Source organism: Somniosus microcephalus, chromosome 2, assembly GCF_052327205.1.
Source record: "Somniosus microcephalus isolate GS21.2 chromosome 2, FLI_Smic_1.0, whole genome shotgun sequence".
NCBI lineage: Eukaryota > Metazoa > Chordata > Chondrichthyes > Squaliformes > Somniosidae > Somniosus > Somniosus microcephalus.
Window position 1 is genome coordinate 351696813 of NC_140988.1, and position 72089 is coordinate 351768901.

A 72089-nucleotide genomic window follows, 5' to 3' on the forward strand; every position below is an offset into this window, starting at 1 on the left:
GTGCCGCCGCCTTTAGCTGCATTTCCGCCGTTCCTTTCACTGCGGCTTCGTGCGATGAAGCTATGAGGACAGCCCTGTCCAGTGTGAGGTCGTTTTCCTCCAGGAGTCGCTTCTGCGTTCCTTCTTTGGCCAAGCCGCATACGAACTTGTCCCGCAGCGCCTCTGTCAAATTCCCTCCAAGCTGGCAGTATTTCGCTAGCTTACGCAGTTCGACTAAGTATTCCGCATTGCTTTCATCTTGCCTCTGGGTTCTGGCGTAAAATTTAAATCGTTCAGCCAGTATCAACGGTGTGGGGTTCAAGTGATCCTTCAGCACTGCTACGATCTCTTCGAAGGTCTGGTCCACTGGTTTAACTGGTGCTATTAGATGTTTCAAGAGCCCGTATGTTTTTGCTCCCATCGAATTTAACAAAGTTATTGCCTTGTCGTTTATGGCTACGCAATATATTCCTATGCGTTCCCCATACGTGGCCCTGTCTTCTACTTCAGCATTAAAATCATTAATATTTCCTCGCTTAGGCATCTTCTTCTCTTTCCGAGAACAGCACAAGTATTTCTTTACTTATTATTAATTTTCTTCTCTTCTTGAGAACACCACAAGTATTGCTTTACTTATTTCTTGTTTCTGAAAATTCTAATTAATTTTCTAAGATGGCGGTTTCCCGCTTCTGCCTTCTTCCCCTGCGGTTTTCCCGCGAAAAATGGCGGCTTTCCCGCGCTTCTCGCTCTCCCCGCCCACTTCAATGGCGGTTTTCCCGCGCTTGACGGTCTTCGCCCGTCCCCCGACGCTGTCTTTCAGCCCGAGTGCGGCCCTTATCAGCGGATGCGATCGATGGCCCGGCTGCGCCTCGCACTTGAAAGCGGCCCCCGGCCTCTGGCTCACCCGCTCGCGCGGATCTTGCTCGCTCCCTCCCGGGCTCTGGCTTACCCGCTCGCGCGTTTCACCGCGGCTCTTATCAGGGATTGCGATCGCCCTTATCTCCCGATCGGTGGCACTGTCTTTGCAGCCAACGCTGCGGCTTACCCACGAGGTTATGGAGGCTTCAGGGTCCTAATGCCTGTCGCTTCCAGCCTGTCGGTTCCAGACTGGTGAGGATTGAAACCTCTCTTCAACATCCTGTCTTCGGACGAAGCCGCCGTGGAACAACTGCCGCAGGGTTCGAATCCTGACTCGTCGCCAATGTTAAGTCTGTGGGTTGTATTATAAATAATCACAGACTCCACTGTTAACAAAATAAAACACGTCTTTACTATTCAGAGGCTCGGGCGATTCTGCCCTAGTTAACGTATCACAACCCTTATATACTGGTGTGGTCACTATCGGTATTACAGTATACATGAGCCAATAGATAGTGCCACCCTAAAGTAGTGCTCTTAAAGGCGAACGGTTACATTCTATAGTTCCCTTAAAGGTAAACGGTTACATACACAACAGTGCACAGCAGACCATGACCATTCTGGAGACCCTATATGGTGTATACTGCAGGGCTCCACCTGATCGTTCAAGGCATCGGAAGCGCATCTTCAACAACCCAATGGTTTGCTCGATGATGGACCTGTTCGAAGTGTAGCTGGCGTTGTAGCGTTCTTCAGCCTCATTAGCTGGCCTCCTGATCGGCGTCATTAGCCACTTCTTCAGGGGTTAGCCTTTTTTCACCAAGGAGCCATCTGTTAAGTTGGTTTGGCGGATTGAAAAGTGGAGGAACACTAGAGTGCCGCAGGATGAAAGAGTCATGGCAATTGCCACAGAACTTGGCGCAAACATGCAAAAACTCCTTGTGGTTCCACAGCAGCTGTACGTTAAGGGAGTGGAAGCCCTTTCGGTTGACAAAGATAGCTGGGTTTTGATGGGGTGCCCTAAGGGCCACATGTGTGCAGTCTGTGACACCCTGCACCATTGGCATGCCTGCCATATTTGCAAAGCCAACCGAACGTGTGGTTATACTTAGAAGAGGTGTGGCAGTGAACCAAACACTAGTACGATAGCAAAATACTGCAGATGCTTGAAATCCGAAATAACAACAGAAAATGCTGGAAAAACTCAGCAGGCCAGGCAACATCTGTGGAAAGAAATTAGAGTCAACATTTTGGGTCAAAACCCTTTACCCTTCCCTCACCTTCACAAGGTCCATCTCTGACTCTTCCCTTCCCTTCCTCGACTTCTTCGTCTCCATCTCTGGGGATAGGCTATTGACCAATATTCACGACAAGCCCACTGACTCCCACAGCTACCCGCCTCCTGTAGGGATTCTGTTCCATTCTCCCAGTTTCTCCATCTCCGCCGCATCTGCTCCGACGATGCCACCTTCCACACCAGTGCTTCCGACATGAGAAGAGAAAAAGATTAGTGAAGTCAAGCGTAGGTCCCTTACAGTCAGAATCAGGGGAAATTATAATGGGAAACAAGGAAATGGCAGACCAACTAAATACATACTTTGGTTCTGTCTTCACAAAGGAGGACACAAATAACCTCCCAGAGATGCCGGGGAACATAGGGCCTGATGAAAGGGAGGAACTGAAATAAATCAGTATTTGTAAGGATATGGTGTTAGGAAAATTGATGGGACTGAAGGCCGATAAATCCCCAGGGCCTGATAATCTACATCCCAGGGTACTTAAGGAAGTGGCCCTAGAGATAGTAGATGCATTGCTGGTCATCTTCCAGAACTCGATAGACTCTGGAACGGTACCCATGGATTGGAGGGTAGCTAATGTTACCCCACTATTCAAAAAAGGTGGTAGAGAAAAAGCGGGGAATGATAGACCGGTAAGCCTGACATCGGTAGTGGGGAAAATGCTAGAGTCTATTATAAAAGATGTAATAGCAGAGCACTTGGGAAGCAGTGACAGGATCGGACAAAGTCAACATGGATTTACAAAAGGTAAATCATGCTTGACTAATCTACTGGAATTTTTTGAGGGTGTAACTGGTAAAATAGATAAGGGAGAACCAGTGGATGTGGTGTATTTGGACTTTCAGAAGGCTTTCGATAAGGTCCCACATAAGAGATTAACGTGCAAAATTAAGGCACATGGGATTGGGGGCAAGGTATTGATTTGGATAGAGAACTGGTTGGCGGACAGAAAGCAAAGAGTTGGAATAAACGGGTCGTTTTCCGAGTGGCAGGCAGTGACTAGTGGGGTACCGCAAGGATCGGTCCTAGGACCCCAGCTGTTCACAATATATATTAATGATCTGGACGAGGGCATTGGATGTAATATCTCCAAATTTGCAGATGACATAAAGCTGGGTGGGAGGGTAAGCTGTGAGGAGGATGTTGTGAAACTCCAGTGCGATTTGGACAGGTTGGGTGATTGGGCAGGAACATGGCAAATGCACTATAATGTGGGTAAATGTGAGGTTATCCACTTTGGTGGCAAAAACAGGAAGCCAGATTATTATTTGAATGGCAATAGATTTGGAGAAGGGGAAGTGGAAAGAGACCTGGGTGTTATTGTGCACCAGTCGCTGAAGGTAAGCATGCAGGTACAGCAGGCGGTTAAGAAGGCAAATGGTATGTTGGCCTTCGTAGCAAGAGGGTTCGAGTACAGGAACAAGGATGTCTTGCTACAGTTGTACAGGGCCTTGGTGAGACCGCACCTTGAGAATTGTGTGCAGTTTTGGTCACTTTACCTGAGGAAGGACGTTCTTGCCATGGAGGGAGTGCAGCGAAGATTCACCAGGCTGATACCTGGGATGGCAGGAATGACGTATGAGGAGAGATTGTGTCGATTGGGCTTATACTCACTGGAGTTTAGAAGATTGAGGGGATCTCATCGAAACCTATAAAATTCTGTCAGGTCTGGACAGACTAGATGCAGGAAGGATGGTTCTGATGGCCGGGGAGTCCAGAACCAGGGGTCATAGTCTAAGGATAAGGGGTAAGCCATTTAGGACTGAAATGAGGAGGAATTCCTTCACCCAGAGAGTGGTGAACCTGTGGAATTCTCTGCCACAGAGGGCGGTGGAGGCCAGTTCATTAAATATATTCAAGAGTTGGATATATTTCTTGAGGCTAAAGGGATCAAGGGATATGGGGAGAAGGCAGTGACAGGGTACTGAATTTGGATGATCAGCCATGATCTCATTGAATGGCGGAGTAGGCTCGAAGGGCCGAATGGCCTACTCCTGCTCCTAGCTTCTATGTTTCTATGTTTCTATGTCTTCCTTTTTCCTAAACCGAGGATTCCCCTCTACCGTGGTTGACACGGCCCTCGACTGTGTCAGTTCTATCTCCCGCACTTCTGCCCTCACCCCTGCCCCTCCCCCCCGGAACCACAATAGGGTTCCCCTTGTCCTCACCTTTCACCCCATCAGCCTCCACATTCAACGGATCATCCTCTGCCATTTCCGCCACCTCCAAAGTGATCCCACCACCAAACGCAACTTCCCCTCCCCTCCCCTTTCAGCATTCCGTAGGGACTGCTCCCTCCGAGACACCCTAGTCCACTTCTCTATCACGCCCCGCACCCCTTCCCCTTCGCCTGGCACCTTCCCGTGCAAGCGCAGGAGATGTAACACCTGCCCTTATACCTCCCCCCTTCCCACTGTCCAGGGCCCCAAACACCCCTTCCAGGTGAAACAGCGATTTACTTGTACTTCTTGCAATCTAGTATACTGTATTCACTGCTCACGATGCGGTCTCCTCTATGTTGGGGAGACAAAACGCAGATTGGGTGACCGCTTTGCGGAACACCTCCATTCGGTCTGTAAGGGTGACCCCGAGCTTCCGGTCGCCTGTCATTTTAATTCACCGCCCCATTCCCACTCGGACCTCACTGTCCTCGGCCTTTTGCATTGTTCCACGGAAGCTCAACGTAAACTTGAGGAACAGCACCTCATCTTCCGATGAGGCACTTTACAGCCTTCTGGACTCAATATCGAGTTCAACAATTTCAGATCATAACCTCGGCCCCTATTATATTTTCACTTATTTTTTTATCCACACCTTTGTTTTGGTTTCCCCCCGCCCCGCTTTCCTTTTTTTCCCCTCTCTCCCACATGGCAGCTGTCTCCCATTCTGCCAGCGCATTTCACACCTAATCTAGAGCCGTCTTTTGTCTCCACTAGTCCTATCACCATCTCGTCTCGTTTTGAATACCTCTTAATGTCTCTTCTTCTCTTTTGTTCTCTCCCATCCCGGCCTCTTAATCTATTTCATTCCCTGTGCCTCTTTAATCTTGATAAAGGGTTTTGACCCGAAACGTTGACTCTAATTTCTCTCCATGGATGTTGCCTGGCCTGCTGAGTTTTTCCAGCATTTTCTGGTGTGGTTATACTTGCTTGATCCCTTGAGAACTGGATATAATTGTGGGCCTTAGCTAAAAGGGCATCGGTAACTTGCGTGATGCACCTGTGGGCGGCCGACTGGGAGATGTCGCTGATGTCTGCTGATGATCCCTGGAAGGAGCCTGAGGCAAAGAAGTTGAGTGTGGTGGTGACTTTGACAGCCACTGGTAAGGGGTATCCACCCATTCCTCTGGGCACTAGGTCTTGCTGCAGCAGTCCGCAGATCTCTCGGACAACCTCTCGTGAAAGTCTCAGCCTCCTTTGGCACTGCTGTTCACTCATGTTGAGGTAGCTCATCCTCTGTCTGTAAACCCTCTGTCAGGGGGTATCTCCTGCGGCGAGGTGCCTCGATGCGCTGGTGCCTTCTGCCCTGTGCAGCATCAGGTGGCTGAGCAGGAGGTTGGGGCTCCTGCTGCTGAGCTGCCTGGTTCTGCTGCTGCCATGGATGCTTCTCATCCAAATCCAAGGTCCATGGTAAAAGAAAATGAATGATTCCCATGCTGCTTGCAGATGCCTCCGTTGGGGAAGCGCTCATTGCAAGCGGGGAGACGGTCTTCCAAGGAGGTCCCACAGTTGACAGATTCAAGCTGCAGCACCTCCGACTTCGGAAGGCCTGCTAAAAGTGCTTAAAGGCCTTTTAAAGCAAAGTTCTGCCACCTGCAACTAATCCCTGATGAAATCATCGATTTAATGTTGGACCTGCAGCTGTGAGGAGGCCACCCACTTGTCAACCCATCAGGTTTTGCTGGAGTGGTTTATGAGGGTCGTGGAACATGCCGAAATGGTTGAAAAATAATGAGGGCCTCTCAAAATAGGCTTAGCGAGGCCCTTAATGAGCATTTAAGCCTCTTAACAAGCGCTCTGGCCAGCTGGAGGCAGGACCGTTACCCGCCCTGCAAAAGTGGCACCGGCAAAATCCCGCAGAGGCGGGTTGGAGGCGAGTTCCGATCCCGCCCTCATTTTTTCCGATTTTCCCACCTTTCCCGCCTCCTCGGGCCTCAGAAAATTGCCCCCCTTTATTTTTCAAGATTTTCTCCTAGTTTACCTTTTTTAGTTTCACCCTCATTTCATCATAATTTGCTCTTTTCCAATCTATTGCTTTAGTTTTTGTCCTACTTATGTCACTCTCGATCCTAATCTCAAAGATTACTGTTACATCATTATATTATTACATCGTTAAATGGAACTACTTGTTACATCGTTATATGGAACTACTTTGGTTAGTGTATTTATATTGCTATGCGGCACACTGTGAAAGGCAGTGGCAGTGCAAGGTCGGACATCTTGTATCACTCCGCACCATGTGGCAGCAACATCATAAAAGCAAGAATACAACTAAATGAGTTAAAAGTGTCTGTATTACATAGTAATAAGAACACAAGGAGACACAACATGGTGGCAGCGGTATAAGTGAGTACAACTTGTGCCATACAAACTACGAATAAGATGAAAAGTGAATATATGAGCTGATCGTGAGTGCCGGTGTCTGTGGTGATTGAGTGTGAATCGTATGGGCAACTAAGATGGCGGCTGCCACTGCACTGACTGCGCAAATGCAACCCCTCATGAACTGAGAAGCCGACGATATAGTGGAGGCATTCCGCAAGTTCAAACAGAAATGTGACCTTACATTCAAAAGCTTCCTGAAGGATACTGCCAATGAAGAAAAGGTTAGTTATATTCTGTTGTGGACAGGAGAAAAGGTCTAGGTTTGTATAATAGCTGGAGTTTGACTGAAGAGGAAAAGGAAAACCCTGCGACAATCTTTGAGAAATTCAGCAACCATCTAGAGCCTAAATCCAATCACCATATACAAATTCCAGAGTCTAAGACAGGAACCCGGTGAAACAGTTGACAATTTCCTGACAAGGCTGAGAAATGAAGCCAGCAAGTGTGCATTTAAGGAAATGGAGGAAAGGCTTGTGGACCAGCTGATATGGGGGTCAGCACATGCAGAGGTATAAAAAGCCCTGATAGGGAAAGAAAAGCTCGGAATAACAGAGGCTATAGATACTGCGAGAGCTCATGAAGCCATGAAGCAGCAAATGAGAACGCTGATTTCTCAAACGGCTGACATGCGGATGGCTTCTGAGACGGACAACAGAGTGGATACAGTGAGAGGAAAGTACAACACACAAAGACATGCACATGACAATGGGAGAAACATGTGCAGAAACTGTGGAAGACCGCACGATTACACAGACAGGAGGAAATGTCCAGCATGTGGAACAAGCTGCAATGCATGTGGCAAACTAAACCACTGGGAAAAGAGGTGTAGAACAAAGAAAGAAGGAACATACATCAAAAACAAAGGCGGACAGCAGAACCAGAGAAAGAAACACAATATCCATGCCATGGATGAACAGGATGATGATGATTATGGTCATGACAACACACTAACCATCGAAACCATAAAGGTACAGCTTCATGAGATGTCCAGAGTGGAAAATACTCCAAAGAGAGAATTGCACACCATCATCCAAATCGAAAAGAGGGTCAAAGATCAGCCCACAACCATCAACTTAAAGTTGAAGCTGGACACAGGGGCCCAGAGCAACATTCTCCCATTGAGACTGTACCAGCAGATCTTTCCCGAAAACTTGAGAGAAGATGGCTACCCGAAAAAGGGTTGTTTAAAGGCAAGTAATGTCACGCTGACAGCATACGGGGGGAGTGAGATTAAACAACTCGGAACAACCTTCGTCAAAGGGACACATAAAAGAAATAACATCAACTGCATGTTCTATGTCACCAACACTGAGGGGCCAGCGATCCTGGGATTAAACAGCTGCGAAAAGTTGAGATTGATCTCAGTGAATCACGAACTGACGGAAACGTCACTGAGGATAGACAGCAACACTCCGCTGGAGAATCGCCCACAAATCAAGAGTAAAAAAGACTTGATAGACATGTATCCGGAATGTTTCGATGATACAGTGGGATGTTTCGGAGATTTCCAATACCACATTACCATCGATCCAGAGGTAACCCCACTATTCAAAAAAGGTGGTAGAGAAAAAGCGGGGAATTATAGCCCGGTAAGCCTGACATCGGTAGCGGGGAAAATGCTAGAGTCTATTATAAAAGATGTAATAGCAGAGCACTTGGAAAGCAGTGACAGGATCGGACAAAGTCAACACCGATTTACAAAAGATAAATCATGCTTGACTAATCTACTGGAATTTTTTGAGGATGTAACTGGTAAAATAGATAAGGGAGAACCAGTGGATGTGGTGTATTTGGACTTTCAGAAGGCTTTCGATAAGGTCCCACATAAGAGATTAGCGTGCAAAATTAAGGCACATGGGATTGGGGGCAAGGTATTGACTTGGATAGAGAACTGGTTGGCGGACAGAAAGCAAAGAGTTGGAATAAATGGGTCGTTTTCCGAGTGGCAGGCAGTGACTAGTGGGGTACCGCAAGGATCGGTCCTAGGACCCCAGCTGTTCACAATATATATTAATGATCTGGATGAGGGAATTGGATGTAATATCTCCAAATTTGCAAACGACACAAAGCTGGGTGGGAGGGTAAGCTGTGAGGAGGATGTCGTGAAACTCCAGTATGATTTGGACAGGTTGGGTGATTGGGCAGAAACATGGCAAATGCACTATAATGTGGATAAATGTGAGGTTATCCACTTTGGTGGCAAAAACAGGAAGGCAGATTATTATTTGAATGGCAATAGATTGGGAGAAGGGGAAGTGCAAAGTGACCTGGGTGTTCTTGTGCACCAGTCGCTGAAGGTAAGCATGCAGGTGCAGCAGGCGGTTAAGAAGGCAAATGGTATGTTGGCCTTTGTAGCAAGAGGGTTCGAGTACAGGAACAAGGATGTCTGGCTACAGTTGTACAGGGCCTTGGTGAGACTGCACCTTGAGTATTGTGTGCAGTTTTGGTCGCCTTACCTGAGGAAGGACGTTCTTGCCATGGAAGGAGTGCAGCGAAGATTCACCAGGCTGATACCTGGGATGGCAGGAATGACGTATGAGGAGAGATTGTGTCGATTGGGCTTATACTCACTGGAGTTTAGAAGATTGAGAGGGGATCTCATCAAAACCTATAAAATTCTGTCAGTCCTGGACAGACTAGATGCAGGAAGGATGTTTCTGATGGCCGGGGAGTCCAGAACCAGGGGTCATAGTCTAAGGATAAGGGGTAAGCCATTTAGGACTGAAATGAGGAGGAATTTCTTCACCCAGAGAGTGGTGAACCTGTGGAATTCTCTGCCACAGAGGGCGGTGGAGGCCTGTTCATTAAATATATTCAAGAAAGAGTTGGATATATTTCTTAAGGCTAAAGGGATCAAGAGATATGGGGAGAAGGCAGGGACAGGGTACTGAATTTGGATGATCAGCCATGATCTCATTGAATGGCGGAGCAGGCTCAAAGGGCCGAATGGCCTACTCCTGCTACTATCTTCTATGTTTCCATTCTCCATGAAAAGTACCCATCGAGCTGAAGACAAAGCTTGAAAGAGAGCTAAAGGAGATGAAAGAAAAGGGAATGATCGTAAAGGTCACTGAACCCACAGACTGGATAAACTCAATTGTGATACGAGAAAAGCTAAATGGGCATCTCAGAATATGTTTGGACCCCAAAGATCTAAACCAGGCGATAAAGAGGGACCACTATCCCACCCCAACGCTAGAGGAGATTACGCCATCACTGGCAGGAGCCAAGGTTTTCTCAAGACTAGATGCCAGAAATGGATATTGGAACGTGAAGTTGGATGAAGAATCAACAACACTGACAACATTCAACACACCATTTGGGCGTTACAAATTCCTGCGGCTACCATTCGGGTTAAAGGTCAGTCAAGGTATCTTTCAACAGAAAGTAGACGAGACATACAGAGGCTGTGGAGGAGCTATAGGAATAGCTGATGATATTCAGATCTATGGAGCAGATGAAAGAGACCATGATATGCACCTACATGAGGGCATGGAGCATACCAGGAAGGCTGGCATCAAGTTAAATGCCGATAAGTGCATCGTTAACGTCAAGGAATGCCAATTCTTCGGTATGATTTACACACCAGAGGGAGTCAAGCCAAATCCAGAGAAGATTGCAGCGATTGCTGAAATGAAACCACCCAAAGATAAGAAAGAGCTAAGGAGTTACCTTGGCTTGGTCCAATACATGAGTTCTTTCATCCCAAACATGTCAGAACATACAACAAATCTCAGAGAGCTAATGAAAGAAGACGCCGAATACCAGTGGTCTGAATCACATGAAAGGAATTTCAAACAACTTAAAGAATTGTTGTGCAAAGAAACAAGTCTGTCATATTATGACAGAAGAAAACCAGTCACTCTGCAAGTAGACGCTTCTACCAGAGGACTAGGTGCAGCTCTTGTGCAGGGAGGAAAGCCAATAGCTTTCGCATCAAAGGCCTTGACGTCAGCCGAGACGAGATACGCCAACATAGAAAGAGAACTATTAGCAGTAGTGTATGGATGCGAGAAATTCCATACATACCTGTATGGAAGGCAGTTTACAATAGAAAGTGACCATCGTCCACTAGAACAGATCTACAAGAAGAATCTGTGCAAAGCACCTACAAGACTGCAAAGACTACTTCTAAGGCTCCAAAGCTACAACTTCACGCTTAAATATAAGCCAGGAAAGGAAATGGTGCTAGCAGATGTGTTGTCTCGATTGTCACCATATGAGAAACACGAGGTGGAGGGTCTAACAGTAAAAATCCACCACCTAGTGAGTGTTACCCCTACAAAGCTCAGTCAAATCAGAGATGAGACTAGCAAAGATGAGGAATTGCAACTACTCACACAACAAGTGATACAGGGGTGGCCGGAGAGAATCCAGCAGGTACAGGCGACAATTCGTCAATACTGGACGATTAGAGATGACATCGCAATAGAAGACGGTATTCTCCTTGCTGGATCGAGGATCATTGTGCCAAAGACGATGCAGACAGAACTTCTCCATCTAATACATGAAGGCCACATGGGAATGGAGAAATGCAAGCTGAGAGCCAGATCAGCTGTATACTGGATAGGCATGTACAAAAATATTGAACAGATGGTTTCTGCATGTGGTATATGCCAGAAATACAGAAATGCACAACAGAAAGAGGAGATGATACCTAGTGAAATACCGTCAAGACCATGGCACACTGTTGGGGCAGATCTCTTCATGTGCAATCAAAAATGGTATCTCATAGTGACAGATTACTATTCCAAGTTTCCTTTTGTGAGAAGGATGAAAGATCTGAGAGCCACAACTACCACCAGAATTGCAAAGAGCTTGTTTGCTGAACAAGGAATCCCAGAAAAGGTAATCTGTGACAATGGAACCCAGTTCACATCGAGTGAATTCAGAGCTCTGGCAGAAAAGTATGGGTTCAAAATAGTAACCTCATCCCCACATTTCCCAAGGGGACATGGGTTCATCGAAAGACAGATCCAGACTGTCAAGAGAACTCTCCTCAAAAGCAGTGAGATGGAGGAAGACCAAGACCTTGCCCTCCTATCACTCAGATCAACACCACTGAAAGCAGACATGAAATCACTTGCGGAATTGCTGAATGGGAGGAAGTTTAAGGCTACCCTACCAGCAAAAATACATCCTCCCCAGGACCAGGAGGACTTCAGACAGAAGCTGGCAGAAGCACAAGTCGTAGGGAGCAAACATTACGACAAACATGCAAAGATGCCACTGTAGCAGTACCACCGAGTGTCCCTTACTTACCGTACATAATTCCCTTTAACGTAACGATGTAGCCGGTGCGGGGCTTTCCTCCTTTGGGAGCGCGGGCGAATGCGATGACGCGGGTTAACGCGATGACGTCACGTCGCACATCACGTGACCGTCCCAAGTGCGGGCAAACGCGATGACGTCATCACGCAAGTCACGTGACTACCCAAGCGCGGGAAGAACGCGATGACGTCATCAAGCAATCCACGGGACTGCCTACTCAGTCCTCATGGCGTCTCCGTCTGGTGAAGACCTATTTTATGGCTCTCCTGTAGCGAGCTCAGCAACCTGTTTGAATTCCTCTGTTCCTGCATTAAAAACCTTTTTGATTGTTCTCCTGGAGTCGAACGCGATTATTAAGTAGGCATTCGTCCAATACCTACATCGGTGAACCCGAATACCAACACTACCAGAATTGCTGAATGGGCAATCAGTGCATGTGCAAGACCCGGTGTTGAAAACCTGGAATCCTGCCAAGGTCATTGGAAAAGCTGATACTCCAAGATCCTAATTCGTAGAGACTGAACCTGGTAACCAATACAGACGGAACAGACTCCACATCAGGCCTTCACCTGAACTGGTTAAGCAGCAGACAACATCAGCAACATTGACAACACCAGCTACCACAAGCAGTATAATGCCAGAAACAAGCGCCTCAAATCAAACAACCATGAGCATGCACACTCCAACTCCAAGTGCGACAGCAACAACAACAACAAGAGCGGAACACACCAAAACACCACAGAGAGGAGTGAACATAAGAACATAAGAACATAAGAAATAGGAGCAGGAGTAGGCCAATCGGCCCCTCGAGCCTGCTCCGCCATTCAATAAGATCATGGCTGATCTGATCATAACCGCCAATCCACTATCACAGAACCATCTCCTGAATCTAACAGAATTAGACACACGAAATAGGAGCAGGATCAGGCTACACGGCCCCTGGGCCCGCTCCGCTACCCACAGGGCCATGACCGATCCGAACCTAGACTCATGTCCAAATTCCTGCCCGCTCCCCATAACCCTTAATTCCCTTTACTTCTAGGAAACTGTCTATTTCTGTTTTAAATTTATGTAATGATGTAGCTTCTACAGCTTTTTGGGGCAGCATATTCCATGGACCTACCACCCTCTGAGTGAAGTAGTTCCTCCTCATCTCAGTTTTGAAAGAGCAGCCCCTTATTCGAAGACTATGCCCCCTAGTTCTAGTTTCACCCATCATCGGGAACATCCTCCCCGCATCCACCCAATCCAACCCCTTCACAATCTTATATGTTTCAATAAGATCGCCTCTCATTCTTCTGAACTCCAATGAGTAGAGTCCCAATCTACTCAACCTCTCCTCATATGTCCATCCCCTCATCCCCGGGATTAACCGAGTGAACCTTCTTTGTACTGACTCGAGAGCAAGTATGTCCTTTCTTAAGTATGGACACCAAAACTGTACGCAGTATTCCAGGTGCAGTCTCACCAATACCTTGTATAACTGAAGCAATACCTCCCTATTTATATTCTATCCCCCTAGCAATGAAAGCCAACATTCCATTGGCCTTCTTAATCACTTGCTGCACCTGCATACTAACCTTTTGAGTTTCGTGCACCAGGACCCCCAGATCCCTTTGTACTTCAGTACTTTCCAGTTTCTTGCCATTAAGATAATAACTTGCTCTACGATTTTTCTTGCCAAAATGCATAACCTCACACTTTCCAGTACTGTATTCCATCTGCCAAATCTCTGCCCACTTACTTAGCCTGTCTATGTCCCCTTGCAGGTTTTTTATGTCCTCCTCACTCACTACTTTCCCTCCCATCTTAGTATCATCTGCAAACTTTGATATGTTACACTCGGTCCCCTCCTCCAAATCGTTAATATAGATTGTAAAGAGTTGGGGACCCAGCACTGACCCCTGCGGAACACCACTAGTTACTGATTGCCAGTCTGAGAATGAACCATTTATCCCAACTCTCTGCCTTCTGTTAGATAGCCAATCCTCTATCCATGCCAGAATATTACCCCCAATCCCGTGATTTTTTATCTTAAGCAATAATCTTCTGTGTGGCACCTTGTCAAATGCCTTTTGGAAGTCTAAATACACTACGTCCACTGGTTCCCCTTTATCCACCCTATATGTTACTTCCTCAAAGAACTCCAGCAAATTTGTCAAACATGACTTCCCCTTCATAAATCCATGCTGACTTTGTCCTATTAAATTATGATTATCCAAATGTCCTGTTACTGTCTCCTTAATAATGGACTCCAAAATTTTACCTACCACAGATGTTAGGCTAACCGGTCTATAGTTTCCAGCTTTCTGTCTACTGCCCTTTTTAAATAAGGGTGTTACATTAGCAGTTTTCCAGTCTGCCGGGACCATTGCCGAGTCCAGGGAGTTTTGGAAAATTATTACCAATGCATCCACAATCCCTACCGCCACTTCCCTCAAGACCCTAGGATGTAAGCCATCAGGTCCAGGTGATTTATCCGCCTTGAGTCCCATTATTTTACCGAGTACCACGTCCTTAGTGATTTTGATCGTGTTTAGCTCCTCCCCCCCTTTAGCCCCCTGTTTGTCCAGTGTTGGGATATTTTTAGTGTCTTCTACTGTAAAGACTGATACAAAATATTCATTCAGTGTTTTTGCCATCTCCATATTTCCCACCATTAATTTCCCGGTCTCATCCTCTAAGGGACCAACATTTACTTTAGCCACCCTTTTTCTTTTTATATAACTATAAAAGCTCTTACTATCTGTTTTTATATTTTTTGCTAATTTACTTTCATAATCTATCTTCCCTTTCTTAATCAATCTTTTTGTTATCTTTTGCTGTCTTTTAAAGTTTTGCCAATCCTCTATCCTCCCACTAGATTTGGCTACCTTATATGCCCTTGTTTTTAGTCGAATACTATCCTTAATTTCTTTACTTAGCCACGGATGGCTGTCTTTTCTTTTACACCCTTTTCTTCTCAGTGGAATATATATTTTTTGGAAGTTGTAAAATAACTCCTTAAATGTACACCACTGATCATGTATCGTCTTACCCTTTAATCTATTTTCCCAATCCACTCTACTCAATTCCGCTCTCATACCTTCATAGTCTCCTTTATTCAAGCTTAGCACGCTTGTTTGAGATCCAACCTTCTCACCCTCTAATTGAATATGGAATTCAACCATGTTATGGTCACTCATTCCAAGGGGATCCTTTACTAGGACATTTTTAATTAATCCTGTCTCGTTACACAGGACCAGATCTAAGGTTGCTTGCCCCCTGGTCGGTTCAGTTACATACTGCTCAAGAACCCCATCCCTAATACATGCAATGAACTCATCCTCAAGGCAGCCCTGCCGAATTTGATTTGTCCAATTAATATGATAGTTAAAATCCCCCATAATTATAGATGTTCCCTTATTACGAGCCTCAACTATTTCCTAATTGATACTCCGTCCAACAGAGTTGCCACTGTTCGGAGGCCTATAGACTACGCCCACTAGTGTTTTTTTCCCCTTATTATTCCTTACCTCCACCCAAACTGTTTCATTATCCTGATCTTTTGACCCAATATCATTTCTCTGTATTACAGTGATTCCTTCCTTTATTAACATAGCCACCCCACCTCCCCTTCCTTCCTGCCTGTCCTTCCTGATCGTTAAATAACCTGGTATGTTTAATTCCCAGGCATTGTCAACCTGCAGCCATGTTTCTGTAATGGCCACAAGATCATACCCATCTGTAGTTATTTGTGTCATTAACTCGTCTATTTTGTTACGAATGCTACGTGCATTCAGATAGAGAACTTTCAAAGATGTTTTGTGACACTTAGTTCCTGCTTTTGCCCTTTTTATTACTTTACCTTTTACTCCATACCTTCTGCCCCTTCTTGACATGCTCTGGTTTTCAATTTCCCCACTGCTACCTAAGTCTATGACCTTCTCTGTTGTCATTTTTATTATTTGCTCTCTAGGAACCTCCCCCCCACTAGTTAGTTTAAAGCCCTCTCTACAGCCCTAGTTATATGATCCGCCAGGACTCTAGTCCCAGCACTGGCCAAGTGAAGCCCGTCCCAACGGAACAGCTCCCTCCTGCCCCAGTACTGGTGCCAGTGTCCCAGGAAGCAAAACCCATTTCTCCCACACCAGTCTTTGAGCCACGCATTTAACTCTCTAATTTTATTTGTCCTAGCCAAATTCGCTCGTGGCTCAGGTAATAATCCAGAGATTATTACCCTTGTGGTTCTGCTTTTTAATTTGGCCCCTAGCTGCTCAAACTCCCTCAGCAGAACCTCCTTCCTTGTCCTATCTATGTCATTGGTACCAACATGGACCACGACAACTGGATCCTCCCCCTCCCACTCCAAGTTTCTCTCCAGTCCAGAGGAGATGTCCTTAACCCTGGCACCGGGCAGGCAACACAGCCTTCGGGACTCTCGCTCTCGGCTGCAAAGAACTCTATCTATCCCCCTAACGATACTATCCCATACCACTACAACATTTCTTTTAACTCCCCCCACTTGAATGGCCCCCTGCTCCACGGTGCTGTGGCCAGGTTGCTCATCCTCCCCGCAGTCCCTGTTCCCAACCTCACAGGGAGTAAGAGCCTCGAACCTGTTGGACAAGTGCAAGGGCTGCGGCTCCTCCAACACTACCTCCTGGATCCCCGTACCTGCCTCACTTCTAGTCACACCATCCTGACCCTGGCCACAGACTACATCTGAATTAATTAATCTAATTGGTGTGAATACCTCGTGATACACAGAGTCCAGGTAGCTCTCCCCCTCCCTGATGTGTCTGAGTGTTTGAAGCTCGGACTCCAGCTCTTCAACACGGAGCCGGAATTCCTCGAGCAGCCAACACTTACTGCAAATGTGATCACCGTAAGCATCAATGGGGTCCACCAGCTCCCACATATTGCAGCAGCAACACATCACCTGATCTCCCATTCTATGTAATTAATTAAATTTATTAATATTATTCTTAAATACCCTCTGCCCCGATTCTAGATGGTGAATATCACACCTTAGAAACTATAAACCAAAGAGATTTAAGCTTCAAAAGGGAGAAATACTCACCAACCAATCACTTACCCACTTTCTGGTGACGTCACACTTGGATTACTTTTTACCTCTCTCCTTCCCTCTGAGTTCCCAGACTGGAGATTGGTACCCCTTACCTGGTCTCTGGGACTTTTATAGCCCCGCTCTGCCGCTCAGGATTCCCGCCGACGCTGTGAGGCCCTACCTGGGTCTCTGGGACTTTTATAGCCCCGCTCTGCCGCTCAGGATTCCCGCCGACGCTGTGAGGCCTTACCTGGTCTCTGGGACTTTTAAAGCCCCGCTCTGCCGCTCAGGATTCCCGCCGATGCTGTGAGGCCTTACCTGGTCTCTGGGACTTTTATAGCCCCGCTCTGCCGCTCAGGATTCCCGCTGACGCTGTGAGGCCTTACCTGGTCTCTGGGACTTTTATAGCCCCGCTCTGCCGCTCAGGATTCCCGCCGATGCTGTGAGGCCTTACCTGGGTCTCTGGGACTTTTATAACCCCGCTCTGCCGCTCAGGATTCCCGCCGACGCTGTGAGGCCTTACCTGGTCTCTGGGACTTTTATAGCCCCGCTCTGCCGCTCTGGATTCCCGCCGACGCTGTGAGGCCTTACCTGGTCTCTGGGACTTTTATAGCCCCGCTCTGCCGCTCAGGATTCCCGCCGACGCTGTCACCACCAAATCCACAAGATGGAGGGACAACATCCAACCACCTGAGCGATATCGCGAATAAGAGAAGAAAACTCATGATTCTTTGTATTTGATAATAATAGTTTAGATATATTTTTTAAATTAAATTAAATTTCATGTTTTAGTTTTTTGACAAAGAGGGATGTTACATCGTTATATTATTACATCGTTAAATGGAACTACTTGTTACATCGTTATATGGAACTATTTGGTTAGTGTATTTATATTGCTATGCGGCACACTGTGAAAGGCAGTGGCAGTGCAAGGTCGGACATCTTGTATCACTCCGCACCATGTGGCAGCAACATCATAAAAGCAAGAATACAGCTAAATGAGTTAAAAGTGTCTGTATTACATAGTAATAAGAACACAAGGAGACACAACAATTACTATGTTGTGATCACTACTCCCAAGATGCCATCCTGTTCTTGCTTATCCTCTTTGTTCTGGTTCATTACCCATTACAAGATCCAGCAGTGATTAGTTTCTTGTTGGGAGTACTGAGTGAGACAGGAGTTCTGTGTACACATGTAAAAACTCGATTCCCTTGTCTCCTTTCTCTACTTCTTCCGGCCAGCTTATTTGGGGGTAGATGCAAACTCCCATGCGTATTATTCTATGCTTGCTACTCACCTCGTAGATTTCCCTACATTATTTCTTCCTCCAATTCCCTTTCACTATTTGGTGGTCTATAGTATACCCATATTAGGGCGATGGACCCCCTTCTTATCTTTTAACTCAATCCACATGGAGTCTGTATCTATCTTACTGCTGGTGACACCCGTTTCTCTACTGCCATTATCTTACCTTTAACTAGTACAGCTATTCCACCTCCCCTCCTTCCTAAATGTGTGATATCCGGCAATATTTAGTTGCCAATCCTGTCAATGACGTTTCAGTCATTCCCTACTACAGCTGGATCCTCTCTACAATTATTACCTCCAGTTCATCAGTGTTGTTTTGAAAACTGCTCGCATTGCTGTACCAGCAGTTTAAACTCTTTTTATTTATTATTCATCTACCTTTGTTTTTAGTAGTTATCTTGCCTTTACTCTACCGATGAGCCTTCAGAGTAAAATGAACTGCACACTTACCCCCCCCCCCGCAAGACTAACTGAAGCGAAAAGCCACCCACTCACCAGAGAGCTGCTAGATATAGTTTAATTATTCAGTATCTGCTTTTTGTATTTCGTTTCGAATTCTACTGAAATGCAGCGAGATGTTTTTTTTCAATCTCATACATCGATCAGTACAATACCGCGAAGGCTGAGAATCTCCAAAACACGCGGTGTAAGATCTGGGTAAATGATCTTCACCCTCGAACAGTTGGCAGTGCTCATCCCAGAGTTAATTCGAAAGATCGGTGGACTTTTTAAAATTTCTGTTACGAATCCCTGGGCAAACTGAGGGGGAGCGAAGTGGGTAGAACGAGCACAGAGCCGAGTGCGGAGCAGCCGACAGACTCGGCAAATCCGAACAAATCCCTGTTCCGAGCTTTCAAAGCGAAACTTATTGACCAGCAACAACCCGTGGAGCATAAAATAAATGAAGAGCTACAGTTAAAAATACTGTTTCCAATACGACGGTGATACTTGCTGAGTTGCTGGTGAACTTTTCTAACACTTAAAACTCTGCCTTCAATGCGAGTTTATAGAAGGAGCGGGGGTGGGGGAGAACAGTCATTGTACTGACGATGGAGCTCAGTCTGTATAAAGTAAGTGACGGTGGAAATGCACCGTCCTCCACAACTCTACTGAGGAAAGGAGAATTTTCAGAGGGACCTGGGGAATGCTCCTCTGGGGCGGGGGGGGTGGAGAACATTAAATTTTACAATTAGTGAGCTGTAGAAACTGTTGGCCTCACCTCAGTTGGAGCACTATGCACAACGGTGGACCACTTTCCATACCTCGGGAGCCTACTGTCAACAAGGGCAGACGTCAATAACGAAGTCCAACACCGCCTTCAGTGTGCCAGTGCAGCCTTCGGTCGCCTGAGGAAGAGAGGCCTAGAAATTCACTGCCTCGCCAGGGCACTGGAAGTAGCGCCCTGGAAGAAGTCGCGGCCGCCCGCCGCAAATTCAGTTTGCGCACCCCAAAGGGAAGCGCGGCACTACTCGAGGCGCCCCGCATCCCTCTTGGGGCGCTGCAACTGAAGATCGCAGCGCAACGTGCTGCAGCGCCACACGCTGCGGGACGGCGCGCTGCGGTACTGCAGGCCTTCCTCCCCTTCTTAAAGGGGAGGGGCCTGCTGAAGCGTGCTCGAAGAGCGCGAGTGCCGGAAAAGAGCCCGACACCGAGGAGAAGTGCCGGGCTCTTGGGACAAAGCTGGCACTCCGCGGGGGGGGGGGGGGCGCTCAGGAGGCCGGGGACGGCGGCATGAAGAAGTGCTGACAGGCGGCAGGCAAAAAAAATGGCCGCCCCGCACCTCAGCGCCTCTACCGCCGCAGGTAGGCCCCCCTGAGCGGGTCGCAAATTGTGACCGGCATTAAAGCAGGGGGCGCTACTAAATTTCGCGATCGGGGCGGTAGCAGGGCGCTGCGCACACCGATGACGTCATCGGTAGTGGCGCAGCACTAACGGCTAGCGCCGCTATTAGCGTCCCGCTAAATTTAGCGGGAGGCATGGCCAGTGGCGTAAAACCCACTAAGTGCCCTCTTAGGGCGCTAACGGGTGGCGCAGACAACTGAATTTCTAGGCCAGAGTGTTTGAAGACGAGGACCTCAAACCCGGCACCAAGCTCATGGTCTACAGAGCAGTAGTGATACCCGACCTCCTGTATGCTTCAGAGTCATGGACCATGTACAGCAGGCATTTCAAACATAGAAACATGGAAGATAGGAGCAGGAGTAGGCCATTCAGACCCTCAAGCCTGCTCCGCCATTCAATGAGATCATGGTTGATCATCCAAATTCAGTACCCTGTCCCTGCCTTTTCCCCATATCCCTTGATCCCTTTAGCCTTAAGAAATATATCTAACTCCTTCTTGAATATATTTAATGAATTGGTCTCCAGTGCTTTCTGTGGTAGAGAGTTCCACAGGTTCACCACTCTCTGGGTGAAGAAATTCCTCCTCATTTCTGCCTAAATTGCTTGCCCCTTATCCTTAGACTGTGACCCCTGGTTCTGGACTCCCCGGCCACCGGGAACATCCTTCCTGCATCTAGTCTGTCTAGTCCTGTTAGAATTTTATAAGTTTCAATGAGATCCCCTCTCATTCTTCTAAACTCCAGCGAGTATAAGCCCAATCAACCCAATCTCTCCTCATACGTCATTCCTGCCATCCCAGGTATCAGTCTGGTGAATCTTCGCTGCACTCCCTCCATGGCATGAACATCCTTCCTCAGATAAGGTGACCAAAACTGCACACAATACCCAAGGTGTGGTCTCACCAAGGCCCTGTACAACTGCAGCAAGACATCCTTGTTCCTGTACTCGAACCCTCTCGCTACGAAGGCCAACATACCATTTGCCTTCTTAACTGCCTGCTGCACCTGCATGCGTCCTTCAGCGACTGGAGCACAAGGACACCCAGGTCTCGCTGCACTTCACCTTCTCCCAATCTATTGCCGTTCAGATAATAATCTGCCTTTTTTTTGCCACCAAAGTGGATAACCTCGCATTTATCCACATTATACTGCATCTGCCATGCTTCTGCCCAATCACCCAACCTGTCCAAATCATACTGGAGTTTCTTAGCATCCTCCTCACAGCACACATGCCCACCCAGCTTTGTGTCATCTGCAAACTTGGAGATATTACATCTAGTTCCCTCGTCTAGATCATTAATATATATTGTGAATAGCTGGAGTCCTAGGATCGATCCCTGCGGCACCCCATTAGTCACTGCCTGCCACTCGGAAAAAGACCCGTTTATTCCAACTCTTTGCTTCCTGTCTGCCAACTAGTTCTCTATCCAAGTCAGTACCTTGCCCCCAATCCCATGTGCCTTAACTTTGCATGCTAATCTCTTATGTGGGACCTTATCGAAAGCCCTCTGAAAGTCCAAATACACCACACCCACTGGTTCTCCGTTGTCTATTCTACCAGTTACATCCTCAAAAAATTCCAGTCGATTAGTCAAGCACGATTTACCTGTTGTAAATCCATGTTGACTTTGTCCGATCCTGTCAATGTTTTCCAAATGCTCTGCTATTACATCTTTTATAATGGACTCTAGCATTTTCCCCACTACCGATGTCAGGCTTACCGGTCTATAATTCCCCGTTTTCTCTCTGCCACCTTTTTTGAATAGTGGGGTAACATTAGCTACCCTCCAATCCATGGGAACTGTTCCAGAGTCTATCAAATTTTGGAAGATGACCAGCAATGCATCTACTATTTCTAGGGCCACTTCCTTAAGTGCCCTAGGATGTAAATTATCAGGCCCTGGGGATTTATTGGCCTTCAATCCCGTCAATTTCCCTAACACCATTTCCCTACAAATACTGATTCCTTTCAGTTCCTCCCTCTCATTAGACCCTATGTTCCCCGACATCTCTGGGAGTTTATTTGTATCCTCCTTTGTGAAGATAGAACCAAAGTATGTATTTAATTGGTCAGCCATTTCTTTGTTCCCCTTTATAAATTCCCCTGATTCTGACTGCAAGGGACCTACGCTTGACTTCACTAATCTTTTTCTTGTCACATATCTGTAAAAGCTTTTACAGTCAGTTTGTATGTTCCCTGCAAGCTTACTCTCATACTCTATTTTCCCCCTCTTAATTAATCCCTTTGTCTTCCATTGCTGAATCCTAAACTGCTGCCAATCCTCAGGTTTACTGCTTTGTCTGGCCAATTTATATGTCCTCTCCTTGGATCTTATGCTATCCCTAATTTCCCTTGTTAGCCATGGTTGAGTCACCTTTTTTGTTTTATTTTTATGCCAACAGGGATGAACAAATGCTATAGTTCATCCATGCGATCTTTGAATGTTTGTCATTGCCTATCCACCGTCAACCCTTTGAGTAACATTCTCCAATCAATCCTACCCAACTCGCGCCTCACACCATCGTAGTTTCCTTTATTTAAATTCAGAACCCTAGTCTCTGAGTCAACTACTTCACTCTCCATCTTAATGAAGAATTCTATCATATTATGATCGCTCCGACCCAAGGGGCCTCGCACAACAAGATTGCTAATTAATCCTTTCTCATTACATAATACCCAGTCTAAGATGACCTGATCTCTAGTTGGTTCCTCGACATATTGGTCCAGGAAACCGTATACACTCCAGGTACCACCAACGCTGCCTCCGCAAGATCTTGCAAATCCCTTGGCAGGATAGGCACACCAATGTCCGTGTTCTCACTCAGGCCAACATCCCCAGCATCGTAGCTTTGACCATGGTCGATCAGCTCCGATGGTCGGGTCACATCATCCACATGCCCGATATGAGACTTCCAAAACAAGCGCTCTACTCGGAGCTCCGACACAGCAAGAGAGCCCCAGGTGGGCAGAAAAAATGCTTCAAGGACCCCCTCAAAGCCTCCTTGAAAAAGTGCAACATCCCCACTGACAGCTGGGAATCCCTGGCCCAAGACCGCACAAACTGCAGGGGAGGCATCTGGGAAGGTGCCGAACACCTCGAGTCTCTTCGCCAGGAGCAAGCGGAAGCCAAGCGCAAGCAGCGCAAGGAGCACACATCAACCCAAGCACCCCACCCACCCGCCCTTTCAACCACCTTCTGCCACACCTGTGACAGAGACTGTAGGTCATGCATTGGACTCATCAGTCACCTGAGAACTCATTTTTAGTGTGGAAGCAAGTCATCCTCGGTCCGGAGGGACTGCCGAAGAGAGAGAGAGAGTCACCAAATTGCAGTCAGCATATCCTGGCATGCAGAAGGTACAGCAAAGGGCAACAAAATTAATGCCATCCATTAGCCATATGGGATACAGAAGGAAGCTATTGAAACTGGGAATGCTTACAGTGAAGGAGAGAAGACTCAGGAGAAAGAAAGAAAGAACTTGCAATTATATAGCGCCTTTCACAGCCTCAGGACGTCCCAAATCGCTTTACAAACAATGTAGTGCTTTTGAATTGTAGCCACTATTGTAAAGTGGGAAAACATGGCAGCCAATTTGCACACAGCAAGCTCCCACAAACAGTAATATGATAATGACCAGATAATTTTTTTTTAATGATGTTGGTTGAGGGATAAATATTGGCCAGGACACTGGGGAGAAATCCCCTGTTCTTCTTTAAAATAGTGCCATGGTATTTTTTACGTCCACCTGAGAGGGCAGAAGGGTTCTTGGTTTAACATCTCACCCAAAAAAACTGCACCTCCGACTGTGCAGCACTCCCTCGGTACTGAACTCGATTATCAGCCTAGGTTATCTCCAGAATGGGTCTTCAACCCACAACCTTCTGACTCAGAGGTAAGATAAGCCAAAGCTGACACCTTGACTTAGTGAGGTATTGAAGATTCTAAAGGGCTGAGATAAATTAATCCTAATAATACCTTTAACATGTTACAAACTCTGCAATGAGAGAGGTGTTGCAGATAATGTCAGAAGAGGAATGATGAACAGTTTGGATGTAACGCAGAGTTTGGTAGATAGTACACGTGCGATTGCCCAGGGATGCTAGGGTAGACTATTGTCTTCACCATTGGGCAGTGATCTGCCAGGCGATTGCACACCTGTTAGAGAACTTGCCTGACTTTAATTCCATTGATTTCAGTAGGGAAGCAAATCGGGCGGGTTCTATAAATGGCAGGCAATTCACTCACCAGATCAGCACACAGGCTGAAGCCAAAAACCCACCCTGCAGCAGAAGTGGACAGGATCAGCAAATTAAAAAGGGAACTAGGTAGGTATTTGGCAGAGGAAGTGATCGAGGGGTGGGAATAGCGTAAGGTTTTTCTGAACTTTACAATGAGCCAAAGTTCCCATGTAGTTGTTGTCTGAACTGCTGAGGTTGATTATGCAGCTTGGCCTTTTTATAGTGAACTTCCATTGTTCACTACTTATAGAATCATAGAATAGTACAGCACAGAAGGAGGCCATTCGGCCCATTTAGTCTGCACCGGCTCTTTTGAAGAGCAATCCAGTTAGTCCTACTCCCCTGCTCTTTCCCCATATCCCTGCACATTTTCCTCAAGTATTTATCCAATTCCCTTTTGAAGGCTACTATTGACTCAGTATCCACCACCCTATCAGGCAGTGCATTCCAAATCCTCACCACTCATTGCAGAAAAAAGTTTTTCCTCATGTCGCCTCTGGTTCTTTTGACAATCACCTTAAATCTGAGCTCTCTTGCTATCGATCCTTCAGCCATTGAAACAGTTTGGTTGAAATTTTCCCGCTGACGTGCGTGCGGGTTTGGAGGTGGGTTGGCAGTAAAAGTCGCTGAAAATGGGAGCTCATCGGGAACCCGCCATCATCCCGCCTCCTCGTGCCTTTAAATCGGGCACATTTGCCAGCGCGGAACAGTCCAAGCGGCAGAGGTGGCCAACCTAATTAAGCTCATTAAAACCTTGTTGTCAGACCCTTAACAGCATCTTTAACCAGACCTTTTGAATTTCACTGCATGACCATGGGAATCATGTAGCTCGGGAACCACATCTGTCCAACTGAGGCAGAAGCTCAGTGGCCATTGATCGAGGTCATTAATGCAAAGCATGCAAATCCCAATAAATACTCCCACATGACACCTCATTACTCCGTGTTGAAGAGCTGGAGTCCGAGCTTCAAACACTGAGACACATCAGGGAGGGGGAGAGTTACCTGGACTCTGTTTATCACGAGGTATTCACACCAATTAGATTAATTAATTCAGATGTAGTCCGTGGCCAGGGTCAGGATGGTGTGACTAGAAGTGAGGCAGGTACGGGGATCCAGGAGGTAGTGTTGGAGGAGCCGCAGCCCTTGCAATTGTCCAACAGGTTCGAGGCTCTTACTCCCTGTGAGGATGGGAACAGGGACTGCGGGGAGGATGAGCAACCTGGCCACAGCACTGTGGAGTGGGGGGCCATTCAAGTGGGGGGAGTTAAAAGAAATGTTGTAGTGGTAGGGGATAGTATCGTTAGGGGGATAGATAGAGTTCTTTGCAGCCGAGAGCGAGAGTCCCGAAGGCTGTGTTGCCTGCCCGGTGCCAGGGTTAAGGACATCTCCTCTGGACTGGAGAGAAACTTGGAGTGGGAGGGGGAGGATCCAGTTGTCGTGGTCCATGTTGGTACCAACGACATAGATAGGACAAGGTTCTGCTGAGGGAGTTTGAGCAGCTAGGGGCCAAATTAAAAAGCAGAACCACAAGGGTAATAATCTCTGGATTATTACCTGAGCCACGAGCGAATTTGGCTAGGACAAATAAAATTAGAGAGTTAAATGCGTGGCTCAAAGACTGGTGTGGGAGAAATGGGTTTTGCTTCCTGGGACACTGGCACCAGTACTGGGGCAGGAGGGAGCTGTTCCGTTGGGACGGGCTTCACTTGGCCAGTGCTGGGACTAGAGTCCTGGCGGATCATATAACTAGGGCTGTAGAGAGGGCTTTAAACTAACTAGTGGGGGGGAGGTTCCTAGAGAGCAAATAATAAAAATGACAACAGAGAAGGTCATAGACTTAGGTAGCAGTGGGGAAATTAAAAACCAGAGCGTGTCAGGAAGGGGCAGAAGGTATGGAGTAAAAGGTAAAGTAATAAAAAGGGCAAAAGCAGGAACTAAGTGTCACAAAACATCTTTGAAAGTTCTCTATCTGCATGCACGTAGCATTCGTAACAAAATAGACGAGTTAATGGCACAAATAACTACATATGGGTATGATCTTGTGGCCATTACCGAAACATGGCTGCAGGGTGACAATGCCTGGGAATTAAACATACCAGGTTATTTAATGATCAGGAAGGACAGGCAGGAAGGAAGGGGAGGTGGGGTGGCTATGTTAATAAAGGAAGGAATCACTGTAATACAGAGAAATTATATTGGGTCAAAAGATCAGGATAAAGAAACAGTTTGGGTGGAGGTAAGGAATAATAAGGGGAAAAAAACACTAGTGGGCGTGGTCTATAGGCCTCCGAACAGTGGCAACTCTGTTGGACGGAGTATCAATCAGGAAATAGTTGAGGCTTGTAATAAGGGAACATCTATAATTATTGGGGATTTTAACTATCATATTAATTGGACAAATCAAATTGGGCAGGGCTGCCTTGAGGATGAGTTCATTGAGTGTATTAGGGATGGGTTTCTTGAGCAGTATGTAACTGAACCGACCAGGGGGCAAGCAACCTTAGATCTGGTCCTGTGTAACGAGACAGGATTAATTAAAAATGTCCTAGTAAAGGATCCCCTTGGAATGAGTGACCATAACATGGTTGAATTCCATATTCAATTAGAGGGTGAGAAGGTTAGATCTCAAACAAGCGTGCTAAGCTTGAATAAAGGAGACTATGAAGGTATGAGTGCAGAATTGAGCAGAGTGGATTGGGAAAATAGATTAAAGGGTAAGACGATACATGATCAGTGGTGTACATTTAAGGAGCTATTTTACAACTTCCAAAAAATATATATTCCACTGAGAAGAAAAGGGTGTAAAAGAAAAGACAGCCATCCGTGGCTAAGTAAAGAAATTAAGGATAGTATTCGACTAAAAAGAAGGGCATATAAGGTAGCCAAATCTAGTGGGAGGATAGAGGATTGGGAAAACTTTAAAAGACAGCAAAAAATAACAAAAAGATTGATTAAGAAAGGGAAGATAGATTATGAAAGTAAATTAGCAAAAAATATAAAAACAGATAGTAAGAGTTTTTATAGTTATATAGAAAGAAAGGGTGGCTAAAGTAAATGTTGGTCCCTTAGAGGATGAGACCGGGAAATTAATGGTGGGAAATATGGAGATGGCAAAAACACTGAATGAATATTTTATATCAGTCTTTACAGTAGAAGACACTAAGAATATCCCAACACTGGACAAACAGGGGGCTAAAAGGGGGGAGGAGCTAAACACGATCAAAATCACAAAGGAAGTGGTACTCGGTAAAATAATGGGACTCAAGGCGGATAAATCACCTGGACCTGATGGCTTACATCCTAGGGTCTTGAGGGAAGTGGCGGTAGGGATTGTGGATGCATTGGTAATAATTTTCCAAAACTCCCTGGACTCGGCAATGGTCCCGGCAGACTGGAAAACTGCTAATGTAACACTCTTATTTAAAAAGGGCAGTAGACAGAAGGCTGGAAACTATAGACCGGTTAGCCTAACATCTGTGGTAGGTAAAATTTTGGAGTCCATTATTAAGGAGACAGTAACAGGACATTTGGATAATCATAATTTAATAGGCCAAAGTCAGCATGGTTTTATGAAGGGGAAGTCATGTTTGACAAATTTGCTGGAGTTCTTTGAGGAAGTAGCATATAGGGTGGATAAAGGGGAACCAGTGGACGTAGTGTATTTAGACTTCCAAAAGGCAATTGACAAGGTGCCACACAAAAGATTATTGCTTAAGATAAAAAATCACGGGATTGGGGGTAATATTCTGGCATGGATATAGGATTGGCTATCTAACAGAAGGCAGAGAGTTGGGATAAATGGTTCATTCTCAGACTGGCAATCAGTAACTAGTGGTGTTCCGCAGGGGTCAGTGCTGGGTCCCCAACTCTTTACAATCTATATTAACGATTTGGAGGAGGGGACCGAGTGTAACATATCAAAGTTTGCAGATGATACTAAGATGGGAGGGAAAGTAGTGAGTGAGGAGGACATAAAAAACCTGCAAGGGGACATCGACAGGCTAAGTAAATGGGCAGAGATTTGGCAGATGGAATACAATACTGGAAAGTGTGAGGTTATGCACTTTGGCAGGAAAAATCGTAGAGCAAGTTATTATCTTAATGGCAAGAAACTGGAAAGTACTGAAGTACAAAGGGATCTGGGGGTCCTGGTGCACGAAACTCAAAAGGTTAGTATGCAGGTGCAGCAAGTGATTAAGAAGGCCAATGGAATGTTGGCTTTCATTGCTAGGGTGATAGAATATAAAAATAGGGAGGTATTGCTTCAGTTGTACAAGGTATTGGTGAGACCGCACCTGGAATACTGCGTACAGTTTTGGTGTCCATACTTAAGAAAGGACATACTTGCTCTCGAGTCAGTACAAAGAAGGTTCACTCGGTTAATCCCGGGGATGAGGGGGTGGACATATGAGGAGAGGTTGAGTAGATTGGGACTCTACTCATTGGAGTTCAGAAGAATGAGAGGCGATCTTATTGAAACATATAAGATTGTGAAGGGGTTGGATCGGGCGGATGCGGGGATGGTGTTCCCGATGATGGGTGAAACTAGAACTAGAGGGCATAGTCTTAGAATAAGGGGCTGCTCTTTCAAAACTGAGATGAGGAGGAACTATTTCACTCAGAGGGTGGTAGGTCCATGGAATATGCTGCCCCAAAAAGCTGTAGAAGCTACATCATTACATAAATTTAAAACAGAAATAGACAGCTTCCTAGAAGTAAAGGGAATTAAGGGTTACTGGGAGCGGGCAGGAATTTGGACATGAGTCTAGGTTCGGATCGGTCATGGCCCTGTGGGTAGCGGAGCGGGCCCAGGGGCCGTGTAGCCTGATCCTGCTCCTATTTCGTGTGTCTAATTCTGTTAGATTCAGGAGATGGTACTGTGATAGTGGATTGGCGGTTAGGATCAGATCAGCCATGATCTTATTGAATGGCGGAGCAGGCTCGAGGGGCCGATTGGCCTACTCCTGCTCCTATTTCTTATGTTCTTACGTTCTTATATTCTATGGGAAAGGCTCTTGCTCACTCAATTTTGAGGTATCTAGAGTTTGCAAGTCTTTTCTGCAACCTCGGAAGCCACTCTCACCTCATTGCTACTAACTATCACAATATTGACAGATTGCTCCTCTGATCTCTACTTGCCCTGCCATTGATTACATCACCACGGGTGCCACTTACACTGTCTCACCTTGGTCTTCAGAATCGGACTAGGATGAGCCCCACCACCAGCACCACCAGCAGCAGGACCAACAATCTTCTCCTCAATGACCTGATGCTCCACAGTACAGAGGGCATCAGCGCAGGGCTATACCACGCCGGAGGTGATACCCCCAACACTGGATATACAGGCAGAGGATGAGCTTCCTCAACATGATGGAGCAGCAGTGCCAAAGGAGGCTCGGGCCATCACGCCAGGTCGTTGCAGACATTTGCAGCTTACCGGAGCAAAACCTGCAGCCCAGAGGACCTGGTGAACATGCCTGACCAGTGGCTGTCAACGTCACCAGTGCCCTCAACTTCTTCGCCTCAGGCTCTTTCCAGGGTTCTGCAGCAGATATTTGTGACATCTCGCAGTCAGCCACCCACAGATGCATCACATAGGCCACTGATGCTATGTTTGACAAGTCAGCCAATTATGTCAACTTTGCCACTGATGAAGCCAAAGTTACTGAGCGGGCGCTCGGCTTTGCCGCTCTGGTGATCCACTGAAGACGTGGCTCATGACACCCTTTGAGCAGGCCAAGCACTGAGGCCCAGGAGCATTATAAGGAGAGCCACATGTGCACCAGACGTATCATAGAGGAAACAATAGGCATTCTGAAGATGCGCTTCAGGTGCCTTGACAGATATGGAGCAGCCCTTCAGTATGCAGCAGCCAGGGTCTCCAGAATCATTGTGGTCTTCTGCGCCCTGCACAACATAGCACAGTAACGAGGATTGGAGCTGCAGGAGGAGCAAGGCACACAGCACACAGCCTCTTCAGAGGAGGAGGAGGAGCATCAGCTGGAAGACGAGGAGGAGGAGCAGGAGGAACCTGAGTTGCAGATGGCAGCAGCATCACTGTCTGGGTGTCTAGGGATGGACTCATCATGGCCAGATTTACTTAACTCCCTGCATTACACCCATATGGCTGCCACATGCATACAAAAATGGGCATGACCGGAATGTGGGGAAAATAAATAGTTTTATATGTGTCTTCACATTAACGGAACCGTAACAATCACACTTCTTTAAACACCCAAGTGCTTACCCTTGTGCATCTACTTGTGTGTCGTCTTTCTCTTACGCGTGCTTCTACAAGGTGCTACCACTGTGGCTTCAGCAGAGGTAGAGGCAGCCTGCTCACTTCCCTGCTGTGACTGCTTAGACACTCTTGGCGGACGCCCTCTGGGTTTTGGCGCCTCTGATGGCCCCGCCAAAGTCTGCTGCTCCTGCGACTGTGCAGGAGCAGACTCGGCCATCGCAGTCCGAGGAGGCATCTGGGGCTCTGACTGAGGGGGAGGCAACAGGGGACAAGTGTGAGCACTTTGAGAGGAACCCCCACTTCCATGTCCCCTCTCACCATCCTCTCTCTCATGGGTCACCCGCACTTCCTTGCTAGCAAGGAGCTGGAGAGCACCTTGCTGCATAGCAGTGGGGCCACGAGGACCCAAGTCTACATTTATATCCCTCCTAGCGAGGTGGTCTATGAACCTCTGCCATCTGTTGTCCATAGAGACCATTTGCTCCTCTGAGTGGCACATCAGCTGCCCCATGCAGGTGGCCATCCTTTCCATGGAAGAGCCTACAGTCGCCATCGCCTCCGACATGGTGGTGCTCATGTTGGAGATGGACTCCTCCATTCTCTGCACATTTGCAGACATCATGGCTGCAAAACCTGTCATAACCTCCTGCATTTCTTCCTGCACTTCCAAGATCACCCTCTTTCTCGATGGCCCCCGAAGCTCAGCGTCTGCATGCAGCTCAACAGAGCTGGGAATGTCCTAAGAACATAAGAACATAAGAAGTAAGAGCCAGAGTAGGCCATACGGCCCCTCGAGCCTGCTCCGCCATTCAATAAGATCATGGCTGATCATCGACCTCAACTCCACTTTCCCGCCCGATCTCCATATCCCTTGATTCCCCTAGAGTCCAAAAATCAATCTATCTCAGCCTTGAATATACTCAACAACTCAGCATTCACAGCCCTCCGGCGAAGAGTCACTGCTGTCCCTGCCTCCACCATCTCCTCTTGCTCACTTGTGACCTGTGAGACACCAGGTGACAACACTACTCTATCTCGCGTAGGACCCACCGAGGTGTGTGTATCTGCGCTGGCACTGGCTGCGCTTAGGTCTGGTAACGGTGCACCCTCAGAGGCTGGAGGCTCCTCTGAGGAGTCGTCTTCCTCCTCCGGCTGGACAGTGGGGAGGGGGCGGCTCTTGATGGACCTGTGGGAGAGTAAAGAGGTGGTTTAGAAATGACATATTAAGAATGGGTAACGATGCCATTATGATGAACATTCACTGACAGCTGACAGCAGTCCCTATATGAGTGACTGCTGTATGCCATGTGGCTGTATGAAATGTAATTCTATCACCAGGCTGCTGAGATGTCCCCCTCTCTCCGTCTCCCAGTTCCAGCTGCTCTGCAACTCTTGACACCTCCAGGGCAACTTCCTCTGCTGGAGTCAAAGTGGTGAAGGATGGAGGGCCACCTCCGGTTCTCTCCCTCTGCCTATGGCTGCCCGCTCGGTTCTCCTGCAAGGAGAGAAAGAAAAGAATTTTGAGTGAGAATGATGGCATGAGTTTAAGGAATGTGTGGGTTACATCTGTAGAGGGTGACTATGAGGGAGTGTGGTGCCAATGCGAAAGTGCCAATGCCAAATGGCCTCCTTGTGTGGTCTTACTTGCTATGAGTGCATTAGGATAAGGGTGAGTGTGAGGGGTGGCTAGTCAGATGGGGATGTGAGTATGTAGATAGAGAGAGAGAGAGGGATGGGTGGACGTGCAAGGTATGTTGGTGGGAGTAATGATGAGCAGGAGCAGGCTTGGTAAGGCAGAGTGATGGGGATGTGGTGACAGGCACAGCAGGATGAAGTTGAGTGTGGCTTTGTACTCACCTTTCCTGATCTCATGAGATCATTGAAACGCTTTTGGCATTGCACCCAGGTCCGCCTCACCACATCCCCGCTGTTCACCTCCTCAGCTACTTGGAGCCAGGCTCTTTTGGTCTCCTGGGGAGGTCTCTTCCGCCCATCAGCAGGGAAGAAGACCTCCTTGTGTGGTCTGACTCCCTCCACAAGAATATGTAGGGAGTCATCTGAAAATGTGGGTGCAGCCATGTGAAGCCATGTTTTCAAATCGTGCAATATTCTCCCGGCACAGTCCTGGATGAACCTTCAAATGCGATGTGGCCAAGGCTGCTTTAAATATCCCCGCTGGAAATGAGTCATCGATGACGTCATCAGACCCGCACCATTTAATGGGGCCGGGCAACGCGCAGGTCTGCCTTAATAGGCGCCATTAACTGAAAGTCACTCTGAGGAGCGGGATGATCAGAACAACACGATTCCTACCTGCCACGTGGCCCTCTCGCTCCGACTCGACTCGGTAAGGAAAATTCCAGCCTTTCTCTTTACTTACTCTCTCTAAACCCTTTATGATTTTAAACACCTTTATCAAATCTCCTCTTTACTGTATTAGTACTTACTGAAGGAGAGTGGCCGAACGATAAAAGAAGGCAAGACCAATAAATTACTGCAATGATTGTGCTGCCTTCTCTACTTCTTCACTCCTGACTGCACATTACAGATAACAGGGTTGTGGTCCAGCAGCTGAACTGAAATAAACACTTTTACAGAGTAAATGGGATCATTTCCAAGTTGATTTAACCGTTAGAAACAGCATCTGTATTTCTACAATTACTGCAAGCTGCTGTGTTAAAATGTTACAATGATCATATTTTAATTTACAACTTGACCTGTTTAATTCTTGTCCAAAAATAAAATGTTATTATAAATATAATTTCAATGGACTGGAGAATTCAAGAAATATTGAAAAATAAAGCAATTTATATTTTAAAAAATGGTTACAAGACATTCAGGGAAAAATTGGGTCCTGTCCCCTTTGGGACGCTAACTCCGGCGGGATGCTATTTTTACTACTGGGCGCTACTGGAAGCATCCCCCTCCCTCTTGGGGCACTCCAGGCCAATATTGCGGTGCTACGTGCAGACGCGCCATGTGCAGCGGCACGTAGCGCCGCGGTACTGCAGGCCTCCCTCCCCTTATTAAAGGGTAGGGGCCTTGTACAGCGCGAACCGGGGCCCAGCTGGGCCCCCAGGGAGTGGGGTGTCGGCAAAAGAGCCTGGCACTCGAGGTGGGCATTGATCGCGGCGGACGGAGGAGGGCAAAGAGGGCAGGTGCTGGCAGGTGGCCAGCAAAAAAATGGCCGCCCGGCACCTCCCCTTTAAATGTCGCCACCCTGGCCGCACATACGCCCCCCTGACCCTGTCAGACATAGCGTCCGGCAGTACGTCAGTGGGCGTGACCGGAGCGCTGCGCACGGTGATTATGTCATCGCCGGAGGCACAGGGCCGCAGGGCGCTACCGGCTACCGCCGCCACTAACCTCTCGCTAAATTTCACGGGAGGCGTTAGCGGCGCCGTGCCCGGGCGCTAGTTGCTTTGCGCCCCCCGTTAACCGGAGGCGCAAAGCAACCAAATTTTAAAGGGACTCTGCAGAGACAGAGATTAATCACCTTTGAATGGAGTCACTTGTTTTCATTAGCCTCTGGGATCCTTTCCACTCTTCATTATAACTAAGCAATAGGAGATTAGCGTTAGATTTTCAGTATAAGAAGGTAGTTATTGTAGCATATTACTTGAAGTTCACTTATGAGAGTAAGACAAAGGGACATGTGTTCAAGCCAGTAAAAGGTAAAGTTCGAAATTGATATCAGGAAGATCTTTTTCACACATAGAGTGAGTAACTCTTGAAACAGACAGCAGGATAGAGTAGCAGAGGCAAAAGCCCTGAAGTCATGTAGGAAACCATTCGATGCCGTAATGGTGGGGACTGCGGGGTCGTTCTGGATGTGTGAATTAAGGTGAGTCAAATGGCCTTCCTCGTCTGTAAGTAGCTTGTGATCCTGTGGTCATAGCAGGCGGGTCATGCCAGTTGGTTTTGCTGCGTCCAAGATCATTTTTCATGAGTCCCACTACACTGAGAAAGATTGAATTAAACCCCCATACAAGCTGGTGTGACTGGATTTATCTAACTCATCATTTTTGAGTGTAAGTATTCAAAATGAGCACATTTTTCTTTTCCATATTTGAGTATACTTTGCTTGTGCCCTGTGCAAATGTACAAGTTGATTGAAACGTATCTTGTTGCCTCATTAACACTGACTAGCATAACAATTGAAGGCTAATTCAGAGAAAGGGAATCTGTGAGGGGCAGTTGTGGATTCATGCCTCACTAATGCAATGCTTCCCATCAGTGTACTCGCAATATAGATTTAAAAATGTATTCACTTGGAGAAGATTTTATCTATGTACAAGAACTCTGGTGACTGCAATTCAGCATTGATTTTTTAATGTGCGCAAAACAGGAGAAGAATCATGTTTTCTTATTCCTTCAAAGCACCACACTGAGAAGGAAAGGAGGATGCAAACAAGTGTGCTTTTATCATTTTTGCTTCTGTCTAGCACATAAATACTGTGGCAACAACAGCATGTCAGAGGCTGGGTATTCTGTGGCGAGTGTCTCACCTCCTGACTCCCCAAAGCCTTTCCACCATCTACAAGGCACAAGTAAAGAGTGTGATTGAATACTCTCCACTTGCCTGGATGAGTGCAGCTCCAACAACACTCAAGAAGCTCAACACCATCGAGGACAAAGCAGCCCGCTTGATTGGCACCCCATCCACCACCTTAAACATTCACTCCCTCCACCACCGGCATACCGTGGCTGCAGTGTGTACCATCGACAAGATGCACTGCAGCAACTTGCCAAGGCTTCTTCGGCAGCACCTCCCAAACCCGCGACCTCTTCCACCTAGAAGGACAAGGGCAACAGGCGCATGGGAGCACCATCACCTCCAAGTTCCCCTCCAAGTCCCACACCATTCTGTCTTAGAAGTATATCGTCGATCCTTCATCGTCGCTGGGTCAAAATCCTGGAACTCCCTCCCTAACAGCACTGTGGGAGTACCTTCACCACACAGACTGCAGCGGTTCAAGAAGGCGGCTCGCCATCACCCTCTCCAGGGCAGTTAGGGATGGGCAATAAATGGTGGCCTTGCCAGTGACGCCCACATCCCATAAACGAATAAAAAAAAAATCTATATATTTTGGTTTGTGTACGTGGCGGAAAAAGTCATGATTTGTGCATAGATAAAAATTGGTTTCGGTGGCATCTGGCTTTGAAACAGGAGCCAATGTCAACCTAAATTATTGCCTAGAGGCAACCTCATTAACAAAGAGAAACTTTCAGTCGGCAATGTAATTTCTACAAATTGCCTAAAATATGAAGCATTTTTATGTTTGTTAACATGCCTTGCCACCATGACCTGAAGTGACCTTTGTTTTAATCATGGAGGTGTCTTCAGCCTTCGTCCAATCTCCTCCAGGCACCACAGATAGTCAACCTGAGTATGAATGCATTCGTGCTGCACTCAATGGTGGATAATTGTTGCCGGAAGAATGTTCTGTCTTCTCCATAATTTTTTGAACTACATAAATAATATAGAGCTCAGGCCTGGAGGACACAAGTGCAAAAGTCTCAAGTGAGACTGGGGATTAGAAGAAGTATCTCCTCTCCACCTGGAACAGACTCCAAGCAAAGATGGTTAAGGTTGTGGCAGTTCAATCTTTAAACCAAGAGCTGGTTAAATATTTGGTTAGGTAGGATTGAAGGCTGTAGAGACAAATGCAAAAAAATGCTTAAGTTAAAATTAATGAGGCTGCAGGCTCAAATCCAATTCTAGAATTGGTCACATAATCTAAGATAATATTTCACTGCATTGTCAGAGGTGCTATCATTTAGATGAGGTGTTAAATTCAGTGCCTGTTCAGGTGGATGTTAAAGATCCCATAATGCCATTGAATGAAGAGCAGGGAGATCTCCTGGTATCTTAACCATCACCACCAAATAGGACTCACTGGTTATTCATCTCATTACTGTGTGTGGGATCTTGCTGTGCTCAACTTTGGCTGCCAGGTTTTCGGACATCACAACAGTGACTGCACTTGAAAAGTAATTCAGATTTAGGGCTTTGAGACATATCTGAGGGATGCGACAAGGTGCAGAATAAATCTTTCTTTCAAAGGCAATGGCCCTGAATTTGCAGGCGGCGGTGTACCAGAAGAATACGCCTCCTAACTGAGAAAAAAATCCAAACATACCTGGTATCACCGGAGCTTCGGAGTCTTCGAGTCCTGGGCCTGCAGGCTTACGTAAAGGCCCACGGATCCCAGGGGTGCACGCAGTTCGCAAGCGTCCCTGGGATCACGTAGGCTCAGTCAACCAATCAAAAAGGGGGATTTCTTTGATGCTTATGGGGATTCCATTTACATACGGAATCCCCATGAGCATATTAGAAACCCCCAAATAAATAAGAATTCACACCGCTTGAATAAAAATAAATGTTCCCATGTTCAAAATTAATTAAAAGACCCTCTAATTAAGCATAAAGAGTTGGTGCAGGAGGGAGGGCTTTAGTTTCCTGGATCACTGGGTCTGTTTCTGGGGAAGGTGGGACCTGTACAAGTCGGACGGGTTGCACCTGAACCGGAACGGGACCAACATTCTTGCGGGGAGGTTTGCTAGTAATGTTGGTGGGGTGGGGGCGGTTAAACTAACTTGGCAGGGGGATGGGATACGGAGTGGAGCTATAGTAGGGGGTGATGCACAGCCAAATATAGAGGAAAAAACAAGTCAGCCTGGGAGGCAGAGCAAATATGTAATGGCACAAGGCAGTATGGCAAGGCTGGATGGCATTTATTTTAATGCAAGGAGTCTTGCGAGTAAGGCAGATGAATTGAAGGTGTTGATGAACACATGGGAGTATGATATTGTTGCTTATCACAGAGACATGGTTGCGGGAGGGGCAGGACTGGCAGCTCAATATTCCGGGGTATAGGATCTTCAGGGGAGACAGAGGGGGGTGTAAAAGAGGTGAGGGTGTCGCAATATTAATCAAGGTGTCAATTACTGCTGTAAGGAGGGATGATATCTTAGCAGATTCCTCTAATGAGGCCATATGGGTAGAACTTAAAAACAAAAAGGGGGCAAGCACTTTTCTGGGAGTGTACTATAGGCCCCCAAACTGTCAGGGGGAGATAGAGGAAGAGATATGTAGGTAAATCTCAGAGAAGTGTAGAAGTAATAGGGTAATAATAGTAGGGGATTTTAACTTCCCCAATATTAACTGGGATAGTCAGAGTGTGAAAGGCTTAGAGGGTGCAGAATTCTTAAAGTGCATCCAGGAGAGCTTTTTGAGCCAGCATATAGAAAGTCCTACAAGAGAGGGGGCAGTACTGGACCTAGTTCCAGGGAATGTAGCCAGGCAAGTGGTAGAAGTGTCAGTAGGAGAGCATTTTGGTGACAGTGACCATAATTCGGTGAGATTTAAGATAGTCGTGGAAAAGGACAAAGATGGACCGGAAATAAAGGTTCTAAATTGGGGGAAGGCCGATTTTAATATGATAAGGCAGGATCTGGCCAAAGTGGACTGGGATCAGCTACTTGTAGGAAAATCCACATCAGAGCAGTGGGAATCTTTCAGAAAGGAAATAGAGAGAGTACAAGGCCAACATGTTCCCATAAAGGTCAAGGGTGGGACCAACAAGCCCAGGGAACCCTGGATGTCAAGGGATATACAAGAATGGATTAGGAAAAAAAGGGAGGCTTTTGGCAGATACAAAGGACTAAAAACAGTGGAAGCCCTAGAGGAGTATAGAAAGTGCAGGGGGGTACGAAAAAAAGAAATTAGGAGAGCGAAGAGGGGGCATGAAAAAACACTGGCGGGCAAAATAAAGGAAAATTCCAAGGTGTTTTAAAAGTATATTAAGGGCAAGAGGATAACCAGGGAAAGAGTAGGGTCCATTAGGGACAAAAGTGGTAATCTGTGTGTAGAGCCGGAAGATGTGGGTGAGGTTTTAAATGAATATTTTGCGTCTGTGTTCACTATGGAGAAGGACGATGCAGGCATAGAAATCAGGCAGGGGGATTTTGATATACTTGAACAAATTAGTATTGAGAGGGAGGAGATACTAGCGGTTTTAGCAGGCTTAAAAGTGGATAAATCCCCAGGCCCAGACGAGATGTATCCCAGGCTGCTGTGTGAGGTAAGGGAAGAGATTGCAAGGGCTCTGACACAAATTTTCAGAACCTCTTTGGCCACAGGGGAGGTGCCAGAGGACTGGAGGACAGCTAACGTAGTAGCATTATTCAAGAAGGGTAGTAGGGATAATCCAGGGAATTACAGGCCAGTAAGCCTAACATCAGTGGTAGGGAAATTATTGGAAAAAATTCTGAGGGACAGAATTAGTCTCCACTTGGAGAGGCAAGGATTAATCCAGGATAGTCAGCATGGCTTTGTCAGGGGGAGATCATGTCTAACCAATTTGATTGAATTTGTTCGAGCGGGTGACTCGGTGTGTGGATGAGGGTAGTGCAATTGATGTAGTCTACATGGACTTCAGTAAGACTTTTGACAAAGTCCCGCATGGGAGACTGGTCAAGAAGGTAAGAGCCCATGGGATCCAGGGCAATTTGGCACATTGGATCCAAAATTGACTTAGTGGCAGGAGGCAGAGGGTGATGGTCAAAGGTTGTTTTTGTGACTGGAAGCCTGTGTCCAGTGATGTACCGCAGGGATCGGTGCTGGGCCCTGTAATGATATTCAGTAACATGTCATTCTAGAATGGTACACTAGGTGTAGCTGTATGTTTTAGTAGTGGGCTACATCTATATGGGTTGTCTTGTTTAACACGTGGCACTGGTCGAGAGAGTCAACATGGCTACTGTATACAAGTCAACATGGCTGAATAAATGACTAGCACAAGCTAGCTGTGCATAAAAAAACGTCTATTTATTTATGAACAAGACATGGTACCAGGAGTGGTAATATCTGCTGAATATTGCGAAATGCGACATGGAGAATTTGAAGCCACCGGAGGGTTTGAAACTCACGGGGAATGTTGACTGCAATTGGCGGACTTTCAAACAACAATTCAAACTCTACATTGCCGCAATCGGGTTCGGTACGAAGCCAGACGCAAGGAAAATAGCGTTGCTGCTCACGGTTGTAGGCCCGCAGGCGATAGTGGTATTTAATACATTTGTATTTGATCAAGAGGAGGACAGAGAAAAAATAGACGACATGCTAAAGAAGTTTGATACACATTCTTCTCCCAAAAAGAACGAGACCTATGAGAGGTACGTGTTCTGTTCACGGACACAGCAGCAAAATGAGACTTTTGATAGCTTTGTGACCGATCTGAAACTTAAAGCACAGACATGTAATTTCTCTGAACTGAAATCATCCATGATTCGTGAGCAGATTGTGTTTGGTATTCATGATAAAAAGGTCAGGGAACGTCTGTTGAGAGAAACCAAACTGACATTGGAGGATGCTGTGAAAATATGCCATGCCAGTGAGCTAGCTCAGCAGCATGCAAAGACTTTCAGTGAAATTAAGAATGGTGCGACTGTAGTGAGTGACAGTGCAGCTGTCAGTGCTGTGTCCTGCAAGGGGAAGAAACGTGGGCAGAACAGGAGTGCAAAGCAATCGGAGGATGGAATTTTCAATTGTAAACGCTGTGGTAACCAGCACCAGTCAAGACAATGCCCAGCGTTTGGGAAAATGTGCACAAAATGTAAGGGAAAGAATCACTTTGCCAAACAATGCTTTTCAAAAGTAATAACAAAGAAAGAACATAAAGTTAATGCAGTAAAAGAGGACACTGATTTAAGTGAGACATTTTTTGTAGGAATGGTGTCATGTGACAATACAGAAAAGGATACAGAAAATGTGCAGCCCTCAGGAATGGGCAATGCTGAACATAAAGTTAATGCAGTAAAAGAGTGATGCCACTGCAGGTAAATGGAGCATTAGTTACATTGAAACTAGACACTGGGACAAAAGCAAACTTAATCAGTATGAGTGACATTAAAAATATGAAAGAAAAGCCCAAAATACAGAAAAAGTCAGTACTACTGAAGAACTATAATGGACAGAAAATAGATAGCTTAGGTGTATGCAGACTTAAAGTGACAGTCAAAGACAAAGTGCATCATCTCATGTTTTCTGTTGTGGCTGAAGGACTTGATTCACTACTAGGTGACAAAGCTTGTGAGGACTTAGAACTGGTCAAGAGAGTCTACCGTATAAACTGTGCCATAAGCAGACCAGATGACTCAGTGGATTCTGTAGTGAGTAATTTCCAGGATGTGTTCAAAGGATTTTGAGTTCTACCATTCACTTACAAGATCCAGCTAAAGGAGAATGCTCAGCCAGTGGTACATGCTCCACGGAGAGTTCCAGCACCCCTGCATGACCAGCTCAAGAAAGAACTGGACAGAATGTCCACACTAGGAGTCATCAGGAAAGTCGAAGAGCCAACAGACTGGGTTAACTCCATGGTATGTGTAAAGAAAAAGAACAATGATCTAAGAGTATGCATGGATCCAAAGGACTTAAATGCAAACATAAAACGTGAACACTACCAGATTCCCAAGCGAGAAGAAATCACCAGTGAAATGTCAGGTGCCAGATACTTCACAAAGCTCGATGCCTCACAAGGATTTTGGCAACTAAAACTGGATGAAGAGAGCACCAAATACTGTACCTTCAACACGCCATTTGGCAGGTATTATTTCCTCAGAATGCCTTTCGGGATAATATCTGCATCTGAAATCTTTCATAGAGTGATGGAACACATAATTGAAGGTCTGGAAGGAGTTCGGGTCTATGTTGATGACATCATAATCTGGGGCTCCACACTGAAAGAACACAATGAGAGACTGACTAAAGTGCTCCAGAGCATACGCCGGAATGGACTGAAGCTCAACAAAGCCAAGTGTCAGTTTGGCGTCCAGGAAGTCACTTTCCTGGGAGATAATCTATCTGGTAAAGGAATAGAGCCAGATATGGAAAAAGTAAACGCCGTACTCAACATGCCCCGACCCACTGACAAAAAAGGAGTGCTACGCATCATGGGGATGATAAACTTCATTGGAAAGTTAATTCCTAACTTGTCAGCCAAGACAGCCTGTCTGCGAGACCTACTACATAAAACAAACGAGTTTGCATGGACAGAAAGACATGACCAAGAGTGGATGAACCTCAAAACAGTACTGACAACCACACCTGTACTCACCTTCTTTGACCCAACAAAGAGAATCAAAGTCTCAACGGATGCATCAAAAGATGGCCCAGGCGCGATCTTGCTACAACACAGGGTGAAGATTGGAAGTCTGTTGCCTATGCCTCCAGGTCTATGACTGATTCTGAGTGTCGATACGCCCAGATTGAAAAGGAATGTCTAGGCTTGGTAGTTGGACTAGAAAAGTTCCATGGCTACATATATGGACTTCCCACCTTCACAGTTGAGACAGACCACTGCCCACTGGTTGCCATCGTAAAATAAAACCTGAATGAGATGTCTCCAAGGATTCAATGACTCATGATGAAGCTGCAAAGATATGACTTTGAACTGATCTACACACCAGGCAAACACATAGTGTTAGCAGATGCACTATCCTGAGCACCCACAATGAGTCATGTGAGCTCTACTGAGGAAGACGTGGATGTTCATGTGAGTATGGTCACTGCTGCGCTGCCCATGTCAGACACAAAATCAAAGCAAATAGTAGAAGAAACAGTAAAAGATACAGTGTTACAAACAGTAATAGAGAACATTCATCATGGGTGGCCAAAAGGTTCCTGTCCAAAGTACTACCATGTCAGGTCAGAGTTGAGTGTCGCAAGTGGACTATTACTAAGACAGAACAGAATAGTAATTCCACAGGCTCTACATCGAGACATGCTCAAAAGGATTCATGAGGGACATCTCGGAATTGAAAAATGCAAAAGGAGAGCAAGAGACACTGTTTATTGGCCTGGCATGAATAAGGACATTGAGAACATGATAGGCAAATGTGAGACATGTCAGAAACACCAAAACAAACAAGCAAAGGAACCAATGATAGTAGCTGACTTACCAACAGCACCATGGCAAAAGGTTGGTATGGACCTTTTTCATTTGAATGGTAAAGACTATCTATTAGTGATTGACTACTATTCTAACTATCCTGAGATGGCACTGCTCTCAAGCACATCAGCAAGCAGTGTCATAATGCATATTAAATCCATCTTCGCCAGACATGGGATTCCCAGGATTGCCGTTAGCGACAATGGTCCGTGCTTCAGCTGTAAGGAGTGGCAACAGTTTGCAGCACATTATGACTTCAGCACACCACATCCAGTCCTCTGTATGCTCAGTCGAATGGTAAGGCAGAGAAAGGTGTTCAAGTTCTCAAACAGCTACTGAAGAAAGCAACAGAAAGCAAGTCTGATCCTTATCTCGCCCTGCTGAGCTACCGAGCCTCCCCTTTAGACTGTGGTTCTTCACCTGCTGAACTCCTAATGGGTTGCAAGTTGTGCACCACGCTGCCCTGCTGTGCAAAAGAAAAGCAGAGTAAGGAACTGAGACAGAGACTTCAACTGTTAAAGCTGAAACAGAAATCACAGAAACCCCACAGTGCAGATAGAGGCCATTTTGGCCCATCGAGCCTGCACCGACACATATCCCACCCGATCCCCGTAACCCCTACACCAACACATATCCCACCCTATCCCCACGTATTTAATCCCCCTAACACTAAGGGTCAATTTATCATAGCCAATCAACCTAACTCGCACATCTTTGGACTGTGGGAGGAAACCGGAGCAAACCCACGCAAACACGGGGAGAATGTGCAAACTCCACACAGACAGTCGCCCGAGGCCGGATTCGAACCCGGGTCTCTGGCGCTGTGAGGCAACAGTGCTAACCACTATGCCACCGTGCTGCCCGCTCACTATGACAAGTCATCCAAAACTATGAAACCATTGACAAGGGATGATGTTGTTGTCAGTATTGAGGATCCAAATGCATGGAACAGGAAAGCTACCGTTCTTGAGGAAGTAGGACCAAGGTCATACACTGTTAGAACTGAGGAAGGACAGATTCTCAGGAGGAACCGCCGTTCCCTCCTGAAAACACAAGAAACTACCCAAGAGCAAATCAATGACAATGCCGCAACTGAATCTTGTCACTCACCACCAGAACAATCTAACACAAACACACATACAGGCTCTCATGCAAACACATCAGACTTACCTGTGCTGAGAAGATCCACACGTGAAGTAAAAAAGCCTGATAGACTTAATCTTTGAGTACAAAGAAAACTATAATAAAAGAATGAAAAGCTTAGACTTCATAAAGTAAAGCTTTGAAGATGTGTTGACTGTTGTGAAGATGTTTTAAAAAAAATGTTTGTGTCGTTATGTAAAAAAAACCAAGTTCATTCGAAGGTTTATAGAGCACTAACAAAAGTGTTACTGATATCATCTTTATCGTTTTTCTTGAAAGTTGATTGATATTGATTTTGTTTAACCTCAAAGGAAGGGGGTTGTAATGATATGCAGTAACATGTCATTCTAGAATGGTGCACTAGGTGTAGCTGTATGTTTTAGCAGTGGGCTACATCTATATGGGTTGTCTTGTTTAACACGTGGCACTGGTCGAGAGAGTCAACATGGCTACTGTATACAAGTCAACATGGCTGAATAAATGACTAGCACAAGCTAGCTGTTCATAATAAAAACATCTATTTATTTAAGATAACAGGCCCCTTGCTATTTGTAGTGTACATTAATGATTTAGATATGAATGCAGGAGGTATGATCAGTAAGTTCGCAGATTACATGAAAATTGGTGGAGTGGTAAATAGCGAGGAGGGAAGCCTCAGGCTACAGGACGATATAGACAGTCAGATGGGCAGAACAGTGGCAAATGGAATTTAACCCTGATAAGTGTGAGGTGATGCATTTTGGGAGGACTAACAAGGCAAGGGAATACACAATGAATGGTAGGACCCTAGGAAGGATGGAGTATCAGAGGGACCTTGGTGTGCATGTACATAGATCCCTGAAGGCAGCAGGACAGGTAGATAAGGTGGTTAAAAAGGCATATGGGATACTTGCCTTCATTAACCAAGGCATAGAATATAAGAGCAGGGAGGTTATGATGGAGCTGTACAAAACGCTAGTTAGGCCACAGCTGGAATACTGTGTGCAGTTCTGGTCGCCAAATTATAGGAAGGATGTGATTGCATTAGAGAGGGTACAGAGGAGATTCACCTGGGCTGGAGCACTTCAGCTATGAAGAGAGACTGGACAGGCTGGAGTTGGTTTCCTTAGAGCAGAGAAGGCCGAGGGTGGACCCGATTGAGGTGTACAAAATTATGAGGGGCATAGATAGGGTAGATAGAAAGGAACTTTTCCCCTTAGTAGAGGGGTCAATAACCAAGGGGGATAGTTTCAAGGTAAAGGGCAGGAGGTTTAGAGGGGATTTGAGGAAAAACTTTTTCACCCAGAGGGTGGTTGGAATCTGGAACTCACTGCCTGAAAGGGTGGTAGAGGCAGGAACCCTCACAACATTCAAGAAGCATTTAGATGAGCACTTGAAACGCCATAGCATACAAGGCTACGGACCAAGTGCTGGAAAATGGGATTGGAATAGACAGGGCTTGATGGCCGGTGCGGACACGATGGGCTGAAGGGCCTCTTTCTGTGCTGTATAACTCTATGACTCTATAAAATAAAAATTACATTAAAAAAAGTAAAGTTAAACATTTTAAAACGGGTCAAAATTGACTTAAACTAAATTTAAACATATGTATATATTTAATCATTTTAAAAATGTTATTTTAACATTTATTTTAACCCTTATGCTGGTAAAAGAAGGCCTTGCGCCTGCGTTTAACAGACGTAAGGGTTTCATGATCATTAGCCCAACTCTGTGCCAGTGAAAGTGTTTTTGCAGGGGTTGCGAAGGACCTGTCAATGCGAAACTTGACAGATCGCAAGTTCTGGGCATTCTGAGGACTTACAGCTTACGGCGTCATCGGCCCCTCAAAATCCAGGCCAATGAAATATTCCATGGGATGTAATAGTTTCTGTGCTTCTGGGACTGTAGAAAGGACATCTGGCCAGGTCTGAAAAGTGGAGATGTAACTTAAGATACATATTGTAGAGTTTTGTTTCACTATTGTGACTACTTTGAATATTTATGTAGAATGTTTTCTGGGAGTTGATTAAATATCTGAAACAGAATTTGCATATTAATTGCCTCACAAATTATACAGAGTAGGTCAGGAAAACAAGCCTGATGGGTTCAATGGCATTTCTCAGGTAGATACAGTAGAGGTAGTGTAGTGGCGCTTCTTAGTTTCCAAACAGGCAGCCACTGAGCTGTGGGGTTTTTAACAATGAGTAGACGCGTGTCGAAATAAAACGTTCCCAAACGTAGCTTTGTCTTTTAAACTGTTTACTATAACACTTAACAAACGGAATTACAAAGCAAACACGTATAAACGAACACGGTCAAAAACTGTACTGCTCCAAACCTCACAACTTCTGCCTCCTTCAACCACGTGCAGTTTAAACTGTAAAATGGCTGCACCCATGTGTGGCTTAGGGACTGTTCCATTGTGGCAAGAATGAAGGGGGTGTCTCGGACTATACTACTGGAGCAAGAAAATAGGGGGTTTCTTAATACAATAAGTCGGTCAGGTAAATTAACTGTATTATGCCATTTAACCACTATTTTAAAGTATTTTCTTAAGCTTTTATGGCTCTTACATTCCGGCCCCTAATTGACTAGGCACATGAAGCATATCAATTACTCAAACATTAAGAGTCATAAACTAATGAGTTCAACATATTTACAATATAAGTGTCCACTTTTTTCGTTCGGGAACCTTTCACGCTGCTTCTTGTAGCAGGCAGAGCTTTGTGATCGGTCTTTCCAGGGTACTGGTCTTGGTTTGCAAACAAACGCGACGAACGACGCCTCTGGAGTCTGGCATGGTCTTAATTATTTTTCCCATCAACCAAGAATTTCTAGGGGCTGAATCATCCACAATTAAGACAATGTCTCCGACAATGACGTTCCTCTTTATTTTGGACCATTTTTGACGCTCCTGTAGCAGAGGTAAGTATTCTCTTGTCCATCTGGTCCAGAAAAGGTCTGACATATACTGAACTTGCCTCCACTTCCGACGGGCATACAGATCTTCCTTTTTGAAGACTCCCGGGGGCATGGCTGGCTGTGTTTTCAACAACAACAGGTGGTTCGGAGTCAGGGCTTCGAGGTCATTGGGATCATCTGATGTCTTAGTTATCGGTCGGTCATTAATGATGGCTTCAACCTCGCACAGAACGGTTTGGAGTCCCTCGTCGTCAAGCGCTTGCTGCTTCAGTACAGAACTGAGTAGTTTTCTTACGGTGCGTATCTGTCTTTCCCAGACACCTCCGTGGTGGGATGCAGCCGGAGGATTGAAGATCCACTTAATTCCTGTTTGCATCATGGCTTCCTGTATTTTAAGCTGATTCCAACCTTCAATAGCTTCCCGTAGTTCTCTCTCCGCTCCGACGAAATTAGTGCCATTATCAGAACGCATAATGGACACCTGTCCTCTTCTACAGACAAAGCGCCGCAAGGCGTTAATACAGGAATCAGTGTCAAGCGTGTGTGTCACCTCAATATGAACAGCTCTGATGGCCAAACAAGTGAAAAGCACACCATATCTCTTGACAAGGCTCCGTCCTCGCTTTACCTCGAAAGGCCCGAAATAGTCCACCCCTACGTTTGTAAATGGGGGCTTGTCTGGTAACAAACGGTCTTCAGGCAGGTCTGCCATTTTCTGCTCCCCAGCTCTAGCGTGTAACCGTCTGCAAACAATGCATTCAGAGAGTATTTTTCTTATTACGGAATTAGCTCCTGGAATCCAGTATCTTTGTCTTAGCTTCGCAAGCACGTGATTCCTCCCACTGTGTCCAATACTCTGGTGTATATGCTGAAGAATGAGGGTAGCAACCCGGAGGTCCTTAGAAAGGATAGCAGGATGCTTGGCCTCCTCTGGCATAGCAGATTTGTTTAGTCTCCCTCCCACCCTCAGTACTCCATCTTGCAGTGTAGGGTCCAGCTTGTAGATATGACTACCTTTCTTGATTGGAGTATTTCGCTGTAGAGCTTCGACTTCTTCCGGGTATCTTTGTCTTTGACTGAAGCGAACTATCTCCTTCTCAGCCTTGGCCAAATCCTCCACGGTCAATGAATTCTTGCCCAATGTGGTCTTGTGATGATGCGTATACTGCTGTAGAAGCATTCTCTGCTTATCAGGGTTACTTTCAGACTGACTGATGGTGGCTCGGTACTCTTTTCTCTTACCGCTCAGGTGTAGCAGCAACTCTTTCAACCTTAGAAACCGTGCAACTGCTTTCCTCAACTGGTGCCATCCTGAGAAATGGTTAACAAGCTTGTTCACTGTGTCAAAGTTCTCTTTCGTATTTATGAGATTTACTGTGACTGATCTCTTGACTTCGACGTCGTCTTCAGCAATCTGACTTGGCATATCTGGTCTTTCTGGCCATGATCTCTCTGTTTCCAGCAGATAACTTGGGCCTTGTATCCAAGTTTCACTCCTCATGAAGTTTTCAGCCTTCAATCCTCGTGAGGCTTGATCTGCTGGGTTTAATGAGGTGTTTACGTACCTCCATTGAGATGGTTGTGTAGCTTCTCTAATGGATGAGATTCTGTTTGCTACGAAGGTCTTGAAGCGTATCTTCTCATTCTCTATATACTTCAGCACCGTCGTGCTATCCGTCCAGAAGACAGATTCTTCTAATGGGAGCTGTAACTCTTTCCGCATCACCTGGTCAACTTTAACTGCAACAACCGCTGCCGTCAATTCCAGTCTCGGGATGGTGACCTGCTTCAGCGGAGCCACCCTGGATTTCCCCATGAGGAAGGCACAATGTTTCTGGCCCTGTTGATTTGTCAGCAAGAGGTAAGTAGCCGTGCCATAGCTGTCCTCACTGGCGTCCGAGAAATGATGTAGTTGAGCTGTCTTTGTAACTCCAAAACTCGCGGGCTTGATGCATCTACTGACGTTGAAGCTAGAAAGTTGTTGCAAATCTGTCAACCATCTGTGCCATCTCTGAGCTTGACCTTCTGGGATATCTTCATCCCATCCTCTCTTGTCTCTACACAGCTCTCGTAGCATCAGCTTCACCGGCAGAATGAGTGGTGCCAGGAATCCAAGAGGGTCGTAGATGGAACTGACCACGGAGAGAATCCCTCGTCTTGTGGATGGTCTTTCGTTCACCATTATCCTGAAGTTGAACGTGTCTGACTCGATGCACCATTGTACACCAAGAGCTCTCTCGATAGGAAGGACATCGTGGCTCAGGTCCAGATCTTTGACTTCAGTGGCTCTTTCCTTTTCTGGGATAGAAGCTAGAACTGCTCTGCTGTTGCTTATCCATTTAGTCAGATGGAATCCTCCATTCGAACACAGAGTTCTAAGGTCTCTTGACAGTGCGATGGCATCATCTTCTGTTGACACGGACTTCAGACAGTCGTCGACATAAAAGTTTCTGAAGATTGTCTCCACAGCCTCTGATGGTGCTTTGCCTTTGCCATCTTCTGCAGTTTTTCTGAGAGCGTAGCTTGCACAGCTGGGAGATGATGTGGCTCCGAACAAGTGTACGGCCATTCTACATTCCACCATCGCTTGACTAACATCGCCATCTGGCCACCAAAGGAAGCGCAGAAGATCAGCATCTTCATCAGGGATTCTAACTTGGTAGAACATTGATTCTATGTCTGCCATCATGGCAACGAGCTCTTGTCTAAACCTAGCCAAGACGCCAATGAGGGTATTAGTAAGATCAGGACCTTGAAGCAGCTGGTCATTCAGTGAAGTTCCTCTGAATGAGGCGGCGCAGTCAAACACTACATGGATCTTTTTCTTCTTTGGGTGATACACCCCGTGATGAGGAATGTACCAGACCCTTCCATCGTCTCTGTTCAACTGTTCCTCGGGCACCTTTACAGCATAGCCTTTCGCTATGATGTTTCTCATGAAGTCTTTGTAGTCTTCGTGAAAGTCGGGGTTCTTGTTCAGCTTTCTCTTTAGACTGATGGCGCGTTGCTCTGCTATGCAGCGATTGTTCAGCATCTTCGCGGTCTGTCTTCTCAGTGGCAAACCAATGTGATAGTGGCCATCAATGAACTGTGTAGACCTTGTCATCAAACCCATGAACTGATGGTCTTCTTGTGACATCTCTCTCTTTTCCTCACAGCTGCGTTCTGAGAAGTCTGCGTTGAACTGCTGGATCAACAGCTCTTCAATGCTTGCGATAGAGATGCGATTAACTGTGACGTTTTGTTGTTCCTCCTTGTTTGACTTGTGGCCATCATCTCTCCTTACCGGTCCATTGACTACCCATCCAAGGGCTGTCCTGACGGCGTAGGGTCCGTCATCCTTGCTGTTTATCACCTGCCATGGCTCCATAGTTTTGTAGGCATTGGTTCCAATTAATAGGCCAATTTCTGCTTCAATGTATGGGAGACGCACCTTTTCTAGGTAAGGCCATCTATCCACATCCTTCTGCAGGGCTAGGTTCCCTATTCTAACAGGAATCTCCCTCTGTGTGAAAACATTAGGCAGGTCTATGAAGTCCTTCTCTTCAAGTCCACACACTTCTAGGTCTGACAGGATATAACTTTGCATTGACTTCTCATGACCCATGGTGCGTAATAGGATTTCTGTTCTTCTGCCTCTAACGTTCAGCTGTCGCATGAGTGATTCTGTGCAGAACGTTGCTGAGCTACCTGGATCCATGAAGGCGTAAGTCTCCACAAGCTTCTTGCTCCTCTTAGACTTGATCTTTACTGGTACGATGGCAAGAATACAGTCACTGTCACCGGCCCCAGTGAGTCCACAATTCTTTGGTTCTAGCGACACCAGAGCACTTGAAACAACCTTCTCGTCGGTATTGTTTTCTTCACTCTTCTTAGAGACTTGTTCTTCTTTATGGATATGCAGCAGACTGGGATGTTTCCGAGTGCACTCTCTGCATGTTGTTCTTTGCTTACAGTTTCTACTCAGGTGCCCCTGAGAGAGACATCCAAAGCATAGGCCGTTGCACTTCAGGAATTCGATTCTGTCCTTATGTGGCTGTGCTTTGATGTCGCTGCAGAAATCCAATGTATGATTCTTCTGGCAGAATAAACATGGCTTCTGAAAGGCATTAGCAGACGTCACTGTGCTGCTCTTTTTGGGAGATGAGTTCTGGGGCCTTTCTTCCTCGGCCTGGGTGACGATAGTTGCAAAGCTGCTTCCCCTGGAACCACCTTTCCTGAGAGTCTTTGATTCAACGGGCTTGGCTTTCACTCTTCCATCGGTGGTCGGGCTGACGTCTTGGATGTTTCCAAACAATGGGTCCCTAGCAATTTTAGCCTGTTTGTCTATGAAGTTCACTAAGTCTGCAAACCTGGCTCTACCTTTCCGTCTCTCCATTATCTCAAAGGCTGTTCTTCTCCATTGTTCTCTCATCCTGTAAGGAAGCTTAGAGATGATGATTCTCATAGTCGTAGGATTGTCCATCTCTTCCATGAATTCAACATCCTCCATGGTGTTGCGACATCCTATGATCACTGCCTGTGACTGTGGTTGGTTTCAGGTTTCAGTTCCCTTACCTCAGTTCTGTCTCCTCACCATTGTATTGTATATTGTAATGTATTGTGTGTAGGGCTCCGCCCATACCTGGCCCCTATGTAAGCAAGCTCAGTCTGGCCTCATATCCAGTACTGCAGACCTCCAGATGGAAGATACCTCTCTCCACTGCGTGTTACCTTCTAAGTTAATAAAAGCCTTGTTTTGTTTCGCTAACATCGAGTCTCGGAATTATTGAGGCACATCAATTTTATTAACTTATTTTTCAACACAATGGATCAACTCCTAAAACCCGAACGTTTGGATTTGGACCAGCATGCTTCGGACGCATCGGCATGCTTCGGACACTGGTTTATGTGTATGGAATTCTTCCTGGACAATTCCGCAGCCGTCAAAGACGCTACGGACGCTGCGAGTATGAAACTCGGAATTCTGCGGAATTGGGTAAGCCACCGGGTTTACCCCCTCATCCAAGACGCCGACACGTACCTGGCCGCCTGCGACATCTTAAAGGCGCATTACCAGCAACCTACGAATGAGGTGTATGCTAGGCATCTGCTCGCTACTCGCGCACAGCAACCCGGGAATCGGTGGAGGAGTTCCTAGGCACCCTGAAAATGCTTGGCAAAGACTGCAAGTGCCAAGATGTAAAAGCCGCAGTGTACACTGACGAGCTTGTTCGCAATGCCTTTATCACAGGCCTCAGCTCCACTTACATCCGGCAGAGACTGCTGGAAAAAACGGGATTGGACCTGAAACAGGCTGCGGACACCGCGCGATCCCTGGATGTGGCCCAGAGAAACTCGGATGCCTACTCTTCAGCCCGCGCCATCCACGCCACCACGTGTGCATCAAGGGCGCCGCCATCTTGGAAGGCATCTTCCCCGCCCGGCAGCCCGACACCGTCGGGGCCCCGCTCTCCCCCCAGAAGCCCTACGACAGCCGCGACGCGTCGGGGACCCAACTGCTACTTCTGCGGGCAGCCAAAGCACACCAGAAACCTGTGCCCAGCGAAAGGCACCACCTGCTTTAAGTGCGGTAAGAAGGGGCACTTCGGGAAGGTGTGCAGAGGGAACCCCGCCGGAAAACCCGCCACCGCTGCGTGTGCGCCGTGGGAGCGGCCATCTTGGACGCCATCTTGCCCGACCTCGTGGGGTCCGCCATCTCATGAGCAGACAGCGTGGACGCCATCTTGTCTCGATCAGGGCCCGACAGTGGCATCGGTCACAGTGGACCAGACCAGGCCGCACCCGCTATCCAAATCAATGGTGGACATCGAGGTAAACGGGTGCCGGGTTAAATGTTTAATTGACAGTGGAAGCACGGAGAGTTTTATCCACCCTGAACTGGCACAACAACTCTCCCTAAAGGTGGTCCCTACTCAGGGTACCATCTCTATGGCTGATAAAACCCAGACATCGACCATTCTGGGTTACTGCACGGTACAATTGTCCGTTAACGGAATTGTATACGATAATTTTAAAGTATTAATCATGAAGAATCTATGTGCGAGCGTGATCTTGGGCCTGGATTTCCATTGCAACCACCAAAGCATCACGCTCAAGTACGGTGGGTCCCAGCCGCCCCTCACAGTGTGCGGTCTGGCTACCCTGAAGGTAAAGCCGCCTTCGCTATTCGCGAACCTTACCCCTAACTGCCGGCCAATAGCGACCAAAAGCAGGAGGTACAGCTGGGAGGACAGGCGGTTTATTGCGACCGAGGTAGACAGGCTCCTGAAAGAGCGCATTATTGAACGCAGCAACAGCCCGTGGCGCGCCCAAGTGGTAGTGGTAAGGGGTAGCGAGAAGAAACGGATGGTGATCGACTATAGCCAAACGATCAACAGGTACACCCAACTAGACGCCTACCCGCTACCCCGCATATCAGAAATGGTGAACCAAATCGCCCAATACCGGGTGTTCTCCACCATCGACCTCAAGTCAGCGTACCACCAGCTCCCTATCAGACCAGAGGACCGCCCGTACACCGCCTTCGAGGCGAACGGACGCCTCTACCAATTCCTCAGAGTCCCCTTTGGGGTGACGAATGGGGTCTCGGTCTTCCAGAGGGAGATGGACCGCATGGTCGATGACCACCACTTGCAGGCAACCTTCCCCTACCTCGACAACGTCACCATCTGCGGTCACAACCAGCAGGATCATGACTCAAACCTCGAGAGGTTCCTGAAAACCGCACAAAAACTCAACCTCACCTACAACGAGGACAAGTGCGTTTTCAACACCACGCGTCTCTGCATACTAGGCAGCGTGGTGGAGAATGGGGAAATCGGACCAGACCCCGACCGATTGCGCCCCCTATGGGAGCTGCCCCTGCCCAACACTCCCAAAGCCGTGAAAAGGTGCCTGGGGTTATTTACTTATTATTCCCAATGGGTCCCCAACTACTCCGAGAAAGCCCGCCCCCTCTTGAAAGCATCCTCTTTTCCGCTCTCTGCTGAGGCCCACGCCGCCTTCAAAAGCATTAAGCAGGATATTGAGCGGGCCACGCTACAGGCAGTGGACGAGAACACTCCCTTTCAAGTGGAAAGTGATGCGTCTGACTTTGCCTTGGCGGCCACCCTCAAGCAGGCGGGGCGGCCCGTAGCTTTCTTCTCGAGGACCCTCCAAGGGCCTGAGATCAGACACTCCTCCGTAGAAAAGGAGGCCCAAGCCATCGTGGAGGCAGTGCGCCACTGGCGCCACTACCTAGCCGGCAAACGCTTCACCCTACTTACCGACCAGTGGTCGGTAGCGTTTATGTTCAATAATAAACAGAGGGGGAAGATTAAAAATGATAAGATTCTTAGGTGGCGGATCGAGCTCTCCACCTTCGAGTATGACATCATTTACCGGCCAGGGGCCCTTAACGAATCCCCTGATGCCCTCTCACGAGGGATGTGTGCCAGCGCCACCGAGGATCGGCTACAGATCCTCCACAACGACCTCTGCCACCCAGGGGTCACGCGGCTGTTCCACTTCATAAAGTCCCGTAACTTACCCTACTCGATTGAGGAAGTTCGGTCTCTGACCAGGAACTGCCGCACTTGCGCTGAGTGCAAGCCTCGGTTCTACCGCCCAGATAGAGCCCACTTAATCAAAGCTACACGGCCCTTTGAGCGGCTCAGCTTAGATTTCAAGGGCCCCCTCCCGTCAGTCGACTGCAATGTTTACTTCCTGAACATTGTGGACGAATACTCCCATTTCCCATTCGCCTTCCCCTGCCCAGACATGACCAGCGCCACGGTCATTAAATGCCTCAACAGCCTGTTCTGCCTGTTCGGTATGCCGAGCCATATCCATATGGATAGGGGGGCGTCCTTCATGAGTGAAGAGCTACGCCAGTACATGCTGTCCAGGGGGATCGCCATGAGCCGTACCACCAGCTACAACCCCCGGGGTAACGGTCAAGTGGAGCGAGAGAACGGGACAGTATGGAAAGCAGTCACTCTAGCTCTAAGGACCAAGAGCCTCCCTATCTCCCGCTGGCAGGAAGTCCTCTCAGATGTGCTCCATTCGATACGGTCGCTATTGTGTACTGCCACTAATGCCACGCCTCATGAACGAATGTTTGTCTTTCCCCGGAAATCCACCTCAGGCGTAACCATGCCGTCATGGCTCTCCACCCCAGGTCCGGTATTCGTGCAAAGGCATGTGAGGGGCCACAAGACGGACCCTCTCGTGGAGCCAGTGCACCTACTCCACGCCAACCCCCAATACGCGTATGTCCGGCACGCCGACGGAAGGGAGGACACCGTGTCCATAAAAGACGTCGCCCCAGCCGGTAACGACAACAACCACGGCAATAGCAACAACAACGATCACAGCATCTCTTACCCACCCACTACTCTTTCATCACCCCCGGAAGAACATCGACCAACGGCACCCCCACCAACTACCCCTTCAACAACCCTGGCGGCACCCCCGGCAGAGACCCAGGAGGCCACCGGGGACACCCAGCCGACACCCGCGACACCACAACAGCCACGTCGGTCGCAGAGGACTATCAAACCCCCGAGCAGACTAAATCTATAGAAGGGGTGAATGTGATGAAATATTCCATTCATCACTGCCTGTGACTGTGGTTGGTTTCAGGTTTCAGTTCCCTTACCTCAGTTCCGTCTCCTCACCATTGTATTGTATATTGTAATGTATTGTGTGTAGGGCTCCGCCCATACCTGGCCCCTATGTAAGCAAGCTCAGTCTGGCCTCATATCCAGTACTGCAGACCTCCAGATGGAAGATACCTCTCTCCACTGCGTGTTACCTTCTAAGTTAATAAAAGCCTTGTTTTGTTTCGCTAACATCGAGTCTCGGAATTATTGAGGCACATCAGAGATGATGATTCTCATAGTCGTAGGATTGTCCATCTCTTCCATGAATTCAACATCCTCCATGGTGTTGCGACATCCTATGAGGAAAAGAACATATGCGTTCAATGCCTCTCCGTCCTCCGATCTGATCTGTGGCCACTTGGTAGCCTTTTCGATATATGCAGTGGCTATCTTCAGCTCATTACCATAGTGCTCCTGCAGCAACTTCCTGGCTTCTATGTATCCCCGGTCCGGTCTCATGTGTTCACAGCTTCTGACCAGGTCTTGTGGCTTACCACTGGTGTACTGTCCCAGGTAGTACAACTTGTCACTGCTGCTCTCTGTTTTGGAGTCAATGGCTTGTTCAAAGGATCTGATGAAGGGCTTATACTTGAGTGGGTCGCCTTGGAACACTGGTATGTCTCTTTGAGGGAGTCGAAACAGATTCTGTTGTTTTACAAGCATCTCTGTAATTTCGTTCTGACGTTGCATCACTCGGTATAGGCTTCTCCCTGTGTCTTCAGGCCTCTGGTGGTCATCAGCAGGGTCTAGTCTAGACCGTCTGACATCTGGGGTAGCATCACGTGCTCCTGTTAGTGGAGAGGCCACTCTTCCATGCTGTAATGCCAGGGGATTGCCTTTGGGCTCTGTTGTAACTCTTGAAGGTGCCCTGGATCCAACTCTATGTGACGACGTTGACTGGCAGTGGCTCCCGCCGTCCCGTGAGCCTTCATAATCTTCGTACGCACTCAACCTGGCGTCTGAGACCTCGATAGCTGTTTTTATCTCCAGCTGTTCTTTCTTTGCCTGCACCTGGGCCTGTTGGGCCTGCAGTTGGGCCTCTTGGACCTGCAGTTGGGCCTCTTCCCATTCAAGAGCTTGCTTCTCCGCTAAAGATGCTGTGCGCTCCATCAACGCCGCCCGTTCGGCCTCCGCTCTCATGCGTCGCGACGAGCTTGTGGTAGAAGCGACTGACCTGCGTCCAGAAACAGAGCTACCTTCTTTTCGATTTTTGCTCGGTCTGGCGGAAGTCTCTGAAATGCTATCGTCTGGTCCGACTTCATCGTCAACTTTATCTTTCTCTGCTGTATCAGCGTCTTGACGAATCTTTAACATCCACTGTTCCGTGGCCTTGATATAGTCCTTAATGCTGGTTGATTTAAGATCAAACCAGTTGTGCTGATCAGCGTTTCCCTCTTCTTCAGGCAGAAGTGCTAATACATCTTCATTGAGTACATTAAATTCTTCATGCAGCTTGGAGAAATCGTAATACATTATGTCTTCAGCTTTCTTAATATTAGCATTATCTTCCATGAGACGATCAATTATCTTCATTTTTCCAGTTATCTGAGCTAATTTAGCCTTCCTTGCGCCTATGCTTCTATGTAACTTCTCTTCCATTGCCTTTGGGGTGAGCTTTATTTCCCTCTTTTGGCCAGCAATCTTTCTGGCTGATGGAAGCTCCTGGCTCCGTAAGGCCTCGGCCATTTTACCCGCAGCTCCTATTTAGCTTCTCAATAGAATGAACAAAGCAAGTAGCAGTCACTGTACCTTCGCTTTCTTATATTGTCGTCTGGCTCCGTGACCATTCGGGTATACGTTCGCCGATGATTCCGTCCCTTCCTTCTTAGGGAGCAAGTTTTTGACTAATGTAGTGGAGCTTCTTAGTTTCCAAACAGGCAGCCACTGAGCTGTGGGGTTTTTAACAACGAGTAGACGCGTGTCGAAATAAAACGTTCCCAAACGTAGCTTTGTCTTTTAAACTGTTTACTATAACACTTAACAAACGGAATTACAAAGCAAACACGTATAAACGAACACGGTCAAAAACTGTACTGCTCCAAACCTCACAACTTCTGCCTCCTTCAACCACGTGCAGTTTAAACTGTAAAATGGCTGCACCCATGTGTGGCTTAGGGACTGTTCCATTGTGGCAAGAATGAAGGGGGTGTCTCGGACTATACTACTGGAGCAAGAAAATAGGGGGTTTCTTAATACAATAAGTCGGTCAGGTAAATTAACTGTATTATGCCATTTAACCACTATTTTAAAGTATTTTCTTAAGCTTTTATGGCTCTTACAGGTAGTTTAAACACATTGGTGAATTCATGTGAAGCAGCCAGACCTGCATTGTTGTTTTATGCACTATGAAATTGGCTAAGTGACAGGAAACAGAGATTAGTGGTGAATGGTTGTTTCTCAGACTGGAGAAAGGTATACAGTTCTAGGACCACTGCTTTTCTTGATACATATTAATGACTTGGACGTGGGTGTACAGGGCACAATTTCAAAATTTGCAGATGACACAAAACTCGGAAGTATAGTGAACAGTGAGGTGGAGAGTGATAGACTTCAAGAAGAAATAAACAGGCTGGTGAAATAGGTAGACACGTGGCAGATGAAATTTAACACAGAAAAGTGTGAAGTGATACATTTTGGTAGAGTGAATGTAGAGAGGGAATATAAACGAAAAGGGTACAATCCTAAAGGAGGTGCAAGAACATACCTAGGGGTATATGTGCACAAATCGCCGAAGGTGGCAGGCCAGGTTGAAAAAGCAGTTAAAAAGGCTCACGGGATCTTGGGCTTCATAAATAGAGGCATAGAATACAAAAGTGTGGAAATGATGATGAACCTGTATAAAACACTGGTTTGGCCCCAACTGGAGTACTGTGTCCAATTCTGGGCACCAAACTTTAGGAAGGATGTGAAGGCCTTAGAGAGGGTGCAGAAAAGATCTACGAGAATGGTTCTAGGAATGAGGGATTTCAGTTACGAGGATAGACTGGAGAAGCTGGGGTTGTTCTCCTTGGAGCAGAGAAGGTTGAGAGGAGATTTGATAGAGGTGTTCAAAATCATGAGGGATCTAGACAGAGTAGATAGAGAGAAACTGTTCCCATTGGCAGAAGGGTCGAGAACCAGATGACACAGATTTAAGGTGATTGGCAAAAGAACCAAAGGCGGCAGGAGGAAAAGCTTTTTTACGCAGCGAGTGGTTAGGATCTAGAATGCACTGCCTGAAAGGGTGGTGGAGGAGGCAGACTCAATCGTGGCTTTCAAAAGGAAATTGGATAAGCATCTGGAGGAAAAAAATTTGCAGGGCTACGGGGAAAGGGTGGGGGAGTGGGACTAGCTGAAATGCTCTGAGAGTCAGCATGGGCTTGACGGGCCGAATGGCCTTCTTCCGTGCTGTAACCATTCAATGATTCTATGACCAAGACCAAGAGCAAAATCAGAAAATCAGGAGTGCGCTCTACAAGAGTCACATTAACGACTTTAGGTTTCCCATGCTTGTACATGCCTGTGGAGTTGTCCCTGTGGCTTTTGCAGATCCTTGTGATTGCCAATCCACATTCAACTCAGTTCGTCAGCTAAGCCTGTGTAATATAGCTCAGCGATTTCATATAGTTAAAAGAAAGACTTCAGCAAGCTGTGTCTGTGGGAGGCCTGTACGAGATCCTGCTGCTCGGTGCTAAATTTGGTGAGTTGCGCCCAATACAAACAACTGACTACCTGCAGTCAGACCAATTCATCATCTTCACTCGGAAACATCTGTCCTAAATGAGTTTTCTTTGCTGTTTCATTGCATAAATGGATTACACACAATACTGAACGTGTAGGGAAACCATTATGGGGTGAAACTCTGACTGGGGAAATGAATGAAGGAAATGGGAGTTTCCGAATGTTAACACCCCACCTGATAAGGTGGAAGATCTGTTAAACTCTTGGTTGGTTTATTAATTTAAAAGGAAATGGTTGTAACATTAACAGGATATCACAAGATAAAGCAAGCTTTTGTTTCTAAGATTTAGTTCTGGCAGAGGTGTACAACCTCCGCGGGTGAACGGGAATTCAAGTCACCCACACACATCTCATCTTGAAGGCTCGCTGACAGACATACCCGCCTGCTTCATCCAAAAGTCCTGTTGCTTATTGGATCCTGTGATCTATAATGGGGATATTAACTCCTTGTTGGCTGATTCTAGCTTCACTTTTTCATATTTTGTTGCTGTCTCTTTTAGCTGTATTCTCATGTTCAAGTCCCTCCGTGGCCTTGCCCCTCCTTACTTCTATAACCTCCTCCAGCCCTGCAACACTCCGCGTTCTCTATACTCCTCCAATTCTGGCCTGTTTCACATCCCCAATTTTAATCGCTCCACCATTGGCAGCTGTGCCTTCAGCTGCCGAGGCCCTAAACTCTGGAATTCCCTCCCTAAACCTCTCCCTATTCCTTTAAGATGCTCCTTAAAACCTAGCTCTTTGACCAAGCTTTTGGTCATCTGTTCTAATATCTCCTTATGTGGCTCGGTGTCAAATTTTGATTGATAACCCTCCTGTGAAGCACCTTGGGGCGTCTTTCTATGTTAAAGGAACTATATAAATACAAGTTGTTGTTGATGTTGTTGGTCAGGATAATTTATAGAACAAGGCTACATTAGATTGAGGTCAAGTAATAGCTGGAATAAAAACAGAAAATGCTGGAAATACTCAGCAGGTCAGGCAGCATCTGTAGAGAGAGAAACAGAGTCAACGTTTCAGTTTGATGAACCTTCATCAGAACTAGAAAAAATTGGAGATGGAACAGGTTTTTAAACAAGTGTAGGGGCAGGGCGAGGGGGGGATGGGGAGGAAAGAACAAAAGGGAAGGTCTGTGATAGGATGGAAGGCAGGAGAGATTAAGAGACAAAAGGGATGATGGTGCAAGGCAAAAGGAGATGGTTAATGGGACAAGTTAAGAAACAAAAGATGGCTCTAGATGAAGTGTAAATGGCAATGGCAGAATAATTGACAGCTGCCATGTGAGAGAGAAAAAAAATGATAGGGGCAGAGGTTATGGTTTGAAATTGTTGAACTCGATGTTGAGTCCAGAAGGCTGTAGAGTGCCTAATCGATAGCTGGAGATTGACGTAATTTTAACAGTTTATTTATTAAGGTATGTTGCCACCCTGGTGCAAGGGTCAAGGCTGTCTCGGAGCGGCTGCAGGGCATTCTGGAGGGGGAGGGTGAACAGCCAGTTGTCGTGGTGCATATAGGTACGAGCAATATAGGTAAAAATTGGGATGAGGTCCTAAAAGCTGAATATAGGGAGTTAGGAGTTAAATTAAAAAGTGGACCTCAAAGGTAGTAATCTCAGGATTGCTACCAGTGCCACGTGCTAGTCAGAGTAGAAATAGAAAGATATTTCAGATGAATACGTGGCTAGAAGAATGGTACAAGGGGGAGGGATTCAAATTCCTGGGACATTGGAACCAGTTCTGGGGGAGGTGGGACCAGTACAAACTGGACGGTTTGCACCTGGGAAGGACCGGGTCTGATGTCCTAGGGGGAGTGTTTGCTGGTGATGTTGGGGCGGGTTTAAAATAAAATGGCAGGGCGTTGGTAACCTGTGAAGGGAGACAGAGGAAAGGGAAGCAAGGATAAAAGCAAAAGACAGGAAGGAGAAAAGCAAAAGTGGAAGTCAGAGAAATCAAGGGTGTAAATCAAACATGGCCGCAGTAAACAATAATTCTAAAAGGTCTAAGTGTGTTAAAAAAACAAGCCTGAAGGCTTTGTGTCTTAATGCGAGGAGCATTCATAATAAGGTGGATGAATTAGCTGTGCAAATAGAAGTAAATGGATATGATATAGTTGGAATTACTGAGACATGGCTCCAGGGTGACGAAGGCTGGGAATTCAACATCCAGCGGTATTCAATATTCAGGAAGGACAGGCAAAAAGGAAAAGGCGGTGGAGTAGCATTGCTGGTTAAAGAGGAGATTAACACAATAGTAAGGAAGGATATTAGCTCTGATGATGTGGCATCTGTATGGGCAGAGCTGAGGAATACCAAGGGGCAGAAAATGTTAGTGGGAGTTGTATACAGACCCCCAAACAGTAATGCTGAAGTTGGGGATGGCATTAAATGGGAAATTAGAGATGCGTGCAATAAGGGCACAGCAGTTATCATGGGTGATTTTAATCTACATATAGATTGGGCCAACCAAATTAGTAACCATACTGTGGAAGAGGAATTCCTAGAGTGTATATGGGATGGTTTCCTGGACCAATATGTCGAGGAACCAACTAGAGATCAGGCCATCTTAGACTGGGTATTATGCAATGAGAAAGGATTAATTAGCAATTTTGTTGTGCGAGGCCCCTTGGGGAGGAGCATCATACTATGACAGAATTCTTCATTAAGATGGAGAGTGAAGTAGTTGATTCAGAGACTTGGGTACTGAATTTAAATAAAGGAAACTATGATGGTATGAGGTGCGAGTTGGCTAGGATGGATTGGGGAATGTTACTTAAAGGGTTGACGGTGAATAGGCAATGGCAAACATTTAAAGATCGCATGGATGAACTACAGAATTTGTTCATCTCAGTTTGGCATAAAAATAAAACAAAAAAGGTGACTCAACATTGGCTAACAAGGGAAATTAGGGATAGCATAAGATCCAAGGAGAGGACATATAAACTGGCCAGAAAAAGCAGCAAACCTGAGGATTGGGAGCAGTTTAGGATTCAGCAAAGGAGGACAGAGGGATTAATTAAGAGGTAGAAAATAGAGTATGAGAGTAAGCTTGCAGGGAACATAAAAACTGACTGTAAAAGCTTCTATAGATATGTGAAGAGAAAATGATTGGTAAAGTCAAGCATAGGTCCCTTGCAGTCAGAATCAACGGAATTTATAATGGGGAACAAAGACATGGCTGACCAATTAAATACATACTTTGGTTCTGTCTTCACAAAGGAGGACACAAATAACCTCCCAGAGATGTCTGGGAACATAGGGCTAAAAATTCGGTGGCGCCACATTTGGGGCGCCAAGCTCGCCTGGGCGCCGGAATTTGCGCTCCGGCCAGAGCCGCTTGCGCCCTCCCGATATTCAGTGGGAGCACCCCAAGAGGGACTCGGGGCGCTGCTCGAGGCTCCCCGTGTCCCGCTTGGGGTGCTCAAACTGAATATCGCCGCGCTACGTGCCACAGCGCCACATGCTGTGGCACGGCGCGCTGCTGTACTGCAGGCCTTCCTCTCCTTCTTAAGGGGGCGGGGCCTGCACCAGCGCGATCACCGAACGCGAGTGCCAGCAAAAGAGCCCGACACCGAGGAGAAGTGCCGGGCTTTTGGGACACAGCCGGCACTGCCCGGGGGGTGGATCAGGAGGCCGGGGAGGGCAGCGCGATGAGGTGCTGGCAGGCGGCCACCGGAAAAAATGGCCGCCCCACACCTCCACCTTAATTTGCGCCACTACCGCCACAGGTAGGCCCTGTGAACCGGTCGCGATTTGCGACCGGCGTTACAGAGGCGGGCGCGACCAAATATCGCGATCGGGGCGGGAGCGGGGCGCTGCGCACACCAATGACGTCATCGGTGGCGGCGCAGCGCTACAAGCTAACGCCGCCATTAGCGCCCCGCTAAATATTGCGGGAAGCGTGGCCAGTGGCGCTAAAGCCACTGAGTGCCCTCTTTGAGCGCTAACTGGTGGCGCAGCCCACTGAATTTCTAGGCCATAGGGTCTTATGAGAGGGAGGAATTGATTGAAATCAGTATTTGTAGGGAAATGGTGTTAGGGAAATTGACGGGATTGAAGGCCGATAAATCCCCAGGGTCTGATAATCTACATCCTAAGGTACTTAAGGAAGTGGCCCTAGAAATAGTAGATGCATTGCTGGTCATCTTCCAAAATTCTACAGACTCTGGAACTGTTCCCATGGATTGGAGGATAGCTAATGTGACCCCACTATTTAAAAAAGGTGGTAGAGAGAAAACGAGGAATTATAGACTGGTAAGCCTGACATCGGTAGTGGGGAAAATGCTAGAGTCCATTATAAAAGATGTAATAGCAGAGCACTTGGAAAACAGTGACAGGATCGGACAAAGTCAACATGGATTTACAAAAGGTAAATAATGTTTGACTAGTCTACTGGAATTTTTTGACGATGTAACTGGTAGAATAGTTAAGGGAGAACCAGTGGATGTGGTGTATTTGGACTTTCAGAAGGCTTTCAATAAGGTCCCACATAAGAGATTAGCGTGCAAAGTTAAAGCACATGGGATTGGGGGCAAGGTACTGTCTTGGATAGAGAACTTGTTGGCAGACAGGAAGCAGAGTTGGAATAAACGGGTCTTTTTCCGAGTGGCAGGCAGTGACTAGTGGGGTACCGCAGGGATCGGTGCTAGGACCCCAGCTATTCACAAGATATATAAATGATCTAGACGAGAGAACTAGATGTAATATCTCCAAGTTTGCAGACAACACAAAGCTGGCTGGGTGTGTGTGCTGTGAGCAGGATGCCGAGAAACTCCAGTATGATTTGGACAGGTTGGGTGATTGGGCAGATGCATGGCAAATTCAGTATAATGTTGATAAATGCAAGGTTATCCACTTCGGTGGCAAAAACAGGAAGACAGATAGATTGAACAGCAATAGATTGGGAAAAGGGGAATTGCAACAAGACCTGGGTGTCCTTGTGCACCAGTCGCTGAAGGTAAGCATGCAGTTGCAGCAGGCGGTTAAGAAGGCAAATGGTATGTTGGCTTTCATAGCGAGAGGATTCGAGTACACGAGCAAGGATGTCTTGCTGCAGTTGTACAGGGCCTTGGTGAGACCACACCTTGAGTATTGTGTGCAGTTTTGGTCACCTTATCTGAGGAAGGATGTTCTTGCCATGGAGAGAGTGCAGCGAAGATTCACCAGACTGATACCTGGAATGGCAGGAATGACGTATGAGGAGAGATTGGGTCGATTAGGCTTATATTAGCTAGAGTTTAGAAGAATGAGAGGGGATCTCATTGAAACTTATAAAATTTTAACAAGACTAGACAGACTAGATGCAGGAAGGATGTCCCCGATGGCGGGGCAGTCCAGAACCAGGGGTCACAGTCTAAGGATAAGGGGTAACCCATTTAGGACTGAGATGAGGAGGAATTTCTTCACCCAGAGTGGTGAACCTGTGGAATTCTCTACCACACAAGGCAGTTGAGGCCAATTTATTAAATATATTCAAGAAGGAGTTAGATATATTTCTTAAGGCTAAAGGGATCAAGCGATATGGGGGGAAAGCAGGGACAGGGTACTGAATTTGGATGATCAGCCATGATCTCATTAAATGGCAGAATAGGCTCGAGGGGCCGAATGGCCTACTCCTGCTCCTATCTTCTATGTTTCTATGTTTCTATTCACAAGCAATGAGTAACTCCCACCTAAATACCCTATCACAGACGACAAACAGCATAACAATACAGTTCTAATCTCATGATAACCCCATATAGCTGTGTGTACACATTGTGGCACAGACCCTTATTATTCACTGCGATCGTACTGAATAATGCTTTACTGCCCACTGCTTGTTTCTGATGCAAACAGATCAGTAATATGGAAACAAACAATGTCGCTCTTCCGTCAAAAGTGGCATTTCTGAGAATTATTATTTCCTTCTCAATTTTAACATTGACCCATTAGTTTGTGAACAGGGACTGCATTGAGAGCTGGCCTATGTTAGACTCTTACGGGGAAAGCGAGCAAGGTTATACAACCCGTTCAGTCTGGATTTCAGTATTATGTTGTTGTCTCTTTTCGCTGTATCCTCGTGTTCAAATCCCTCCATGACCTCCAGCCTTACAACCCTCCGAGATCTCTGCCTTCCTCCAACTCTGGCCGTTTGGCCATCCCCCGCTTCCTTCACACCACAATTGATGGTCGTGCCTTAGCCATCTAGGCCCTAAGGTCTGGCTTTCCCTCCCCAAAATTCTTTGCCTCTCCACCTCTCTCTTCCTTTAAGACGCTGCTTAAAACCTCCCTCTTTGAACAAGTGTTTGGTCAGCTGTCTTAATAGCTTTGGCTCAGTGCCAATTTTTGTCTGGTTGACCTGTGAAACGCCTTTGGATGTTTTGCTACATTAAAGGCGCTATATAAATGCAAGTTGTTGTTGTGTTTTACTTATCCTGTAAATCAACCTAATCAAGTAGTCCAGCCGTATTCTTTGGTCTGATGGTGTTTCATTTACTGCCTTCAGAATGGATGGGACATCCCATATATTCTCCAGTGAGTAATATACCCTGATAGGGGTTAACTATTAAACCTGGACACACTACCTTGTGTACAGAGGCTATAGGATGCAGGTTTCAGCTCAGGAGACTTGGTATGTTTATGGAACCGCAGAATCATAACCTTGTGCAGCACAGAATGGGCCCATTGTGCCGGTGCCAGCTCTCTGAGAGAGCTGGCCATTCAGTCCCGTCGTACGTTAGTTTCCCCATGCCCTTTTACATTTCTCTTTTTCAAATATTTATTCACTTCCTTTTTGAAAGTTATCAAGGATTCTGCTTCCGCCATCGTTTCTGGTATGACATTCCATGCCCTAACAAAGCGCTGTGCAAACAAGAATTCCTAACCCTTTCCATATGTTTTTGGTAGTGATCTTAATTTATTTAGGGGATTTGCGCCCGGTGCAAATTATCGGCGCCGACCGCGAAATTCATCTCCAGCGCCCCTGGAGGTGATTGGAGCGCTAAACCAAGCGCTACACACCTCTCTTATGGTGCTAACATTGGGGAACGAGGCACTACCTCAGAACGCTACTCAAGCTCAGGCGATGTCAATTAACCTGGTACTCAGACAGACTGGCGGCGTCCAGTTCTTAAAGGGGCGGGTCCATCATGCTGCACAATCACATCCTGTTCATTGCTGTGTTTGACCTCGGCCTGCAAGGAGGTAAAATTCTTCAGCAAAGATTCATGATGGCTAATCAGAGGCCCAGGGAGAGAGCTCGCCAGGGTGTTGCGTGCTTCGATGACGTCACGATCTCTGGGCGCAGGAGATCATGGCGGTAGTGTTTAGCGCCACCGCAAAGCGCCAGGTCAATTTCGCAGGTGGTGCTAAAATCGCCGCACTCGGGCGGTAAGTCATTAACGCCCTGTTAGCGCCCCCCAGAGGCACTAACGGGAGGTGCTAACCAACTGAATTTTCCCCCCTTAAACCTCTAGTTAACAATTCACTGACCAATGGAAATAACTTCGCTCTAATTACACTATCGGAACCTCTCATACTTTTGAACGCATCTATCAATTTTTTTTCTTAGCCTTTCCTGTTTTAGTGAAAAGAGCTGTCCATTCATGAATGCATGGAAAAGATGCTGGGCAAAAGACCGAATTGTCACATCGGTGTCCTCAACAAATTTGGATCTAACTGGAGTAGCTAGCCTCAAAGTTTCTTTTCTCTTTGCTCCTTTTATTTTCTTCTATTTCTTATCGACCTTTTTTCGTTCAGCTTCCTCACTTAATGGCCCCAATTTTGTGGTGGTAATGACGAGGAAACTGTCAGTGTTCACCGTCATTGCTCCTCTGAAACCGACACCAATTTCTGGAGTCCGCACATGCGCAGATGAATGCGGAAATCCAGGAGTTACTGTCAGTCATTCCCTGCTCCACCACAGGCTGCGCTGTTGAGCTCCCCAGAGCCGGCAGTCAATTCAGATCACATGGAACTTGCCAAAACTGCCCCTGTTATTGCTGGAATATCACTGTCAAAAACCCCGGAAAAAGTTAAATCTTGTTGAAAGAGTTGTAACTGGGTTTTTAATGGTGTACTGACTGCTGAACAGCCATTCTGGTCCTGAAAAACTAAATTTATATTTGTGGAATGTCAAATTCTTCCATTAAAACAATTCCCTGGTTTCTACTATAATAAAAATCTTCCCCCAATATATGAGTTTTTCTTAATAACAACAGAAAATGCTGGAAAAACTCAGCAAGTCAGGCAACATCCGTGGAGAGAAATTTGAGTTGACGTTTCGGGTTTGACCCTTCTTCAAAACTGGAGAGAAAAGGAACTAGATCGAAGGCAGGGCTGCGATCGGACAAAAGAATAAAAGAACCAAAAGAAGTAAAAGAGATTAGAAGCTAGACGAGATGGTAATAGGCTGTGATTAGGTGTAAAGTGTACTGGCAGGGCAAAAGATAGCTGCCAGGTGTGAGAGTGAAACAAAAGGAAAGGGGGGGGGGGGGAAAGGAAAGGAGTGGAAAAATATAAGTGAAAATGAAATGGGGGCCGAGATTATGATCTGAAATTGTTGAACTCGATATTGAGACCGGAAGGCTGCAGAGTGCCTAATCGGAAGATGAGGTGCTGTTCCTCGAGTTTACGTTGAGCTTCCGTGGAACAGTACAAGAGGCCAAGGACGGTGAGGTCCGAGTGGGAATGGAGCGGTGAATTGAAATGACAGGTGACCGGAAGCTCGGGGTCACCCTTACGGACTGAACGGAGGTGTTCCGCAAAGCGGTCACCCAATCTGCGTTTGGTCTCCCCAATGTAGAGGAGACCGCATCGTGAGCAGCGAATACAGTATACTAGATTGCGAGAAGTACAAGTAAATCGCTGTTTCACCTGGAAGGGGTGTTTGGGGCCCTGGACAGTGGGGAGGGGGGAGGTATAGGGGCAGGTGTTACATCTCCTCCGCTTGCACGGGAAGGTGCCAGGCGAAGGGGAAGGGCTGTTAGGGGTGATAGAGGAGTGGACTAGGGTGTCTCGGAGAGAGCGGTCCCTGCGGAATGCTGAAAGGGGAGGGGAGGGGAAGATACGTTTGGTGGTGGGATCACTTTGGAGGTAGCGGAAATGCCGGAGGATGATCCGTTGAATGTGGAGGCTGGTGGGGTGAAAGGTGAGGACAAGGGGAACCCTATCATGGTTCCGGGAGGGAGGGGCAGGGGTGAGGGCAGAGGTGCGGGAGATAGAACTGACACGGTCGAGGGCAGTGTCAACCACGGTAGAGGGGAATCCTCGATTGCGGAAAAAGGAAGACATGTCTGAAGCACTGGTGTGGAAGGTGGCATCGTCGGAGCAGATACGGCGGAGGCGGAGAAACTGGGAGAATGGAATAGAGTCCTTACAGGAAGCGGGGTGGGAGGAAGTGTAGTCCAGGTAGCTGTGGGAGTCAGTGGGCTTGTAGTAAATATTGGTCGATAACCTATCCCCAGAGATGGAGACGGAGAAGTCGAGGAAGGGAAGGGAAGAGTCAGAGATGGACCATGTGAAGGTGAGGGAAGGGTGGAAATTGGAGGCAAAGTGAATGAAATTGTCAAGTTCGGGGCGAGAGCAGGAAACGGCACCGATACAGTCATCAATGTATCGGAAAAAGAGGTGAGGGAGGGGACCCGAGTAGGACTGGATCAAAGATTGTTCCACATAGCCCACGAAAAGGCAGGCATAGCTAGGACCCATGCGGGTACCCATGGCAACACCTTTGATTTGGAGGAAATGAGTGGAGTTAAAGGAGAAGTTGTTCAATGTGAGAACAAGTTCAGCCAGGCGGAGGAGGGTGGTGGTGGATGGGGATTGGTCGGGCCTCTGTTCGAGGAAGAAGCGGAGTGCCCTCAGGCCATCCGGGTGGGGGATGGAGGTGTAGAGGGATTGTACGTCCATGGTGAAAAGGAAGCGGTTGGGGCCAGGAAACTGGAAACTGTTAAAGTGGCGGAGGGCGTCCGAAGAGTCGCGGATGTAGGTGGGAAGAGACTGGACAAGGGGAGAAAAGATAGAGTCAAGATAGGAAGAGATAAGTTCCGTAGGGCAAGAACAGGCTGAAACGATGGGTCTACCAGGGCAGTCCTGTTTGTGGATCTTGGGAAGGAGGTAGAAGCGGGCTGTGCGGGGTTGGGGAACTATGAGGTTGGTGGCAGCGGGGGGAAGATCTCCAGAGGAGATGAGGTCATTGACAGTCTTGGAAACGGTGGTTTGATGTTCGGTAGTGGGGTCATGGTCCAGGTGGAGGTAGGAGCAGGTGTCGGAGAGTTGGCGTTCAGCTTCCGCTAGGTAGAGGTCAGTACGCCAAACAACAACAGCACCACCCTTGTCAGCGGGTTTAATGACAATGTCAGGGTTGGATCTAAGAGAATGGAGTGCTGCAAGTTCAGAGGGAGGTAGGTTGGAGTGAGTGAGGGGAGCAGAGAAATGGAGACGGCCGATGTCACGGCGGCAGTTAGCGATGAAAAGATCTAGAGAGGGTAAGAGGCCAGGGGGAGGGGTCCAGGTAGAATGGGAATTCTGCAAGCGGGAGAAAGGGTCAGTTGTGCGGGGGGAGGACTCCTGGCCAAAGAAGTGGGCACGGAGACGAAGGCGGCGGAAAAAGAGCTCAGCATCCACTCATTTCCTCCAAATCAAAGGTGTTGCCATGGGTACCCGCATGGGTCCTAGCTATGCCTGCCTTTTCGTGGGCTATGTGGAACAATCTTTGTTCCAGTCCTACTCGGGTCCCCTCCCTCACCTCTTTTTCCGATACATTGATGACTGTATCGGTGCCGTTTCCTGCTCTCGCCCCGAACTTGACAATTTCATTCACTTTGCCTCCAATTTCCACCCTTCCCTCACCTTCACATGGTCCATCTCGGACTCTTCCCTTCCCTTCCTCGACTTCTCCGTCTCCATCTCTGGGGATAGGTTATCGACCAATATTTACTACAAGCCCACTGACTCCCACAGCTACCTGGACTACACTTCCTCCCACCCCGCTTCCTGTAAGGACTCTATTCCATTCTCCCAGTTTCTCCGCCTCCGCCGTATCTGCTCCGACGATGCCACCTTCCACACCAGTGCTTCAGACATGTCTTCCTTTTTCCGCAATCGAGGATTCCCCTCTACCGTGGTTGACACTGCCCTCGACCGTGTCAGTTCTATCTCCCGCACCTCTGCCCTCACCCCTGCCCCTCCCTCCCGGAACCATGATAGGGTTCCCCTTGTCCTCACCTTTCACCCCACCAGCCTCCACATTCAACGGATCATCCTCCGGCATTTCCGCTACCTCCAAAGTGATCCCACCACCAAACGTATCTTCCCCTCCCCTCCCCTTTCAGCATTCCGCAGGGACCGCTCTCTCCGAGACACCCTAGTCCACTCCTCTATCACCCCTAACAGCCCTTCCCCTTCGCCTGGCACCTTCCCGTGCAAGCGGAGGAGATGTAACACCTGCCCCTATACCTCCCCCCTCCCCACTGTCCAGGGCCCCAAACACCCCTTCCAGGTGAAACAGCGATTTACTTGTACTTCTCGCAATCTAGTATACTGTATTCGCTGCTCACGATGCGGTCTCCTCTACATTGGGGAGACCAAACGCAGATTGGGTGACCGCTTTGCGGAACACCTCCGTTCAGTCCGTAAGGGTGACCCCGAGCTTCCGGTCGCCTGTCATTTCAATTCACCGCTCCATTCCCACTCGGACCTCACCGTCCTTGGCCTCTTGTACTGTTCCACGGAAGCTCAACGTAAACTCGAGGAACAGCACCTCATCTTCCGATTAGGCACTCTGCAGCCTTCCGGTCTCAATATCGAGTTCAACAATTTCAGATCATAACCTCGGCCCCCATTTCATTTTCACTTATATTTTTCCACTCCTTTCCTTTCCCCCCCCCCCTTTCCTTTTGTTTCTCTCTCACACCTGGCAGCTATCTTTTGCCCTGCCAGTACACTTTACACCTAATCACAGCCTATTACCATCTCGTCTAGCTTCTAATCTCTTTTACTTCTTTTGGTTCTTTTATTCTTTTGTCCGATCGCAGCCCTGCCTTCGATCTAGTTCCTTTTCTCTCCAGTTTTGAAGAAGGGTCAAACCCGAAACGTCAACTCAAATTTCTCTCCACGGATGTTGCCTGACTTGCTGAGTTTTTCCAGCATTTTCTATTGTTATTTCGGATTTCCAACATCTGCAGTATTTTGCTATCGTATGAGTTTTTCTTCTCTGTTTTCCGATATAAACTACACACATTGCTATTTTCCCAGATCGAGGGCTCCTTGCACATACTCGCGACTTGGGCTAATTCTGCACATTCTCAGCATGCCAGGGACTTAAGTGCTGAGATAACAACAGAAAATGCTGGAAAAACTCAGCAGGTCAGGCAACATCTGTGGAGAGAAATTTGAGTTGACGTTTCGGGTTTGACCCTTCTTCAAAACTGGAGAGAAAAGGAACTAGATCGAAGGCAGGGCTGCGATCGGACAAAAGAATAAAAGAACCAAAAGAAGTAAAAGAGATTAGAAGCTAGACGAGATGGTAATAGGCTGGGATTAGGTGTAAAGTGTGCTGGCAGGGCAAAAGATAGCTGCCAGGTGTTTTGAAGAAGGGTCAAACCCGAAACAACAACTCAAATTTCTCTCCACAGATGTTGCCTGACCTGCTGAGTTTTTCCAGCATTTTCTGTTGTTATTTCGGATTTCCAACATCTGCAGTATTTTGCTATCGTACTTAAGTGCTGAGGCCTGAGTACACATGTTCTGAACTTTTTAAGCCCGCAGCCAAAAAAATGCAAATCCTTTGCAGGAAAATATCTTCTTTGATAGATTTACATCTGGCGAGCCTGCCAAAATCTGTGTTCCTTATTTTCAATTGCATTTAAAAGGGCTATTTGAATACATTCTATTTCCCCGCCTCCTCCGCCCCCATCCCCCCCATTTTATTTCCAAATGGAGATGAGATTATTGACATGATTAAATTGTCGCAGGTATAGCATTGCTCAGACAGCAAACCTGAGGGAGACAGGAAATTAAAATCCATTCAAACCTGTAATAATGTGACAATTATTCA